This window comes from Lytechinus pictus, chromosome 7 (genome assembly GCF_037042905.1).
Source record: "Lytechinus pictus isolate F3 Inbred chromosome 7, Lp3.0, whole genome shotgun sequence".
Classification (NCBI taxonomy): Eukaryota; Metazoa; Echinodermata; class Echinoidea; order Temnopleuroida; family Toxopneustidae; genus Lytechinus; species Lytechinus pictus.
Window position 1 is genome coordinate 25,031,554 of NC_087251.1, and position 70,947 is coordinate 25,102,500.

At 36.4% G+C, this 70,947-nt stretch overlaps 2 protein-coding genes across 7 annotated transcripts in view; one reads left to right on the top strand and one right to left on the bottom strand.

Moving 5' to 3' along the window:
* Nucleotides 1–16,085: 16,085 nt before the first annotated feature.
* LOC129264690 (F-actin-monooxygenase Mical-like) lies at nt 16,086–55,936 on the top strand. The gene is made up of 13 exons (XM_064102313.1): nt 16,086–16,199; nt 17,233–17,466; nt 24,626–24,758; nt 35,297–35,324; nt 35,863–35,982; nt 42,139–42,353; nt 44,380–44,484; nt 45,024–45,089; nt 45,388–45,480; nt 45,875–46,000; nt 48,148–48,284; nt 48,592–54,543; nt 55,777–55,936. The coding sequence occupies exons 3-13, from the start codon at nt 24,705–24,707 to the stop codon at nt 55,844–55,846; spliced, it is 6,966 nt and encodes a 2,321-aa protein (XP_063958383.1). The 5' UTR covers nt 16,086–16,199; nt 17,233–17,466; nt 24,626–24,704; the 3' UTR covers nt 55,847–55,936.
* Nucleotides 55,937–64,695: 8,759 nt separating this feature from the next.
* Nucleotides 64,696–70,947, bottom strand: part of LOC129264688 (uncharacterized) — a 39,298-nt gene continuing 33,046 nt past the window's right edge. For 5 of the 6 annotated variants that reach the window (XM_054902604.2, XM_054902603.2, XM_064102316.1 and 2 more), the window contains one exon: nt 64,696–69,525. In XM_054902604.2, coding sequence (XP_054758579.2) covers nt 68,887–69,525 — 639 coding nt within the window. In that variant the 3' untranslated portion in view covers nt 64,696–68,886. The remainder of the gene's footprint in view (nt 69,526–70,947) is intronic. The other variant, XM_054902605.2, reaches the window with a different exon arrangement.

Here is a 70,947-nt window from a genome sequence, read left to right on the forward strand (position 1 = left end):
ATAGCACCACTTCCAGTTCTTGAGAATCAAGCTGTGCAATTATCAGTAATAATATAGATCCTGGTCTGATATCCCTTGACAGAACGTTAGGCTTTCATTGAATGGGCCATATCAAAGTCTTGAAAATGTCAGAAGGTTTTCAAGAGTCCAATTACTCTTTGCTGAAGTTGAGACACTTAACTTCATCTATGACAAAAAAAGCTGCAGCTCTAATGATTGCCTTATTTTAATTCTTCGTCATTGTCCCTGGCTATATGCAAATGTTCTCGGATGATGCTTGCCATGAGACTTAGGCCTATCCTTTCCATTTACAGATTAAGTTATAGTGTTATAGTATTGATTGTAGCATTTGAGGTTAGTGACCTATTGCTACAGAGAAATTAGTACCTTGATTTAGATTTATAAAATGCATATCTAAATGCTGCTACTTTAGGTAACTTCACCATTGTCACCATTTCAAATTATATCACACATGATTTTTTTTAAACACTTTTGTCAATGCATTACAGTATATTATAAGAAAAAGTGCTATTTGATCCAATTTGTACCTCGAACTTGTATTTTGACATCATCATTGGTCAAGGATTCAACTATTAAATTTGTGTTCTTTTTCCACGCAGGTCAGTCTTTTTCCCATCAGAATCACTATACCTACATGCCACAATCACGTTATATCGACCTATTTACTTAAATTCCCTGACGCTATTGACATAGTTGATTGACCTTTAACTCCTAAATATATTTTCCATGGCCATTTTTTATCCTTATTTCTTTCAGAGTGAAATTATTAGACTTCCAAGTGTTCATTACAAATAGTTATCTTTCTTTCTATTATTCACAAATAAAATGTGAATATAATGGATTAATTTCTTTTTGGGGGGAATCATGCATGGATATATAAATATTTATCAACTTTTGACCTTTGACTTTGGATATTGGATTATTCTGTATGATTATTTTGAGTCTTTTTTATCTTCTTGCAAAAATTGAATTGACATCAAAATCACCAACATGCAGCGTTTTATCTCAGAGATACCTTTAGACGATATATAGCCTATGTAAAAAGGTCACTGACCTTTGACCTTGAACTTTATGGGTTAGTATGCATTCTAGGTGATTAACTTTATCTTATTTGATCTTCCTGTAAGAATCTGGGAATTTTGATCCAACGATCACCAACCTGTGCCGTTTCATCTCAGAGATACTATTATACAGTATGATACATAATGTAAAAAAGGTCATTGACCTTTGAAAGGCTTTTACCTTGAATTTTATAGTTTAATGTGCATTCTGGGTACTTAATTCTATTTTATTTGATCTTCCTGTAAGAACCTCTGCATTTTGACACCAAGATCACCAACCTGCACCTTTTCATCTCAGAGATACCATTATACCGTATATGGTATACAATGTAAAAAAAAGTAATTGAGCTTTGAAAGCTTTGACCTTGAATTTCATTCATTCGGTGAATGAGCATTGTAGGTACTTGATTTGATTTCATTTGATCTTCTTGTAAGAATCTGTGCATTTTGAAACCAAGATCACCAACCTGCGCCTTTTCATCTGAGAGATAGCATTATACCGTATATGGTATATGATGTAGAAAAAAGGTCATTGACCTTTGAAAGGCTTTGACCTTGAATTTTATTGTTTAATGTGCATTCTGGGTAATTAATTTGATTTTATTTGATCTTCCTGTAAGAACCTCTGCATTTTGACACCTAGATCACCAACCTGAAACCTTTTCATCTCAGAGATACCATTATACCGTATATGGTATATAATGTAATAAAGGTCATTGAACTTTGAAAGGCTTTGACCTTGAATTTCATGGGTGAATGAGCATTGTAGGTACTTGATTTGATTTTATTTGATCTTCTTGTAAGAATCTGTGCATTTTGACACCATGATCACCAACCTGTAATATTTTATCTGGGAGCTACCATGATACAGTATATTTAAAAAGGTCATTGACCTTTGACCTTGAAAAAAAGCACTTTCCCCAACCCGTATTCCTCCTAACTTTTTTTGGGTAAATGTTGACACCCATACCTACTCAAATCAGTCAAAAAACCATTTCCAATAATTTTATTCCAGTTGGTTACTAATTACGGGATACTAGTCTAGGTTATATTCTTTGTATTCAGTAGAGCTTATTATCCCCGGTTATTATCCATTTTGAAAAAAAAGAAGAAGAGAAAAAAAAGAAAGACAAAGGAAAGTAAGAGAAAATGAAAGGGAAAAGAAAGGAAAAGGAAAGGAAGGAGGAGAAAAAAAAGAAAAAAAAGAAGAATGGAAAGAAAAGGAGAAGAAATTAAAGGAAAAGGAATAAAGATGAAGAAATGGAAGAAAGGGAAAAAATATGTATATGCATGTGTGTTATATATATATATATCTTGTTTACTAACACCATCTCCATGTCCATATAACTTACAACCTTGATTTAACAATGTGCCATCTCATTTATTAAAGCCCTCATTTTGGATGCCCCCATAAATTTCGAATCATCCGAACCTCCCCATATCAAATTTTATCTTTTTTCTATATCAAATTTTATCTTTTTTCTTTACAAAACAAAACGGACATACATGTATTTGATTGGTATATGCGAGATCATTTCACGGGAAAAGACTCTTTAACAGTTTATTTCTTTATTTCTTTTCCGAGTTTCAAGACTATAGAGTATCCCAAAGGGAGCCCCTGTCTACACCGGAGAGATAGGACGATGTCTGGACGGTGTCGTAAGAAGGGACGGGATCATGTGGTAACCTGTAAGATACGATAGTCTTTATAATAATAATAATTAGAAAAAAAAACAAAGAAAGAAGGAGAGGAACGATTTTAAAGGACACGTCGAAGAAAAACAAGAAAATAATAGTTGGCCTAACGAGTTGGCGGTAATAGTCAAATATGACTGGTCGCCATTAATTTCCAACAAACAACAACAGACTTGAAAACAGGTACCATATGCCACGGGGGGGGGGGGGGGCAAACACAGAAATACTTTACTCAAATATCACGATGTATATTATTTCCTTTGTTATATTGGTGTAAACTTCATTTTTTATAAGAATTTCATTTACTATTACTTTTCGTTAATGATTGAAAAATTATTGCCAGTAATTTCCATAAAAGAACAATAAAAAAAGGAAACAAACTGAACATAAGAGATTAAAAAACAATTAAAAAACACTTTGTACTAAATTTATGCATTTGATCAGAATGGCTCAATAAAAAAATAAGCTGCAGTAAAAGGGCTTTATTTAGGCCTATAGACTTAAGGCCAAATTTGTATTTAATGCAGTTAAAGTGGCATAACTGATTCAAATAAAATAAAGCATATCGATTTAATGAAATTAAAGGACAAGTCCGCCCTAAAAAAAAGTTGATTTAAACAAATAGAGAAAAATCCAAAAAGCATAACACTGAAAATTTCATCAAAATCGGATGTAAAATAAGAAGTTATGACATTTTAAATTTTTGCTAAATTTCACAAAACGGTTATATGCACACAAAGGCATCCTGGTCGGTATGTGAGGGGACTGATGACGTCACTCACTGTTTCTTTTGTATTCTATTATATGAAATCATTGGAAGGTGAAATAAGTTTTCTTCCTCCATTTTATGGTTTAGTAAAGCTGGTCCTTATTGTCAAAACTGTAAAAATTGAAATAATTCAAACAATAAATAACTAAAGAAATAGTGAGTGAGGGACATCATCGACTCTGACTCTCATTTGCGTGTTGCTGAGTTGTGCATAGAACTGATGTTTTGTGAAAAATAAGCAAAACTTTAAAATGTCATAAATTTACATCCGATTTTGATGAATTTTTCAACATTATTCTTGTTTGATTTTTTATCTATTGATCTAAATCAACATTTTTCTGGGGTGGACTTGTCCTTTAACCTTTGAAACCCCATAGATCATTACCCCATAGATCACTACCATTGTGCAAATTCTTGTCTGGTGCCCCTAGAATGACAAGACTCAAAATACCCCGGGACTGCATGTACATGTAAAGTGGCGTACCGTGAGTCACGGCATTGGGGGGGGGGGGGCACCAGCAAAATATTTGAGTCACTTAGTGAGCATGCGAAGCGCGCTCAGTTGCCAGGTATACTGACTTAATAGGGACATTTTAAAGACAGTGCCATTAAACGGATATGTATGTCACTGCTCAAATAATGCGAGCGCGAAGCGCGAGCTGAAAATTTTTGATATGCAGACCAAAAAAGGACATTATAAGTAAATTTTTGTAATCATGATACATACCTGTCTCGCTAAACAAACAATGCGAGCGCGAAGCGCGAGCTGAAATTTTTGTAAATATTGACCCCAAACAAGGACATGTTAAGGACTATATTTTAGGAATCCATTAAGAGTATACATATCTCACCATAGTCATCTAATGCGAGTGCAAAGCGCTTGCTGATTTTGCTACATCTAAACACATGAAGCACTTTTTGTAGTCATTGTAATCATGATACTTCGCATCTCACTCATCAAATGAGCGCGAAGCGCGAGCTAAAAACTTAGGATATTCAGACCTGAAGAGAGGCATTCTAAGGCCTGTTTGTAAGAATTCACTAAGACCATACGATACGTATTTCACTAACCAAATGATGCGAGCGCGAAGCGCGAGCTGAAAAATTTTGATATTCAGATCAGAAAAAGGGACATTTTAAGGACTGATTTTTAGGAATTCATGAAGAGCAGACATATCTCACCAATCTACTAGTGCGAACGTAAGCACGGACAGGAAATGTTTTATATTAACACCTTAAAATGGGGCAATCACTTTTAGTAGTCATGAAAAAGAACCATAATGTTTCTACATAAAACAATAATAAGTCGAAGTGCGAGGAAATATATTTGGTGTATATTGACTTAAAAACGTTAAACAGACAATGCGAGTACCGGGAACAATGAAGACATCTAGGCCTGAGCAAAATAAACTTATGAAATAATGTTTCTTATATATTATAACATAACATGATTATAATATAACATTATAATGAACAATAATTTCTTCCTTCCCACTACGTTTTTCTTCCTTTCTCCCTCTTTTTCTCCTCTTCCCCGTTTTTTTTTTTTTTTGGCCAGCCGATTGGATGAGCACGTGCCCCCCCCCCCCGTAGTTACGCCACTGTACATGTATGAGGAATAAACCATGTCAACTTACTTTAGTGTTCTTTTTTTTAGCATTCAATTTCCATAATTTAGTAATTTTGGGGAAATATGACGTTTTCTGTTGGAAATTCAGTAAGAAATTTGTATTCATCACTATGCTTATTCCAAAAATGTATTAAAAACATTAATAATATACTGTATAGTTTAATTGATTTACAGAAAATTGCATAGTTCGTTGGAAAAAAACGTTTTAAGATGATTTAAAACGTTTTATTAATTTGTTTTTTGTTTTATAAAAAAAAGTTTTTTGTTACAACCCTGTATTTGACACATTTCTGTTAGTAAAAGTTATTATGACGAAATTAGGTTTTGTGATAAATTTTGAGATAATATTCAGAAAATGATGTCATATTGCACACCTTTCCATTGCCTTTTCTATGATTTTCTCTCTTTTCTCTTCGTCGTGAAAAATCCGGGGGTCCATATAGCTCCAATTCACCCATCTGTACCCAAGTGTGCGTGTGTGTGCAGGCGCGTAGCCAGGGGGGCGGTGGGGGCGGTCGCCCCCCCAAAACGTCCCCAAAAAAGAAAAAAAAGAAGAGAAAAAGGAGAGGAGAAAAGGAAAAGCGAAGGGAGGAAAGGGAAGAAAGGTAGCTTTGTGGGGTTTTCTTTTTATTCTTTATTTATTTCTCAAAAGAAAAACTCCTTCACTCTTGCTCTATATTTATATACATGATATATATGAATTTTGCTTCCGCGCTGCGCGCGGTTAAATGACAATATTGCAGTTCTCCTTTGTTTCCCTAACCCTGTTTTTCGACCTCAGCTACGTGTTTCTTGCCAGCTCATTACTAAAAAAACATAATTTGGGGGCAAACAGGTTCCTAATTTCAAAAGAGGAAGGTATAAAATTCGTGTCGTATTAAATAAAAAAAAAATACAATATTTTTTAAATCAAATTCTATTAAAATTTCCCTGCACATTCATTTCCTGTCCTGTTTTGCGCCCTCAGTTTGAAATTTTGAATGACACTTCAGTTTCTTTATCATTCAAAATTAAGCGCTTCTGGATAAATCAAAGAGATTATACATCATCCTTTTTTATATAATTTCAATAAATTACAGAAGTTTCAACTTTTTGCGCACTATTTTCCTTGTAATGAAGTTCAATAATCTTAGAAAATCAATTGAATTAGAGCCGATGGAGTAGAGATATCTGCATTTGATGAAACGTCCGCCCTCTGAAATTTCAGAGTTTCATTGCTCTGCACGGGGAGAAATATCTTCCTCCCGGCACCCTTCGGGGTAAATATTATTTTAATTTCCTCAATTTTATCCCTTTTTGTGCGTTCACAATCACTTTTAAAATCAAGGTTAAAAATCAAAATATAGTCACTGAATTGGAGCTGATATAGGTACTATAGAGACAAGAGAGACGGCTCCTTTTCATTTTAATTTAAGAAACACCGAAAGCTTCGCGCTCACTAACCATGCCCCCAACACCCACTTATCATGCAGATTATGATGTTTTTACATTGTACACCTTTATTGAAAAAAAAAACAGTGGTTCCGCAGCCCCTGAATCGATAAAGATGACCCACCTTTCTTTTTCTTTTTTGGTGTTAATTTGTCATGGGAGGCGCGATAGCCCATGCATGAGCAGGGGTTTCGGATTCCGGTGACCCGGGTTCGATTCCCAAAGTGGTTCGCTAGTGCCCTTTGGTAAGGCATTTATCCTCATTACCAGGTCCCTCGGAGAGGACCTTAAACCGTTGGCCCCCTGGTTGCTTGCTCACAGGCATTCGTGCTTTCTTAGCAGTCAGGTAAAAAACCTCTGTATAAACCTCTGTATATATGTAAAATCCAGTGGAGGAACCTTTTCCATGTATGCATCGTAGACTAATATTGACAAAGTAAAACTGAATTGAATTGATTCAAAGTGATATTCAATTTACATCAGGGGTAGATACAGGATTCTCCGAAGGGGGGGCACATTTTCCCGAGGGAAAAAGGGGTTTTCAACGAAAAATAAGGACATTTCATCCACGAAAAAATTTGACAAGCAAAAAAAAAAAAAATAATAAAAAGGTCTTCATTTTCAAAGGGGGGGGGGGCATACTTCTATTTTAACAGCAATTTTACATTACAAATTTCAATTGTGCCTCTCAAAGGGGGGGGGGGCACGGGTCGGCTTTGCCCCCCCCCCCCCCCCGGATCCGCCAGTGAATTTGTTTACTGCTTTGGTCAGATTGTGTCTGAATTACAGAGACTACAAAATTATACGACGCATATGAAAACAATGCATTCTCGGAAATCATTAAAATGTTGTTGTGCATCAAGTTCCAGTTCGACAGCTGTATTCTACAACAAATTGGAGCAATTAAATATATTTTCCTGCTTTCTGTGATAATCCAAGGGGAAGCAGGTATGTTGGGTGCCTGCATTTATATTTATTAAACACGTCAGTGATATAAGTTTGGTGTATGATGTATTGAATCTGAATTAACAAGACCATTATTAAACCATCCGAGTGCTTGGTCTCGCGAGAGACACCCGACCGCTTCATGAACTTCTCGCCTCACCCAGCCCGGGGAGCGATTGCCAGCGCGGTGTACCGTGGCCACTCTCGTGGTTCGCTCGTACTCGTGTGCGATTAATTCATGCCATGGTGGTGGTGGTTTAGACAGGAATAACCGTCGTTTCTGGGGATTTATTTAACAATTTCTGACATTTTATTATCATCCCCATTCACCGACGGTAGTGTGTTACTGTTAGTCACTTACTCAGTGCGAGCCTGCATCATGTGTAATCGGGACCACCAATTCGGGCGACCGGGTTTTGTCTAGACTAGGCCTAAATTTTTTTATTTTTTTTATTCTTAATGACGTATTATCTTGAACGAAGGCCCACTATTTTCGTTAGACTCTAATCTTTCTTTTGATACTATATATATTGCAAGAAAATATCGTTCAACGAGTTGTGCATTTATCAAGGCTTTCCGATTAGAATTTTTTAAATCCTGGCCAATCAGTTCAAGCGACAAGTTCCGAACGCACGCACATCTACAAGCACAAAGCAGCGGGACAAATCGCGTTATATATAGCCTTGAGGACTCCATGATGATATTTTGTAATATTTTGACATATACTTCTTCATCATGGAGCCTTGAACCGCCTGTCATATACCGTAAGTAACAGTGTATTAACCGCACCCGTGCATTAACCGCATCCCCAACTTTGGACTAAAAAAAAAAAAAAAAAAAAAATCCTTCTCACATTTACATGCATATTTGAGGTACGAAGAAACAAAAACTAAGTTAAAGATTTCAAAGAATTCAAAGAGATTACCGGTATGCGGAAATCTGCTGTTCTTGATCAATTCATCTACAAATGTTAGCAAGAAAGAAAGGTCCCGACAATATTGGCCACTTACACACTCACTCACCTCACAGTCACAGTGTACACACACACAGCATTGCCGTTCTTGTACATGTACATTGCAAACTTCGATACGGTACCACTACCATTACATCTTATCAAATTGTGAACTGTGTCTTTCACATTTCTTGCATCACAACCTCACAATCACTTTCAGAATTTGTCTAACATTCGATGGCTTAGCATGAATTTTGGATATGGGATTACAGGAAGGTTCAAGAAACAAAGAAATTTGCATTTTTTCCACTTGTTTTACGGCTTCGTGCCGTTTCTCTCATACGTGGTGCACGGTGTACATGGTATCTTATGAAAAGCAAACAGGAAAGAAAAAAATAAGCTGGCGCGAAACGGGACTTTGAGGGGTTAAAATGAATAGCGCCAGCTTAAGTCGCACTAAAACCACAATACAATGCAAGCTAGCTCTCGGCTCTTGCTCAGCTGTGACAAATTATTACCGAGAATGCTTGGCATCTCTTTGGACTTAGCCAGGGAACTTCGCTGCTTTGAATCGAGAATAAAGTCGAAATTAGTGTCATGAAGGTAGGTGCATTTGTTATGGACACTATTTGATTAAGATCGTAATAATCGCTTCCCATAACCCGCGGCTCATACCCCTCTAAACGACATTGCCCTGGGCGGCTACGCCCGGCCACTCGATGTGTTTTGAACTGGCAGACTTCTTACATGTTCGGGAGGGGTTACGCGGACGGGCTCAGACCCGTCACCGTGGATAAACCGCACCCCCGACTTTTGCTTATATCCCGCCGAGAAAAAGGTGCAGTTAATACACCATTACTTACGGTATGTATAAGAGACACTTGTAAACAAAGATGGATTTCCCTAGGAAATCCATCTTTTAAGATAAAAATCACTTAAATGTTTTGATTTTAAATTTTTATTTATTTTTACACCTTCGTACGCCTAATGCGTATGAAGGTTTCCAAAATTGGTTAATGAAAAGGCGAAAAATTGAAGGGTTCTTAACAAATACTAAAATTAAGACGTGATTAGGAATATTTATTATAATAATTATTTATGATCACGTATTGAAGTTTAGTATTTGTTAAATAATTTTTATCTATAAATTGTTCTTCAAAACGGCATTTTGTAACATCGCTAATCAAAGGTACGTCAAAACGAAGCGGTTCAAGGGTCAGACCTATTGTATTTGCTTTGTTGACAAAGGGATCGAGGGATCTACACAAGATCGGTCTGGTAAGAAACCTTCAATTTTTCGCCTTTTCATTAACCAATTTTGGAAACCTTCATACGCATTATGCGTATAAAGGTGTAAAAATAAATAAAATAAGAAACATTTACGTGATTTTTATCTTAAAAAATTGATTTCCTAGGTAGGGAAATCCATCTTTGTTTACAAGTGTCTCTTATACATATATGGCAGGCGGTTCAAGGCTCCATGATGAAGAAGTATATATGTCTAAATATTTAAAAATATCATCATGGAGTCCTCAAGGCTTGTTTTTTTTTAAGACATAGATCTACGCATTTGTTTGTCATGTTTGTATGCAGTGAGGAAGAAAAGTAATTTGTAGAACAGAGCCAAATCACAGCACTGCCACCTTAGAAACTTAGAAACTACTATCACTATCATTATCAGAAACCATGTACTTTGAAACTGACATGGAATCAGATTAAATACCGGTAAATGAAATGTCTGGAAGACTTTTCTGACATTTCTCAAAATTGCATTGATTTGTACAGGACTATGAAATAAAGAGAAATAAAAGTATTCCATCATGGTCCAAAAAGTGGTATTGAATGTTTGATGAACAATATACATGTACATTAGATTCAATAAGAATAGAATTTGATTATAAGTGTACAGTTAGGCTATGCTATTAGCTATGGATACCCAAGTGTAATGCTGAGTGTAATATAAGTAACATTTCTTTAATATTGCATTTTGAGATATCATATTAAGGTTTAATTTAAAATATCATTATACATATTCAAAAGTTGAAGTACAAAGTTATTTATTAAAAAAAAAATATATCCATTATAGAGATGAAGGAACTTGTTTTTATTCCATTGAAATAGAAATCTTAACCACCTAAGAAAGTTCCAGTTTAAACAAAACAAATAGTCCTCAATTTGGCAACCCCTTAAAAAAAGACTCATTAAATGCTTTGGCAACATTTTGGAATGTGTACCGGTATTGATTACATGTACAATCCAGGTGAAAAAATACATTTTCATGTACCACTAACATGTGCACAAATCTATGATGTATGTAACACTTTAAATGTAATGTTTGTAACGCCACAATTTTGGCTCTAGAGGATAGTATGCCTCATTTGTTTCTCTAAATTGAACTTTAATCAAATTAACAATTTCATTAGTCATTACCTTTAAATTTATGGGTAAATTAGTCTACATATAACTTTGTACTTAACTCACATACTTTTCAGTGAATGTGTAATTGTAGGTATGCCAAAAGTCTTGTCCACAAAATGTAATGTCTGTAATGGTGAGCATTATATGCTGTAACTACCACAACAAGTACTAAAATTGATTGAAACTTGCATTGTTGATAATTCATGGTCAAGTATTTTTGTGATTCCATGATTTGAGGTCAGAATTGTCTTTAACTATAAATGACCTTTTGAAGTTGCAAAAATTGTCTGTATTGCTGGAACTGCCCATATGCAGCTTTTTTTGTTCACGATTAAGTTTACTTCTCCTGCACTGCTTTTTGTACTTTTTGTCCAAATCAAGCAAAAGAATATGTCTGTGATAATTACAAATATTGTTATTATTATTATTGTTATTATTATTCAATTTGATGGTACAGATTGATTGGCTGAGTCACTCTACATTTGTGACCAGCCACCCCAAACCAGCTAATCACCAGGGAAGGTTCTCTGTAAATAGCCATAATAATAATTTGATCTTCAACAAGAAAAACTCAAAAAATCTATTGGTAATCTGAAAGAGTAATTCTTTTAATCATTCTGCCGAAAGTTTAAGATTTTATGGTCTGCTTGGAAGGTTCATTGAGATTGCACATGGTGCACATGTAATGCTTGAGTGAATCTGAACTTCAAACAATGTTTTCTAATTTATTTCTTGAAGCTGTCGCTGAGTTTCTTCTACATTAAATCAAGTTCTTAAATGTGGGTTATATATCGTTTGAAAGCTTTGGATGTGATTTTTCAAACTCAAAATCATTTTGGGTAATTATTTTTATTGTTGGTTTCGGGGAGGCTGGTCACATTTATATCAAGGATGTCTATTGATTTTATTATTTATTGTGTGGTATCAGCAAATTGTATTACTTTCCATGAAATCTCAAGATTCATGCTCATACTGACTTTGATACACATTTGATGATGCACAGTCCACATCTGGCCAATGCAGTAATGTTAATTTCTTTCTTGTATGCAACTCAGAGACCCATTATTTACATTCTGCACAAACATTAACAGTAGTAGGACTAGCTATTCTCCTACATGTAGCTACACCCTACAAGTGAATGCAGATTTTTTTTTTTTTGAGAAGGGATTGAAATTTTTAATATTACAAATGTCAAGTTGATTGCTTCATATCCAGTAACCAGGCAACACTTGAATGACCTGTATCAGGATTCAGGGGGAGGATAGGAAGGGAGGGGTTAAATGGTATTAACCAATGTGTACATTTACAGTATGCTGTAAGATCTAGGGATGACAAACCTTAATAATACAAAGTGCATACTTCACAAATGAATAATAAGTGCCAAAATATAAGCCCAGATTATGGATCAGCTAAATACTCTATGACAAATTTGTATGAACTTATTTGAATTGTTGCCAATGATGGAAAATTGGAATACCTGTAATTGACTAACAATGTGAGTTGATACCACCAACTTATTTTGATTGCTACCAATATACATGTAGGCCTATATTAAATTTTGCTAATGAAATTTAAAAAATGATGATTGGTAAAAAGGTAATTCCATTTTGACATTTCGTATATGAATTAATGAACAACTAAAACAATGATCACCATGTCTATAAAAGGAGCCTCAAATTGGCCCCCAAATCCTGAAAATTCCCATTATGACCTTGTTTACCTGACTTGGAGCAGGCACCCTTCCACATTTTAAATTTTATATGTGATATGGTGCTGAGAACGATGTACATGTGTACATGTAGCGCCATTTGACTGGAAATTTATATGGCTGTATGTTGAGGCATACATGTAGTGTATGTACGTGTATGAGTACTGAAATAAAACTTGAATTTATCTGTAACTGTTAGTGCGAATGACGATCACTAGGACCCCATTCTCATTACGCTTTCTAAAACTAGTTTACTGGAAACCGGTTCAGAATACCAGTTTGGAAGATCGCTTTGCTAGCGTTCCCATTTGATCCCCTGTAAGTGGTTTTCAAAATCACTTCACGTAAAGCGATCTTGTTGCTATGGGAATGTTCTCAGTGGGGTGACACGTTTCGTGCGAAATTCGAAACCGCATCGTAGGCATTCTACACACAGTGTATAGAGCAGCACGCTAAAAATGTGCGAAGATCGCTTCCCGAAGAGAGGAGGTTTTATGAACCGGTTGGGAAGATTGCTTCCAAGATTGTTTCAACCATTCTCATTACACATTAAACTAGTTTCCACGAAACTAGTTTCCATTAAACCAGTTTTAGGAAGGTACATGTAGTGAGAACGGTGTCTTGGTCCTTCATGTTTGTCTGGGTTTGGGTGCATGTAGTATCTCATTTTTGTGGTTTTTTTTAAGAAAGATAGTTTAAATACTTATTTATGGTCTAATCATAACATGCTACACCTCTTTAGATGCAGTTGACAATCCCATGTACATGTAAGCACCAATTGTGTAATTTCAAGTTAAAAAATGCAAAAGCTCCCTACCGTAGGAGGGTGGATGTCCCCCTCCTACATCTCCCATCCTTATACATTATCATATAAATATTGTAATTGCAGTATCTCATCCACATTCATATCAAGGAATACTTTTGTCATTGCTATTTGCATTGTAATTAATACAGGTTTACCATTTAAATTAAGTTAGAACAACAATATGTTCTACAAAAACAATTTTAACACAGTAACAAGATATAATGATACAGAATAAGTAGTCTTGACTTTTAGGCTTATATGCAGCCTTTACAGATTTGTTCACTCATTTTTTAGTACATTTAGAAGAATCATTCAGATTTGATTTGCATAAGTTTTTGAATGGTAAAATGTTCACCAGCAATTTACAGTTCTTTATTATGTACATGTGTATATGTTTGGTGACATGTAACTGTAAGCCTATATGCCTGCATATCAAATCATTAATGCTCAATGTATCATCCTTCTCCATCAATTAGTGCTAAATTATACATCTCACATCAGCAGAGTGTCTGTAAAAATACTGCAGATGTGTTTAGAATTATTAGAAGAGAGAAAACAAAATATGCACACTTTTTTAAAGGGTGTTTTGACAACTCAAATGCTTGTAAGAAGCTTGTACCAAGTGCTGTTAATTCATTGATTTACAAATTGTGTAAGAATAAAAACAAATTACTACCGTACTTTAAATTTCATAGAAAATATTCAAAATTCCAATCACAAATGGCCTCTTGTAAAATATTGTTGTACTTGGACAACTTGATATTCACAATGTTCATCTGCATAAATAATGTATCAAGGAAATCTTTGACCAAATTTGATTTCCAACTTCCTGGACACTGGAACTTCCATGTACATGTACATGTTTGTTGCCTGTCTACTTTAGACCTGTATTACATTTATGTACACTACCGCATGATAACTTTTACTACTGAACTGTAAGGCTGCAGAAAACTGTCTGGTCCAGTGCTAGAGCATTGGAAAGATCAAGAGGGGCTTGGCTCATTACCTATGCATACCAGCTAGCTGAGGCTTGGGATGGCATCATATGGTATGAGAGGCTGGCCTCCTGGTATCGCATCCATCGAGATGGAGGAGGGTGATGATGTAGTCTAGACAAAAACACTCCATCACTGATTTAAAACATTTTCATTATATGGGATAAGTCATTGCATTTCATGTTTATTTATATTGCATTATTACTGAATAAAGGATTTTAGCAACCCCATACATGTATTTATAAGGAAGTCCAGCCTGACCCTAAGCTAGTTTTTGCAAAGAAGAGAAATTAGAGAAACATATTAATGAAGCTTTACTCAAAATCATACAAAGTACATTATAACATGCTAAAACGTAGTTATGAATTTAAACAAATATATTTTGTGACTTTATATGCAAGCAGCATCCTCAAGTACAATACAGGTATGTCATGTGCTACAATGTATTATATACTGTAAAGTGTAATTTATTCAGAAAAATGGAATTGAATTTGTAGATACATGTAGTTTATGATGCTTCTCTGACAAAAAACACACTTTCTATTCAGTCATTATGAATCAGTGATATATTACAATATATGGAAGAGCTGCTTTTTCAGTGTATTTGTCATCTCAAAATCAAATCTTAGAAACTTGGTTATTAACTCTTTCAGTCTTTGCTGGAATTTGCCAAACCTTAAATGATGTGTTTCTCTTACTTTCTTCTTTTATTAAAATCCAAGTTGATGCCAAGATGAAGCATTACTTAGTACAGGGTCTGTGACACAGACTGAGGAGGTTTAAGATTGGCTGTTGCCTCTATCTGCTCCCTATGACGTTGTGTGTTGTGAACCGACTGATACCTATCCATTTCTTTAAGTACCAGGGTGCATCTCCAATGTATCAAGCTGAAAATAGGGTCATTAAGAATCTAGTCATTTCAATTTCAAACTCTCACTTGACATGATACTATATTTGAGATGTGTACACATTCATGTACATGTACAGGTAGAAATTGATGATGTGATGATATATACATGTTTACAGTATGTTATTTATGATTATGCGAGTGCTTCCTATTTTATGCTTTTTTATTGGAATAGGGTACAGATTGCCTTGTAAAATACTTTTTTTAAAGCAAATTACATGTCTATTTTTTTTTCAATATACATTTCATGTAGGCTCTTCTTTTTATCTTTTTTTTTAACATATATCTGACAAGACAAATACTTTACATCAGCACAATGGTGGTCTGTTGTAGAAGATAAGATATTTTTTTTTGCAAGGGTATGGGCAATAGTGCACGTGATCATGTAACAAAACAGAGTTATGCATTTTGTGTAGATCAGTTCTAGGTGTTTCTTTTTTTAGATGTTTCTCATTGAAAAATTTACTAACATTTTCATATGTTGTCACTGCATTGCACCTTGAACAAGTTGTGTACACTGCATCGTCACTTTGATGTGTTACAGCTTCATATGTAACACATAGGAACATAATCCTACCTAAAGGCAAGCCTACAATGTATGACTCAAGATAAAGACCAAGGTTATTTAAATGGCATAGACGCAAAAGAGAGCACTGATACAGTGAAGTGAAGTAGATAGTCTGTGCCTGTCATCATGGGCTATCTAGCTGGAAGGCTGTATAGGTCGGGTCGACATACCCTGGTTCTTACATTACTGCACACATCACTTCTCAGTAGATAACAGACCAAGGAGACATCTCATCCCGTTAGCTTCACCATCAAATAGTCCAGTACTAACACCCTCATCTACATGTAGCTAGTTGTAAATATTGTCTACTCCCTTCTTCTTGAGTCTGTGTTTGAAAGTATTAAAGAAGAATCAAGAATCTATTTTTGTCTCACCTGCATAGCAGAGTGAGACTATAGGCGCCGCTTTTCCGACGGCGACGGCGACGGCGGCGGCGACGGCGACGGCGGCGGCGACGGCGGCGGCGGCGTCAACACCAAATCTTAACCTGAGGTTAAGTTTTTGAAATGACAGCATAACTTAGAAAGTATATGGACCTAGTTCATGAAACTTGGCCATAAGGTTAATCAAGTATTACTGAACATCCTGCCTGAGTTTCATGTCACATGACCAAGGTCAAAGGTCATTTAGGGTCAATGTACTTAGACCATGTTGGGGGAATCAACATCAAAATCTTAACCTAAGGTTAAGTTCTTGAAATGTCATCATAACTTAGAAAATATATGGACCTAGTTCATGAAACTTATACATAAGGTTAATCAAGTATCACTGAACATCCTGCATGAGTTTCACGTCACATGACCAAGGTCAAAGGTCATTTAGGGTCAATGAACTTTGGCCGAATTGGGGGTATCTGTTGAATTACCATCATAACTTTGAAAGTTTATGGATCTGATTCATGAAACTTGGACATAATAGTAATCAAGTATGACTGAACATCCTGTGCAAGTTTTAGGTCACATGATCAAGGTCAAAGGTCATTTAGGGTCAATGAACTTTGGCCAAATTGGGGTATTTGTTGAATTACAGCCATAAATTTGAAAGTGTGTTGGTCTAGTTCATAAAACTTGGACATAATAGTAATCAAGTATCACTGAACATCCTGTGCGAGTTTCAGGTCACATGATCAAGGTCAAAGGTCATGTAAGGTCAAAGAACTTTGGCCACGTTGGGGGTATTTGTTGAATTGCCATCATATCTCTATAAGTGTATTGGTCTAGTTCATAAAACGTGGAAATAAGAGTAACCAAGTATCACTGAACATCTTGTGCGAGTTATAGTAGTTTTCAAAATCAGCACTGCTGCTATATTGAATCGCGTGATGCAGGTGAGACGGCCAGAGGCATTCCACTTGTTATCTTTGGAAGACATCATTGGAAATAGAGAAGTCAATGTTTGTGAATGTCATCACCTTTTTGTGTTACATGTATTAGTCTCCGCTTACTTTTGAGGAATAATAGGGATATAATATTGGATTTTATATGCTATCATACCATCAAAGTTAACCAGGATTCATTAGTCTACAGTGTTAATCTCATCTTGATCAACAGCGTGTAATAAGGTACAGCATATATATATATTTTTATTGTTCAGGCATGATTTATTTTTCTGTGAATCAAAATAAGTTTGATTGCTGATGAGACATTCCGCAACTGTGTGCATCTCTAGTGTACATATGTATAAGCTTCATACATGTACTTGTATTTTTTCACCATTTAAATATTTCAAAATAAAAACAAAATGTGAAAGTTTCCCTCAGCCTAAGCCAAGTCCTAAACCTGAAATATATACATATGGAAGAAAAAAAAAGAAACAAATTGATTTTGGATCCATGGACTGCTATACCACCAGTCCACACATCACTGCTGTGCTGAATCAGAGCTCCATGCTCAGAGATGGTTCATTACAAATATACCAGGAGTTATGATTATATTTCACATACAGTCTTTCTATAAGTTTGGTCTATATACCGTCTATTTAAAGTCAATCATGTGCACAGGATAAACTGTAGTTTCTTCATAATCATTACTCTTGATAATGGAACGTTTTGGCCCAAATTCACAAAGTGGTTTTTAAAACCATTGGTTGAACTCATGGTTTATGCATATTTCCTGAAAAATATATGCTATTTTACAGCATATTTGAAAATGTCCAATGCTGATGCGCGCTTTTGTCGTGCAGTGAAGAGTGGACTCATTAATTTATAACAGTGGACTCATGAATAAAATAGCATGGATAACCATGGCAACAGGCGTCAATTTAGCGCAATCTGACAAAAGTGTGCATCAGCATTGGACATTTTTTTGATATACGCGGTAAATAAGCGTAATTTATACCGTAGGAAATCTGCATAAACCATGGGTTCAACCGATGGTTTTAAAAACCACCTTTGTGAATTCGGGCCTTTTGTGTTTTGCTAATCACTTCAGCTCACAGAGTAACAACATATGAATTATTTTGAATATATAATTGAAATGGGAGTTCATTACCACTCATTCTTTTTTATCCATCTTTCCCCATCACATACAGTGACAAATAGTGGTTTACAATACATCTAGGCCTACATGCAGTAAGACAAGCATCTGCTATTAATTTTATAAGAGGGAAACCTTGATTTTCTTTATCCAAATTCCTTCTTGTAGAGAAATTCACATTTGGCTCTTGTTTTATAGAAGAATGTAAACTGTAAAGCATATAAAATAGTTACCTCTTGATTTCAGGTGATGAGAAAAGCTATCACCTTTACCAGTGGTGATTGTCAGTAAATACTATAAACTGATTAGTGTTATAAGGGCTGAGTCATTACATATTTGTTTTACCAGTGAGTGACCGCCAGTGATTTTTTTTGTTGTTGACTACTAAAAAAACTATAAAAAGTTCAATTTCACCAATTATATGAATATCAACCACCTTATTCGTTGTCTAGGTCTGAAGTTATGACTACATATTACTACATGTATGTATAATGTATAATAGAGCAATGGGAATCATCTGGATATTTCAATTTTTTTGCATGAATTTATTGGCCCAGAACAAATTTCAATGATAGACACATGTGTCATTAAGGTTCAAGGAATGGATGGATGCTCTTTAAATACATAAATATTTTTTAAATATATATTTTAAGGTCTTTGTTGTCGACCTGCCATTTTTTAAGGAATTATTCCCAGCCTTGAAAATATGTACATGTAAAAGGTATGTCAATTGACAAACAATCGTTATGCTTCTAAAAATAAACATGATTATTTACCAGTGTTTTTCAGCTACAACTACAGTTTGATTACAATAACATCAAGAAGACCTACATGTACAGGTATGTTTGAGGCTTAGAGAAGCCGTGTTAGGGAGTTTTTGCTCCTCGAATGCACAGCAGATTAAAGGACATGTATAGAAAATATATTGTCAAATGCTCTCCATGATAAAGCATTTATAACCAAGAAGTCATTGATAATTGGTGAATCAAAACAGCAGTTTTGTCCTGGGCTCAGGAAAAACGACATATTTGCAATTTTTTGTCAGCTCCGAAACTGATGACGAAACTGCTATTCCGGTTCCCTAATTTTCGACAAAGACCTCCCAGCTAATCTTTGTCACTAATTTTTGGCATTTTTAATTTAGGTCTTCTGTGATTTTGTCTCTTGAATGCACTGTGTGTTGTGGAGAAAAAAACTCCTTTCTATCAAATGAATTGATAATGAAATTACAAAGTAATTTTGTTCAAGTACCTGTAGTGTTGGATTTAAATATATCTACTATGTAAATGGTGAGCAGTTTAGTACATGTACATGTATATCATGTCCTATCTAGTAATCACAGTCAGACAGTATACCAAGAGCAGATGTACTATCAGGATAAGACAACACAGCCGTTTGGCATGCCAGCTATGTGAATCCCTGTTGGAGGCCCTCTCGTTTTGCTCTTTCTATCACATGGGTTTTCTCTCTATTTTTGTGCACTATTCAATTGTCACTCTTCACTGTTTTGTCATTAGATGTAGATCTTTCTACTCTGTCCAATTTATTTCTGAAGATCTCATTTAACAGCACTTTGCTCATTGGAACACCTACATGTAGGAACATCTGCTCATACTTGTAAAACATAGGACTACCCGTACTTTATCTCTTGCGAATGATTGATTTATAATATTACAGAATCAACCAAATTTGCTCCTCTGTAATTTCAGTCCTTTACTTTTCACTTTTGTCATTTTTCTGAAAAATGTTTGTCTATGCTACATGTAGGAGTAACTTATTACGGGTATTTTATGAGCTGAATGTGTTTATGCTCCCCACTCATTCACCCTTAAGTAGGATATTGACTAGATAAGGAGCTATTGAACAAATTTTGTTATTTACAAATGTATTTTATATGTAGGCCTACATTCGTAATTTTTTTAAAAGTCATATTCTGAAATACAGCACTTACAGTATTGTACGCCTACAAAAGCTTGTTGTACTCAAGCAAATGGGAGGCTGAATGACATACATTTGTACCGTTGCACACGTAGCGTCCAAAATGTAACACTCATTATGTACCGTTGCATCGTCAGAAACAAGGTGATGTCACTATAATAATTAGAATTATTTATTGTTATTATTTTTTGGGGGGCGTCACCTGTGCCTGGGAGGCGAAAAGCAAACTGAACCACTATGACCCGCAAGTCTCTCCTCCTTATATAACTGATTGGGGGAGTGCAGGTGGACCACTACACCAGGGTTTCCCCCTACTCTTTATATGAATAGTGCAGTGGGTTCTCCATTAACATCCTATCCGAGGGACTGAGTGTTTTCCATTGTAACAGCCTGCATGTATGAAACATGGGAGAGACTTTTACATACAATGCACTGGCTTCAGTCATCTGCCCTGGGTGGACTCGAACCCACGATCTTTGGTTCGACGGGCAGACGCGTTACCAACTAAGCGAACAACACTCCAGGTGCCGCGAAACGGTTTTCAAAGTGGGGGGGCTGACCATGCAAAAAATCACAATCATATGGTAATTTTTACGCTTCCACGGCCCCTGCTCTCTAAATTCAAATAGTAAGTGCACATGCACTACGCGTAGGGCTCAAATGCGCTTTGCTGCTGCTGATCAGATGAGCGTTTGGGGGATTTTGCTTTTCGCTTTCAATAATTCTTTCTTATTTTCATAGATTAACGTAGGAAAAAAATGATTATTGTTAGTTTTTTTAAGCTAATTTCTGAAGCATTGTATTTGTGCAAGACGAATAGCGAATATTCTTATTCATGCAATGGTGCTAGATTTCGCACAAGGTGAAAAAATATGCTCTATTCAACGAGGCGCAACCTCATTGAATAGAGTGTCTCTTTCTTTCACCGTATCGTACTCATGCCTATTCGCTACTGTATAGAGTGTTGTAAACCGAACCCGTTGCTAACATGCCGGTATCCCCCTGATGATGGGTTTACAGGTCGGGCCGAGTTCATTCTCCAACCCGCAGACCGGCACCATAGATAAGAAGAGAATGTCAACCCAGGCCCCAGAACTCTAGAATATTGATTAAATAAGCGAGTTTGGATGTAAATTCACTCTAGCTTAGTTGGAATATTCCCTTATGTGAGTGTGGGGATATCACGTGCGTCAAGGTGAACATGATTGAGTGAGTGCACATGGTAGACCTCGATTATGTGATTCAATCCGCGGGTTCAAATCCGACGGTCAGTGGGTCCGGGCTACAAATCATTGGATTATAAGGGATGGTATGGGTTGGGTTTGCACGTGCTGATACTACAGTGCTCACTACCATGATGCACACAGAGCTTACAAAATGCTTTCCCAAATGACCTTGGAATTTATTCTTCATCGTACCTTGTGATATCAAAAGCTTTTCCCCAACTCACAAATTACATTTATTTGTACATCTACTGATACGTATTGTACGTTGTATCCAGGATGCGAATTTTATCAGTGGTTATGTGCTACATGTAGGCATTGGATTGGACACAAATATATGAGCTGAAACTTCAAAGAGGAGTAAGAAGGGATGAGAGTAATGAGAGGGAATTGAGAGAATGTATGATGGGGGAGATGGAGATGTATCTAGGTGATACTGATTGATGTAGACATCTGTGCTAGACAACCCACTGATATGATGTGATACCAGGCTTTTAGATATCTGTACTGGGATGATATAGACAGCATCATCTTGGTATCTTCTCCCCCAAAGTGATTGTCAGAGAAACCAACCCCTTTGTAACAGTGTAGGCCTACAGTGTAATTGTACCTCACAATTTTCAGCCACAAAGAACCTGATAACTGTAATCTATATCATGAAAGTCATAGGTAAAAATTTGTAAACATTAATTAGATAGACATGTATGTCTATGCACTTCCTTATAAACATTTTACAAATATGGAATACCTCATATTTATTATTATCTTATTCAAATCACAAGTCCAACAATGTGTAGGGTCCGACAGTGGACTGTATACAGGAAAGTCCTTCTGCCTACCAAGTACCAACATTTGTGAAAATACCCAATTTTTAAAATGAAAAAGTATATATTCTTAATTATTTAAGAGAAATAATAATCATGGTCATAAGATAAGGTCTACATGTAAAATGTGTGTCGAAAAAGTTACAGTGTTTTTCATTTCATGTCCATTTTAAATGTTTATGTTTAATACTTGAGTCATGTGACTCTCACTTAAATCATACATGTACATTATATATATGTAGATCTAGTCATAAATAGCCTACAGCTACATGTAAATGTAAAGAAGTAGGCCTATGTACATGCCTTACATGTAAAGTTTGTAAACTTTATGATTTGTGGAATTTTTACTGATTGCCTACACTGTCTGTGCATACTGAATATTATCCAGTACTAACAAACCCTTAATGAGCCTAACCCAACAGAGCAATATGTATTTTTGCAATTGTTTTGACAGGCTATCAATCTGAACAGACTGTGTCTATTTTGTGACACAAATGTTGCGCCCCCCATCTTGTTTACATGTCTGCCATGTCCACAGCCTCGATGGAAGACATATGGCCCTAAATTCTATGCATGCCTGTACCAAAGAGCTGTGAAAACAATGTCCTGGATGGTTTCACATAAGCTCTATTAAATCTCTTCAAACCAAAGAAAATCAAAGCAACGTAATTACAAAATAATGATGTGCACTATAGACCAATGTGTAGACAGCATTGCAGTAAAGGATATCATATCACTGTTCTATTTTTACATTTCATCCAATTACGTTAATTAAGCAAGAGTCTGAAGTGAAAGATGATTAAATAAAATGACAGTCAAAGCTGGTACTCAATTATCACCTTCAGGATTAGGGTAGTACTGGAGGTGTATGGGTAACCAGGAATTAAATTAAATACTGCAAGGTCACTCTGCATTAATAGCAGTCAGGCTGTCATTGAAAAAAAAAATCATATTTCTCCTCCCTTTTTTAAAGTAGAAACTAGTTGTAAAAGAATATTTCCATGGCAACATAGGAATTATTATTCAACATATCATACATTTAGAAACTCTTTCAAAGCCATACATGTATCTTTTTGGACCATTGAAATCTGTTTGACCATCTCGAGGAAGAATACATGTATGGTTTGACCGAAGAGAAATTTGATAAATAAATAGAACAATTATTTTGTATTTGATTAAATCCGGTTAAAAAAAAAATCACAAAGACGTGGGTGGTTATGCATCTTACATGTATATGACTTTGACTTTAACAAGGTTTACTGACTTTGGAAATTGCATATAGTGGCAAGGTTTATGAATGAACTGCTTGTACATTTTAGTTATAGTTTTGTTTACTTTCTCTGCGAGGTGCTATATCAGTAAACATTTAGCAACTTTTGGGGAATCAGAATAATCAAATTCTTTAAAAAGTTACCATACAGTTTAAAAGCCAGTTTCTCATTTGGTATTGATTTGGAAGGTCGTAATCATATGAAGCAGCAAGGTTCATTGGCCAGTACAGTCACTTCTCGGCTGCATCAATTTTAATCAAGGTTCAAATTAAAGATGAGCATGTGTTGTCTCTTTGGATTAGTGGACGTCATAACTGATAAACGACACCTCACCTAACCTCACTCTAGAATTCCCTTCATGAATTCTTGCCAGACAAGACGATGGGTAATTAGTCCATTGTTTACCCTATAGCTTTTTACATTTATGTCAGGTTGGGAATTACATGTTGTACATGTACATGTAGGGGAAAATTAGTTTAATCCATTTATTTGATATAGGATGTCAGGTGAGTGTTGCAAAGTTGCTGTAATATTGAAAATACAGTTTCTAAATAACTATGTAATCTGTTGGGTACATATACTGTACATGTAGGTATGAGAAAGTACATTTGTACGTGTGTGTTTTTATTACCCGTGACAGCTTTTATCATTCTGACATAAAATACTTCGACTTGTTATATACATGTAAGATGTTTTCATAAATTATTTAGTATCTCATGGGTAAAAAACCAACAAAACCAACATTGACATTTGTTTTCTGCTGTGTTGCAGATCTCTTGACACTTTCTCTTTTGCTACTTTCAGTACTTTGATCATTTACAAATACATACTTTTGTTTGTGAAAAAGGTTCAGGATTAGAATTTGAAGGAAACACAAAACCCACTCTCTTTTGATGAACTCTCTTTTTTTTCTTCTTTGTCTGTTCTTATCTATTTTTCGATTATATTAAATTTCTGTTCATATTTTATTTGTCTTTCTATGTTTGGTAGGATGCTGAAAGAGCAGTGGGCAGAAGACCATACGTAGCAGTAACTCCCACCATCACCTGGATACCAAGCAGCGGTCGCCATGGCGGAGGACCTGCTGCATCCAGGGGCCATCGTTAAAGATCGATGGAAAGTTGTAAGTATCATCAATTACAATTAAAACAAATGATAGACAGTTCTTGTAAGTTTATCATATTATTGATCATATAATGTCCCTATTCACTTCAATGAGGACTAGGATATTATTATTTTAGCCCTGCAGTCTTTATAGCTGTGAAAGCATTTCATGGAAGAAATCCTGCCGGGTCTTCATTTACCTCAACTGGGTTGATTGTAGCACAGTGTGGATAAATCTATTGCTCTAGAAATTTGGGATTCGAACCTGCGACCATCTGATTGTAAGGACAGAGACAGAACCATCAGGCCATGATGATGACGATGATGATGGTGATGATGGTAATGATGGTGCTGACGGTGATAATGATAATGATGATGATGATGGTGATGGTGATGATGATGATGGTGAATTGGTGATGATGGTGATGATGGTGATGAGGGTGATGATGATGATGATGATGATGGTGATGCTCCAACTAAACCTCATTTCTGCTTTTGTTCATTGTTGTTCATTTAGCCCTAACCTAATTTCATTCAAACCTAATAGTAGAAAATCAATTTATTATTTCTATCAATCGCATTTGGCATTTTATCGATGCTAATTCAACTTATGATTTATCTCTCCCCATTGTATAATTATACTATCTCTGTTGATTTTTGCTTCTTAATTGAACATTTTCATCCTGCGAGCTGCCTGTTTGATATCATTTTCAATATTTGATATTGTTTTCAATAAACCAAACCAATTCAATTCAATGATCATGATGATGATTGGAATTAGATGGTTATCAATGTTGATGGTGATGATAATGTTGATTACGTTGATGGTGGTGGTGTTTATGGTGCTAGTGAATGACGGTGATATAGATGGTGGTGGTAGTGGTGATGATGATCAAGGTGATGGTGATGATGGTGGGTACAAGACCATACACAGCAGTAACTTGCACCATCACCTAAATATCATGTTTTTTCTATATAGTTGACTGAAGTCTTATTAGGCGGTGCTGCACCAGCCCAAGTTTGCTCAATCTCGAGATTTTAGCCCGATCGGCCCTCTTTGCGATTAATCTCGAGATTCAAGAAACCCCGTCACCAGCATCGCAAGAAGAGCGATTCCTGCTCTAGCGAGGCATCGATGCATTATGGTCTGACGCGGTGAATAAATAATCCCGAGTGCGTCTGCACCTGCAAATTAGCGGGATAGTCCCAAGTTGACTTGGGATTGCAATCTCGAGATTATTCCAGCGAACTACATGTAGCGCGATAATTGCGTCTCCATTACAAATAATCTCGAGATTGTTCAGATCGGGATAATTCGCAGGATCAGAAATAGCGCGCTAATTTGAAAACTTGGGCTGGTGAAGACAGCCCTAGTAAGTACATTTGGGCAAGCCAATATCTTGAGCTAGGTAGGAGATGGGTATGAGAGACTTAATTGCACCAAAAAACACTTGAAATTATTCTGCTTTTGATATTGTGCTCTCTCTGCACATATTGTTCTCTCTCTGCAATTAGTCAACTGAACTACCAACAAAAACACTAGAAGGACATGAAATATACTCCACATAATATATATACTACATGTATTTGATCTACTTGAATTATGGAAATTTAGAACTTCAAACTCCATACACTTCATGTATTTTGTTGTGCACAGTTCCATGATAGTCACAGATTTCCCTTGGATGTGAAGATCCCTCCTAGTAATTTTGTTTATTTACTTCCCTTGAGACTGATTAGATGTTGCTAGGTAGGTCTTTGACTTGATAACATGCTTCATACCCTGCCAAAATTGAAATAAAGTCTTAATCCAGGATCAGTCTTGAAGAAGAGATTTAATTTGTTTCCTTTCTATGCTTAAAAGGATTAGGAGATTAACATGGGTGAAGTAAAGGATTTCGGCTCGATATAATTTCGAGTCTTGATTTACAAGTCCAGGGGCCTGTTGGAGAAAGAGTTGCGTTTAAGTGCAAGTAAAAATATCAAGCACAAGCAGTGGCGGACCGTGACCCGGATGAGACAAAGCATTGGAGGGGCACAGCATTGTTCACAAACAATACAGTGCCCCTCCAATGCTTTGTCTCCTCCGGGTCACGGTCCGCCACTGAGCACAAGTCCCGAATACGGGTGCTTCATTGGCTGAAAATTAAGTTGTGCAAGATTTTTTTAGTTGCATTTGATCGCAACTCTCTGCAACCGGCCCCAGTTGTAAAAAATTAGGACTACTTCAAGTGTCGTCCACAACTAGGCTTATGTGTTATGGATCGGTTAGAAATGGTAAAAGTCAAATCCATACAAACTGTAATGACTGCACAAAATGATTAAAAAGAGATTATGATAGGCATTCTATCCAAATATCATCACCTGATTTGAGCCCATGTTATTTCTAGAAGTGTCTAATTATGTTTTCATTTCATGATTATAGTTAACTGATCTACCCCTCTTGATAAACTTTTTTTATGCACTGTAGTGCATTAGTTAAGAATACTGATCTACATGTAGGGAATTTTAAAGATTTTTTTATTATTATTATTTCCAAAGTGGAGCTCAACATGTTGGTATGCATTATCATTGTTAGCTTTTATTTCAAATGTCATAGTGAACTGTGAAGTGGATATATATATATATGTGTGTACTTGTAGTATTAATGGGGAAGGCAATGAAGCAGAACGGTTAATGGCTCTTAATGGTTTCGTGATTGAAGTTGAACAATATCTCCTGATACAAGTGAGAAGCCATGCATTGCAGTCAGAAGTTATGCTGCATATCATAAACTGTAGTACTCTATTATGCTTTTCACACTGTATTTCCTTAACCCCAGACTATCCTTAACCCCATACTATCTTTTTTTCGATTCACACTGTCTTTCTTAACCCCATACTATTTGCTTAGCCGGGGTTATCGCCTTAACCCCGGGCAATCACACAGCTCATTAATATTGATGATTTTACCATACAGAGCGCGATTAACGTGCAATTTCGACTTCTGTGATTGGCTAATGCTTAGCCCAACTTTTCCTTAGCCTGGTTTCGATTCACACTGCATCTCTAAGCACCGCAATTGTGGTGCTAGCACCGCAATATGCCGGCTAACCCTGCTTTTTTGCAGGGCCAGATAGTACCATAATATTTACCGTGCTAGCCCACTTTGCTATAAACATAGTGTGCAAACGAAGTGGGCTAAGCTTAACCCCGGGAAATTGGTGGGGCTAAGACCCCCCCTTAGCCCCACCAATTTAGGACAAAAAGTGCAGTGTGAAAAGCATATAAATTAGCAAACCATGTAGGTAGGAAAAGGTGAAAAGTTCAGTAAACATGTACTTCAAGTCTCTTGAAATACCACTGCAGTCCATTGCATTACTTTGATTTAAAAAAAAGGAAACATGTTTTGAAATAATTTAAGCACAACTATCTATATAGAGCAGTTATCAAGTTCTCTTTATATAAGAGTGAGTTCATGTACAGTGTAACCAGGCTTCTGATTTATTATGTCCTTAATAAGAAAGGACATTTCTAAACTAGCCAAAGTACTGAGTCATACAAATTCCCTGAGATGGATATTACATTATTTTGTAAGAACACATTCCTGATCGTTGTCTCTTAGTCTTCAGTATTCACCAATGCATGAAGTTAGGTGCTCATTTCTTGAACGTATTGGTAGCTGTGTGTATTGTTTAAAGGTCAAGTGGTCATCTAAAATGGGTACTTGTTGTGAAAGTTGAATGATTTGGTGTCCTTTTAGTTGTACTGTACATGGCTTACCAGTGAGTTGGGAGTGGATTATTTAATATACACTCATGCACGGTAAGCAACGGGAATGTCCAAGTTTTCTGTAGACCTCAAAATGCAATATATTATGTACATCCTACATAATTTATGCTTACAAAATAATGAATGAATTATTGATAAAGATGGGAAAATCATGGCATTTCTGATTTTGGAATAAAATACCTTGATTTATTTCATGAATTATAGATATCTTCATTAAAGCTATTATCTGAATTCTGAATTATATTGTGGGATACAAGCTTTTTTCTGAAACTGCTTGGCAATATTTCTACCGTTTATTAACTTACATGTACAATGTAGCTCTATATGCATTTAAAATCCTTTTATTTCAATTGAACTTATTTCATGATCTCTTCAGACATTGTATTGAATATTTATCAGATTCTGCACTGTAGAAAGCAGAACACCCTTTAAAATTGTCAGATATATCTGCGAAGGATCAACAAATGTCACTCATTATCGACTCAGCAGTAGTGCACGTCTGGCCCACAATAATACACTAGCATTCCATTTAGCATTGAACTGGAATAGAATGTCCCCTTGCCTTTCAAAATGAAACAGTTCACATACATTGCTATGACAAATGGTCTTGTGTTTGTTTGATGGAAATTTACCAAGTGCATGTTGAATGTTCATAGACAATATACATTTAGGCCCTTTTCATTTAAAACTGTAAGTACAACAGACCTACATAAATTATGATAGGAGAAATGTTTGGAACAAAAAAAAGCATTTATTGAAATATTTGAAAGAAAAAGCTTGTATTAAAATTTGAATCATATAATATTGTAAACATTGTATTGCATTTCATAATAGCTGAAATTGAAACTTTTGGACAGTATAGGCTTACACTTTAATACAGAACATCTAAAAAAATGTTTTTAAGATAGAGTCTGCATGTGTTTGTTGCAGCAGGCCGCTATGAAACATATGGCTTATATACTAATGGAATGACTCATTAGAATATGATATGTTGTGTGGAGAGCGATAGACGTGAGCAGCTTGTTTAGCAATCAGATTAGGATTGGTCTTGGATTTCAATTGAACTATCCTACGCACTCTACCCTTCTCCTGCAAGGTTCCTAGTCACCTTAGACCTTTACCAATGACCAGTCTACATATGACTGTATTCACACCCCTCAATTATACAAGTATGTGTGTTTTGGGACTTTACAAGTAATTCAGATATGAATCTATTTCAGTCTGGGAACGATGTCAAACATTGCCATCCGAAAGACATGAAAGAGCTTGATATAAAGATAAAATATCATGCTCAAGAACAAAGTACTGTAGCCAGGTTTTGATTCCCAGGCTTGCATGTTTGTTGCCGGGCACTTTAGACCACATGGCCACGGTGCCTCCAGGTTTTTAATCCGAGACTTTCATGTTTTTTACCAGGCACCTTAGACCACATGGCCACGGTACCTTCAGGTTTTTAATCCGAGACTTTCATGTTTCTTACCAGGCACCTTAGACCAGATGGCCACAGTGCCTCCAGGTTTTGAATCGGAGACTTTCATGTTTCTTACCAGGCACCTTAGACCAGATGGCCACAGTGCCTCCAGGTTTTGAATCCGAGACTTTCATGTTTCTTACCAGGCACCTTAGACCACATGGCCACAGTGCCTCCAGGTTTTGAATCCGAGACTTTCATGTTTCTTACCAGGCACCTTAGACCACATGGCCACAGTGCCTCCAGGTTTTGAATCCGAGACTTTCATGTTTGTTGCCAGGCACCTTAGACCACATGGCCATGGTGCCTCCAGGTTTTGAATCCAAGACTTTCACGTTTCTTACCAGGCACCTAAGACCACATGGCCACGGAACCTCCAGGTTTTGAATCAGAGACTTTCATGTTTCTTACCAGGCACCTCAGACCACATGGTCACGGTGCCTCCAGGTTTTGAATCCGAGACTTTCATGTTTCTTACCAGGCACCTCAAACCACATGGTCACGGTGCCTCCAGGTTTTGAATCCGAGACTTTCATGTTTCTTACCAGGCACCTCAGACCACATGGTCACGGTGCCTCCAGGTTTTGAATCAGAGACTTTCATGTTTCTTACCAGGCACCTTAGCCCACATGGCAACGGTACCTCCAGGTTTTGAATCCCAGACTTGCATGTTTGTTACCAGGCACCTTATACCACATGGCCACGGTACCTCCAGGTTTTGAATCCGAGACTTTCATGTTTCTTTCCAGGCACCTGAGACCACATGGCCACGGTGCCTCCAGGTTTTGAATCCAAGACTTTCACGTTTCTTACCAGGCACCTTAGACCACATGGCCACGGAACCTCCAGGTTTTGAATCAGAGACTTTCATGTTTCTTACCAGGCACCTCAGACCACATGGTCACGGTGCCTCCAGGTTTTGAATCCGAGACTTTCATGTTTCTTACCAGGCACCTCAAACCACATGGTCACGGTGCCTCCAGGTTTTGAATCCGGGACTTTCATGTTTCTTACCAGGCACCTCAGACCACATGGTCACGGTGCCTCCAGGTTTTGAATCAGAGACTTTCATGTTTCTTACCAGGCACCTTAGCCCACATGGCAACGGTACCTCCAGGTTTTGAATCCCAGACTTGCATGTTTGTTACCAGGCACCTTATACCACATGGCCACGGTACCTCCAGGTTTTGAATCCGAGACTTTCATGTTTCTTTCCAGGCACCTGAGACCACATGGCCACGGTACCTCCAGGTTTTGAATCCCAGACTTGCATGTTTGTTACCAGGCACCTTAGACCACATGGCCAAGGTACCTCCAGGTTTTGAATCCATGACTTTCATGTTTCTTACCAGGCCCCTTAGACTACATGGCCACGGTGCCTCCAGGTTTTGAATCCAAGACTTTCACGTTTCTTACCAGGCACCTTAGACCACATGGCCACGGAACCTCCAGGTTTTGAATCAGAGACTTTCATGTTTCTTACCAGGCACCTCAGACCACATGGTCACGGTGCCTCCAGGTTTTGAATCAGAGACTTTCATGTTTCTTACCAGGCACCTCAAACCACATGGTCACGGTACCTCCAGGTTTTGAATCCCAGACTTGCATGTTTGTTACCAGGCACCTTAGACCACATGGCCAAGGTACCTCCAGGTTTTGAATCCATGACTTTCATGTTTCTTACCAGGCACCTTAGACCACATGGCCACGGTACCTCCAGGTTTTGAATCCATGACTTTCACGTTTCTTACCAGGCACCTTAGACCACATGGCCAAGGTACCTCCAGGTTTTGAATCCATGACTTTCATGTTTCTTACCAGGCCCCTTAGACCACATGGCCACGGTGCCTCCAGGTTTTGAATCCAAGACTTTCACGTTTCTTACCAGGCACCTTAGACCACATGGCCACGGAACCTCCAGGTTTTGAATCAGAGACTTTCATGTTTCTTACCAGGCACCTCAGACCACATGGTCACGGTGCCTCCAGGTTTTGAATCCCAGACTTTCATGTTTCTTACCAGGCACCTCAGACCACATGGTCACGGTGCCTCCAGGTTTTGAATCCGAGACTTTCATGTTTCTTACCAGGCACCTCAAACCACATGGTCACGGTACCTCCAGGTTTTGAATCCCAGACTTGCATGTTTGTTACCAGGCACCTTAGACCACATGGCCAAGGTACCTCCAGGTTTTGAATCCATGACTTTCATGTTTCTTACCAGGCACCTTAGACCACATGGCCAAGGTACCTCCAGGTTTTGAATCCATGACTTTCATGTTTCTTACCAGGCACCTTAGACCACATGGCCACGGTACCTCCAGGTTTTGAATCCGAGACTTTCATGTTTCTTACCAGGCACCTTAGACCACATGGCCACGGTACCTCCAGGTTTTGAATCCAAGATTAATGTTTGTTACCAGGCACCTTTTTTTACCACTTTGGTCACGGTACCTTCACAAAACTTCTCCATGCATTAAAATACCTTTTTTATTATTTATTCACACCTTCCTGAAGCAGAGAAAACTATGAGCTAGCAACAAGACTGGCATTCTTCTCGCCTCACATCAGAAGTTCACGTAATTTGCCTTCACACAACTATTAAAGAATCCCACATAACCTTGCAGGATTCTCAAATTCTTGTACCCTTCAAAAATAGGCCTCCCTAATATCTTTCAGGGATATTACATGTATAGTATACCAGGTATTTGTTATGATCGGATGGGTATAAAAGCACTTTAAGCTTTCTATCAACATGGATTCATGCTGTAATATTGATATGTGTGAGAAGATTTCCAGTTAGGTATTATAAATAAACAAAATTAGCAGACTCCCAAGAGGTCTGAGGAACAGAACAAGTGTGAAGTGTGAAGAGTTAACAAATTGATGGCAACCATCAATTTGAACCTTACAATACCTTGCAATTTATGGTGGAAAGAACTTCAATTGATTTGGATTCAAACAATGTCCCTTTTAAGGGAAGGAACAATTTTTAGCAAATTCCGATTTCAAATTCAAATTCATTTATTTCACATCTCTAAAACAAACGATAAGTACATCGAAGGTCAAGCCACTTTCAAAACATATTGAAAAGCATGAGGAAATGAAAACAACCATTACACTGAAAATATTATCAACTGATATTGGACGTACAGGAAATAAAAAATAATGTGATGTTTTTATAAAGTTTGGGTTGTTTTCTTCCATCCTCCATGTTTGAAAAGAGCTACAAGCATGTATGCACAACATGGATGATACAAGGTAGTTTTTATTATTTTTTTTCTTTCCTTTTTTATGTAGTAAGACACAAAGGTTATTAGATCTGCTCTTTCATTTGCATACTTCTTGCAACTGGGATAGGCTTGCATAATCTAGAAAATATTTTGAACAAATTTGCATTTTAGATGTTGACGTTGCTGGCCGTCCATAGTTGTGATTGATCGGATCAATCGCAACTCTTTGTAAGACGGGGCGCAGATATTAACTCTGAGTTTTATGTTGCATTGCTAACTCTGGCTATAGCATGAGCTATGATCATACTGGTAGACCTTAAATGACCATATTGATCAAATCACTTTAATTTTGTTATAAATTTATGATGAAATGTCAAAAATCAGTTAGCAGTGACATTACTTTCCTAATTGTATGACTGTTTTATCTTTATAAAGTGAGCATTGACATCACTATGAATGAATTTCAATTTTTTTTTTCTTGCTGGTTGCTCTAACAGGGCCAAATACATGCATCTTGCCATCATCGATTTGAGATTACAGAATACATATTTGTTTTGTGTATGATGCACAGAAAGCATTTTTACCCGGGGGGGCCACTTACATTGACGAGTGGATACCATGCGCGACCAAAAAAAACACGTAAAAAGGATGTCTTTTTCAAGATAGGGCACTTTACGTACGTAACGTAATAAGGGCGTCCAAAACACTAAAATAATGAAAAAGGTATCTATTTTCGATAGGAAAACCACGTGTTTAGGGTCAAATTTGCGAGGGTATAAAAAATTAAGACTAAAATGTTTTATATAGGATGTTCTTTTTGCCCCAAGTGTCAACACTACGTGTTTAGAGTAGGTTTGCACGAGGTGTGGGGAGGTGGCCGGGCTGTACTAAACATGCTAAACCCAATGATGTATAGATAAAACCGACATCGTCCGTGGCATAACAATTTAAATACCGCTATACTTGTTTAGGGGTTCAATTCAGGGAATACTTGCCAAGAGTATCGTTTTGTGTCCAATACTTGTTAAGGGTAGGGTTTCACACGCCAATACTTGTTAAGGGGTGCATTTTCATAATATGGGAAATACGTGTTTAGGGTGCTTTTCGAGACCCCAAGGTCGCACATGGTATCCACTCGTCAATGGAAGTGGCCCCCCCCCCCCCCCCCGGGCATTTTTATGGCACCTGTACAGTATACCCTGATTGTAAAACAACACATACGCCTGAGGTATCATTTGTCTTAAGGTCCTGTGGATATTGTCTATTACCTCCATGTGATTGCATCTGAGGTATATATAGGTCACTTGATGGCTAACAATATCTCCAAGGACCAATTAGCCCTATCAGCAGTACAAACTTCTCAAACCTCATCTGTCAGTAATGAGCATTCAGATTAGTCCCCGTGAAACTTGATTCCATGTTTGTGAGCATCTTTATGATATGGGTCAATCAGAAATCAACTTTTGTCTCTTTCACCTTTTACCTGTGTAGAGTCATTGAGTGTTCAGATTTGTCCCTGAGAATTAAACATAAATGCCTTATACCGCCCTTTCACATGGCAAAAAATTGTAATTTGAATGATGATTCCAGTGAAAAATAAGGCTAATGACGAATATTTAGCAAGTGTGAAACCAAACTAGAATCACAAATGCTAATCACAATCACGAATTCAAATTCTACTCCGGAGGTGAATTCCAGTTTATATGTGTCACTCAAATTACGGTACAAATTTTCTGTGTGAAAGGTCCGATGATTCTAAAGACGAAGATTCATGTGTGAAAAGGCCCTATATCAGCTTAGGTTAAACAGAAATCAAGTTTTGTCTCTTTTCCCTTTTACCCATCTGTATAGTGTACAGTCAATGAGCATTCAGATTAGCCTCTTAGAAATGTGATTCCCTGTCTGTAATAATATCTTCATGATATAGGTCAAACAGAAATCATCTTTTTGTCTCTTTCACCTTTTATCCTTCTAGTCACTCCATATATGAAACAGTCCATTGTTCGGTATGAATACTCCCACATATTTCATCTCGTTTATTTGTGAATCTTTACAAATTTTCTCTTTTTTTTCTTTCCTAACAGACCAAGAAAATTGGTGGTGGAGGCTTTGGTAAGAATTATTCATATTGCAACAAATTTTAGTCCAAGTTTAGTACATTCAGTAAACAGTTTTATTTGTATGTACTTTGGAAGAAATTGTACAATTTCTTTGGCAGTAGAATAAAATAAATGTTTTTATAGATTGCTTGATTACTCTTGTTTTTTTTCCCCTGACCATAAGTTTTGTCCAAAAACTTTTAAATCCATGCTTGTACATGCATAAATTATTATTTCTTTATTATCATTATGGTTAAAAGAAAATTAAATTGAAATCATGAATTGAATTGATGAGAAAATTCTAATCAATGTAATCTAATTTTGCCATATGTTACAAGAACTTTGTCCTGGCCTATGTTGAAAGTATTTTTTGGGTGCACAACATTTGAATGATGTAAGGCTTACTTCAAATTATTGGTCTTAAAAGTAAGGATATGTTTTTAATTTTAACTACAGAAAAAATTAGATTGCTAAATATGGTTTTATGGGTCATCCTACATGTATCTATGTTTAAAATTAACTTTTCTATTAACCTTTATCCCAATGTGTAGGTGAAATCTATGAAGCTCTAGACCAAGTTCTTGATGAGTGCGTAGCCATCAAGCTGGAATCTGCTCTTCAACCTAAGCAAGTGCTCAAGATGGAAGTTGCTGTCCTCAAGAAACTTCAGGGTAAGTATCCCTTAAATGCTGTCCTTGAAGACACAACAAAAGCATGTACAACAAAGCTTAACAATCACTCATCAAACAAGTTTTTATGTATGGTTGCATTGATCATAATGTATGATCAATCATGGAAATCAGTTGCAGAATCAGTCACTGAGTGTTGTCTTACAGGACCCAGGGCTCGGTAATACAAAGATCAGCAATGGATAGCAAACATGAAAGTGTGTTTCTGATTGGTTTCTGGTTAATGTTTTGAACAAAATACGCATGTGATATTGATTTTTATTGTTCATCGCCACATAGTAATTGATCATCATCCTTTGTGATATTTTGGAATAGAGCTTGCCCTTTTAAATTGTGAGGCTGTTTTTCACAATGACCTACATGTATGCGTATGTGTAATACAGTGGTTAAAGCCACCATTTAAATCTCTGTTGACCTTTGGAATATTTTCCTAAATCAATCATTATGGCTTTAATGTTTGTTCATAGTGACCAACTCTCATCCATAATGACTTAAGATGACCATAAAAAATCTGTAATTGCATCATTTGTCTTACCAATTAGCTTCAGGACTAATCATACTTTGGATGGAGAATAGAAAATTTGTCCAATGATGGAAAGAGATTTTTGTCTGTTTATCTTTAAATAAATTTGGACAGTTCTGGTATTGTTCTTTAATCTCTTCCTTGTTTTAAACAAACTTTCATTGCACTTTGTTCAGTGCATGTTGCGAGGGGCATTGTGAGGTTATAATTAGACAAAGGGGCAAGGGGTATTGGCAGTTGCTTACTCCTACAAACCTTTGTATAGTCAAGGCTATTCAGCTAGCCCTTTAAAGATGGCCTTGGGTAGCCAGGGATGAAATGTCACATGCATTTTACAACTAGCAGTAACATTCCAAGTGCACTTGTAAATAAGACCGTCAAATAGCTGTATGACCATGGAGATCACATGCAAACGTGTGTAATATGATCAAGAGACTCAACCGGAGCTATTTTTGTGCCTAACACCTCTGCCAAGTTTTGGAATACTTGCCAGGTCGTTACTCCACATTTTTCTTTTTCTTTCATTGGGGAAAATGCATTCTTAATTGTTCACTGCAGTCCCTGTGCATTGACATTAAATATATCCAAATTTATTTTGTCCTTGCTGACATGGCATTTGAATTGTTAATGATTGAAAATTTGAATCTGTCCACAGACCTTGGGACTCCAAGGCATTTGTTGTTTGTAATGAACCTATTCAAAATTAAAGGAGAGAGATATCAGCTCCCTCAATTTCAGTCACCATGAACCATTAAAAAATGGGAATTTATAGATTATGACACCGTTCTCATTATGCTTTCTAAAACTGGTTTACTGGAAACCGATTCAGGAAACCAGTTTGGAAGATCGCTTTGCTAGCGTTCCCCTTGGTCACATGAAAGTGGTTTTCAAAATCACTTCACGTACAGCGATTTTGTTGCTATGGAAATGCTCTCAGTGGGATGACACGTTTCGCGCGAGATTTGATACGCAGCGTAGGCATTCTACACCTGTCTGTGGAGTAGCGCGCTCAAAATGTGCGAAGATCGCTTCCCGAAGAATGGTTGTGTCCTCACTTACGCTATAACCAGTTTAACGAGGCAAAGCGATCTTGAAAACTTCATCGCGAGGTGGTTTTCTGAACCGGTTTGGAAGATCGCTTCCAAGATCGCTTTGACCGTTCTCACTACACGTTAAACTAGTTTCCACTAAACTAGTTTTAAGAAGGTAGTGAGAACAGTGTCAAAGGGTCATTGGTTCAAATCCTACTCCAGGTGTTAAATTTCCTTAGTCTGCAAGAAACTCATCCATATTGGGCTGCACTCAACCCAGGTGAGGTAAATGGGAACCTGGTAGGAATACGTGTTAAGCACTATCTGTATATGTAAGCAAGTAAAATCATTTTTATAATACATGACTTGCACGCATGTGACATCTGCTGTCATGCGACATCACAAAATAAAATTAAAAAACTTAACACCCCGATAACTTTTCAGATGAAATTTGTGAATCCTTCATGAATCCATTTAAATTCCAGATCTATAAATGTGTTTCCATGTATTTATGTTTGGAATTCACCCAATCCCCACCCAACCTCCAGCCATTGAGATAGGTCCTCCTTAACCTACCTTTTTAATTCTAGAACTTAGGCTTTCACAACATATACTCTACAATATTCCCGATGATATATATTTAGAATGTGATATCATGTAATGGTGGAGGATAACCTAATCCTATGCCAGACATCTGTATTGCGATTATATTTGATTAAACCTGGGATTTAAGCATCTAGCTTACAGCATTTCCCTGAATGAAACATGCATACATACCGTGTGTGGTGAATTGGTCTGGTTAACTGCCCCAAATGTGATTAAATCCCATACCTTTCATTGCATGACGTCAATCAACCCTTCCCATAGGACCCTTAGGCAATGCAGTTCAGAGAGGACTTCAAATACCCATTATAAAGTAGAGGAGCATTTTGTTTCTCCATTGCCAAGTATATACCTTATATTTAAGCAAAGTGCTTGCTTAGAAATACTAACTCTTTATGAACAGATCTCTTACCAGACGAAATTGAACTAGTTTGGTGCTTGAATTTATCAGCCTCAAATAAAGTACATTACAATTTCTTACCATTTGTTTTTTTGTTTTACACATAAGTAAGTTGGTCATTATTGTCAAATCTGTAAAAATTTAAATATTGTAATTCAAACAATAAAAAACAAAAGTAAAATCATATTACCAAGTTGTGCATATAATTTTTTTTTGAAAATAAGTGAAACTTTAAAATGTCATATCCGATTTTGATGAAATTTTCAGCGTTGTGCTTGTTTGATTTTCCTCTATTGATTCAAATCAACATTTATCTGGGATGGACTTGACCTTTAAAACTATTTCTGAACAAAACTGTTTTCAAGTAAATGCCATTTTCCATTTGCACATGTAACAAGTCATTTTCTTTCCAGCTGACATGAAGTTTAAAATCTAATATACTACCCTCTCACAGTCCTGGGAGCCGTTTCATAAAGCTGTTCGTAAGTTAAGAGCAACTTTAAGAACGACTGGTGATCCTTTCTTAAGGCCACCGCACACCTTACGACTGTTCGTGATCCGATTTTTGAACAAATCGCATTTTGCCCATTTTCTGAAAATGTGAATGGAACATGTCATTTTATTTGAGGTTGAAATTAATTGAAAGAATAATAATATAACCATTTTGTAAGATTGTAAGCCTTTATTTTAGAGTAAAGGCCGAATTAGTTTCAAACCATAGCCAATCGTACGACTGCTACATGTAGTCATTACGACTAGATATTAAATTTGCTTTTATTCTAAGAAGGATGTTAGCATAGTCTCAGATTTGAACATAGGGATTCGTACAATGATTTCGAACATTACACAGTAAGATATTCCAAGTCTCAATATCAGCATCAAATTCTACTACGTTTTATTCCAAATTTGAGTCACAGACCAATCACAAGGTGTGCGGTCGCCTTTACGCGCTAAAACATCGCCAATTAATACCATTTACCACAAGAAAGGATCACCAGTCGTTCTTAAAGTTGCTCTTAACTTACGAACAGCTTTATGAAACACCCACTGGTTCATAATCCTTACTTTTACATTACAAGTATGTTAATTGAGAAATAATTTTGACAGAGCTCAGCAAAAAAAGTTTTCAAGACATGGTGAGACCAGTGAACACCTTGGTTAGGTCCTACCATATATCTGACAGAGCATTACTGTTCAGGCCGTACTATCAATGTCTCATGACTAATAGAGTCAAGATTATCCTGTCAAACTTGTGAAATGGGATTCCCTGAGTCTTACTGTGACGTGAGGACTGAAGTTCTTTGATTTGATTGCTGAATTGAAGGAATTCCTGGAATCCATCAAGAATTTTGATGTACATGTAGGTAGAATATGTATATTGCTGACTAACGTGGTTGAAGAGTATCATATTTGTTGCTCAGAACAGTTTAAGAAGTCATGCAGTGTGTGTAATACTAATGGATTTTGCATCAAAAATGCTTTTGAATTGATAACAAGTCAACATTTCGACAAACATTCACTCATACCTCAATGTAGTTAAAGAGAAAGTGGCGGTTTTGTTCTTTATTTTATAGTGCACTGAGCATGTTTTTATGAGATTTAGGTGATTGGTTGACAATATTTTGTATTGATTGCAGGGTATTGTAAAAGCAGGAATGAGTCAACAGGACAAATTTTTTTAAAATTTACATGTACATGTTATAGATAAAGATGATGTACAATACAATACAATTAATATCAATTCTGACCAATACCGTACGTGTACAGTCTTGTGAATGTCACAGATCTATGCCTTTTGCCTATATTTGTGTATTGACTTGTCACTCATCTTAGCTCGTGTTTACCTGAAACCCCTAATCAAATTATTTACTATTGAATCATACATACATCATATTGTTTTTTAGGATCATCCTACACTGTAACATATAATTCTTGATAAACAATATCTGTGGATCCCACAACCAGGGCAATTGATATCAAGAACGTGTTTCTGCATGACAATGCCCCGATACCAGACCCCTTGCCAGGTGACGGAGCAGCTCCTTTAATTGAGCATTGACCACATCCAGATTCCAAACAGATGATTACTGAGAAAAGAAGATGGATGAGGTCGTGCCCACACTGTACTGATGATGGCTGCTGTTGTAATAGATTCTTCTATGACTCTTTGCTATCTACTGCTGATGTTGACTCATTTCCACGAAACATCCTATGTAGAGCTATCTGGAATAAGCTTTCAACTTGGACTTGCTTGTTGTTTACAATTGCTTTAGTGTGTGACAGAGTTGATATTATACACTCCTTCATGATGAAGTTCATAAATCCCATTTATACAGTGTACATTGTATGTTCAAATACATTACACTGTACGTAGGTGCAGAATGTGTGTTATGTATGTAAATGTACTCCTGGGGCCCGTTTCATAAGGGACTTGCAACTGTTGTAACTTTGCCATAATGGCAACTACCGTGGTAACAGGGCTCAGCAGCTAATCAGAATCAAGGTTGCCATGGTAGTTGCCATAATGGCAAAGTCACAACAGTTGTAAATCTTTATGAAACGGGCCCTAGATATCCAAATGAGTTTGTTTCCAATCAAACTTTCCCTTATGGTTTTATGATTTACATATTTACATTGTACATGTATTTGATTACATTCTATTAAGAAATATTTAACAAGAGTTCTTAATGTCACTTATCCAATGATATCAGTATCTTACTTGTCAACAATAACAAAATAAAGCAAATAATTTTCTTTATCAAATAATTGTTTCATGTACAAGAAGTTCTCTATGTACATATTGTATAAGATGAGGGCTTGGGGTAATTCAAAAAGAAAGAAAAAAATGTACAAAATATATGGCAATATTATGATGTATATAGTATAGTACCAGTCACAATTCTTTGAATCACTATAACCTGTTTCAACCAGAGAACAATAGATTCGGTCCACTGAATCTATTGTATGAAACAGGTAATAGTGGAGTCAAAGAATTGTGACTGGTAGTGTATGCTAAAAAAATACACTGAATGACATACAGTATATATTGAAAATGATTGAATATTAGTGGCAAACTTTTTATTGGGAAAATAAAAGCCTGTTCATGTGCAGCAAATGGACCATGGTGTATGAATGATGATGATGTTAGATTTTAAAAAATTAAGAAATTACCGGTAGTCATCAATAACTGATTTAAATTATCCATCAACATGTAAGCTGTTTGGTTTGGGTTCACCTCCCTTTTCTATACTATCAATTTATCAGCTGAAAAAAACTGCTTGTATTCCCCATCCCCTACATTTTTATATATCATGATTTGATAATCTTAACTACAGTAATGATCATTAACTGTTCCTAAACTAAACATCCCTCTTTCTACAACATACGAATGTATTTGTATTTTTATTATAGTTTCACCATCTTATCCAATCACCATGTAACAATATTTTCAAAAGGGACCACGAAAAAAGGATATTTGAAGAAAAAATTTATGTTTTTTAATAGTATAGAAATTTATATTTAGTTGCTATATCAAATGTACTGATCTAAAAGTACAGTGCTTTATTTTTAATTCACAACAGGGCGGGATCACATCTGCAAGTTCATAGGCTGCGGTCGCAACGATCAATTCAACTACGTTGTGATGTCCGTCCAGGGTCAGAACCTTGCAGAGCTCCGCCGTGCACAGCCCCGTGGCACCTTCTCAGTCAGCACCATGCTTAGGCTTGGACTACAGATTCTTGAATCAATAGAAAGCATACATGAAGTAGGTTTTCTACACAGAGACATCAAACCTGTGAGTATGAATACTCTGATTTACAGTAGGTTGATTTCATGACTTGTAGAAGACCATGGATGGTGTGGGGGGGGGGGGGGGGGTGGGTGTCCCATTATACAGTGCGTCCCAGAAAAAACAAAACCGAGATTTATCAATGATTTATCATAACTTAATCACAAATACAATAGACAAGTGACCTACCATTGTAAAGCTTAGAATCTCTTCTTTTATCTGAAATCACTTAGATTGTTCCTCATTCATGCATGAGTGAGCAAAAACAATTTGAAGAAAGGATACCAAAAACTCATTTGGCGGGGAGTATCTGAATTTCAAAAAGAAAAACACATTCCTAAAAAGTTCAATATCTGCTCTTTTATTTGATACCTTAATCACTGCAAATGGTCAAGAAGTAAAAAAGTTTTGTTCCCTCGAAACAATGCTTGTATTACCATAATTTCATTAAATAAACGTGTTTTCACCGCTTTCCCACAGAAGTGATCGCACGGTTAACAAAAGACTTAATGCATGGCTGATCGTCAACAAAACAGAGTGTCGAGTGACTCGCAACGCTAGCCTGTAAAACCTCTTCATTTTATGAAATTATTGAAATTCAAGCTTTATTTCAAATAAGCAGAACTTTGTTATTTCTTGACCATTTTCTGTAATTGAGGTATCAAATTGAAGAGCAGCTATTGAATTTTTTTTAATGTGGTTTTCTTTTTGAAACCCAGATACAGCCCACCAAGTGACTTTTTGGTATCCCCTCTTCAAATCGTCTTTGCTCACTCATGTGTGAATGAGAAATAATCTAATGAAAGAGGAGATTCTAAGCTTTACAATGGTAGGCCACTTGTCTATTGTATTTGTGATTAAGTTATGATAAATCATTGATAAATCTTGGTTTCGTTTTTTCTGGGACACACTGTATATAGAACAACAAAAAAATTGCCCTTCACCATAAAAAGGAATTTTAAGATGGACTTGTGTGTTGTGATTTTCAGTAATTTTATTTGCCCCCCCCCCCCTCCGTCTAGTTCTGGTGCTTAAACATCAATAAAACTAAAGCGTATAAGCTATATTTGCCTATGCATTTCGCTAATTAAAAATTTGACAACCAGAAACTGACATGGTGTGAACCATGTCTTCCTTTGCTCGGTCAGGTGAAATGAACCAAATCTTATCAATCTAAGGATGGATCTTGAGATAAGATAAATATCCTTGCCATGCACTTAATGCTGTTTAAATGCAGTATAAATGGCTGTAAATATTGGGTCAGATGCATAAGAAGTAGCATTACCTCTTCTTTCATATAACATCTTTTCCTTAGACGTGCTGGCAAACTAACTTGTTTCTTTTTGATAAATTTATATATTTGGATTTTTGTTTGCACTTACAAGGAAAAAACATGTACATGTGTACTGTACACGTAAGGGTTCTCTTATAGGTGCATAAACATGATTAAAAAACGTGAACATGTTCAAGCAAATGCTCAAGCTGCTCTGATGGAGCTTGAAAAAACCCAAACAAGCGCTTAAATGCACAAGCGAAATGTTTGCTTTATGCATACACTTTATAGCAATACCCTTATCGTAAAGGAAATGCTAGCAGTTAGATAGCGATTGCTTGAACTTGCTAGCAAAAGCATTTGCTAGGTCATTTTTATGCATACAGTATCAAGCAAAAGCCTACCAAAAGCAATCGCTACTTTTTATGCATGTGACCCATTATGAGCAGCAATTAGAGTTCAATGCCAGTCAAGCCCACATATTACAGTTGTCTAGATGCCAGATCCATTATGCATAGGAGTGTACAGTAGTTAATTTTGGTTGACCAAAGAGTCTCGGTTTCATAAAGTACTGATGGTTGTCTTGTCTAAATACCTTGGATCAATTGTGACCATTTACATTATCAGCAGCACTGAAACTAAATTACATGAAATTGTTTTGGATAATGGGGATGGAGAGATGTGAATAAAAGTAATGGAGTGTTGCTGGCTTTCATAAGAGGAGTTTATCACATGTTATATATTTTGTAATCCTCACAGAGCAATTTTGCCATTGGTAAAGCTCCAGCTAACACAAGGAAGGTGTTTATGTTAGACTTTGGTCTGGCAAGGCAGTATACCAACTCTCAGGGTCAAGTTAGAACGGTAAGTTACCATGGACCCGCTAAGTAATTGTTTTTTTTAATAATGAAACTAGAAAAAGGGCTTCTGAAATATTAAAGTGCTTTTGATTGGTGGATTAGAAATTTATCTCTGAAAGTTGTATACTCGTATCATCTTTCCCAATCATTAAAACTTCAAACTAGAATTAAACTTTATCTCTAAATGCAGGAGATTTATTCTATGTGAGCTGAATACATGTTAAAAAGTCATTGTCAATGTTAAGAAGTCATTGTAATAATTACAGAGTCTATATTTGTTTAACCCTAAATAGACTGGGTTATTTCGTTGCCTAAGAAGACTGATTCAGCCCCCCCCCCCTTTAAACCCCTTTTTAGGGTCATTGTCTTATATAAAATGAATGTTTGTCACAAGAACAAGAACTTTATTCAGAAAACATTTTTTATTGTAGTCATAGGATATTATTCTATCTCACAATTTCATTTCATTACTAATTAACTAATTTGATTATTTTCAAATAACCACTCAATACTATTGTCTCTGTCATTATTTTGTCCTTTCAGCCAAGGCCAGTTGCTGGGTTTCGTGGAACTGTTCGCTATGCTTCTGTCAATGCACATAGAAATAGAGTAAGTATATTTATTGTAGTACATGTAGCTGAGATCTCAATGAGGGGAAATATTCTGATTAGACAGCAGAGCAGTACCATTTCTTCAATGCCTATGAAAATAGATAAATATTTCATACTCTCTCTTGTTTCACATTTAAATCTCTAAAAATATTTAGACAGCTAGATGATTATGATATTTTCTTGCTATTTTCATGTGATGCTCCCCCAAAAAAGATTTATATATTTTTTTTCAGTCAAAGCTGATATTATTCACCCTATCATTATCTATTGTGCCATCTCTTTTTTCTTTATCACAGGAGATGGGTCGTCATGATGATTTGTGGTCATTGTTCTACATGTTGGTAGAGTTTGTCATTGGTCAACTTCCATGGAGAAAAATCAAAGACAAGGTAAACCATCTCAAGCCAAATCAGAATTAAACTTTTTAAAGAAGTTTTCTTGGAATAAATCAATGCATAGGACTTCAATGATAATTGCTGATGAACAGATGATTTTTTTTTTTTTTGGGGGGGGGCATACAACATACTTTCCATCTGATGTGAGGCCTGTTGCATAAAATTTATGTCTTAAATCTTTATATATATATATATGCTGAAGCATTTGCATTGTTCACATGAGATATTGCATAATAATAATTATACTTACAGTATATAGCGCTTAACACTTTGAGAAAAGTCACTACATCATCTGTTTTCTCCAATAAATAATGAACTTTTGAATTATATTGATATTTGATTTAACCTTGATTTCTTCATTATGTTATTCTTTTCTTCCTGATAATAGGAACAAGTAGGCTTGTTAAAAGAGAAATATGATCATCGTTTACTACTGAAGCACATGCCCATGGAGTTCAAGCAGATATTAGAACATATACAGTCCCTAGAGTATGCAGATAAACCAGATTACAAGGTAATTCATGTACTTAGTGTTGAATAGATTTATATTTGATTGAAATCGTACTGTCTGTATTGCATTTCCTTTATCTCTCTCTATATATATGTGGGATATAGTTCATGAACTCCATAATGTATATTGTAAATACTAAAATATGTTTGGGGTAAATCACTGTTACTTCGTTATGCAGATCAAGGGACAGCATTGAAATGTCATCATTATGTTTGCTGTAGTTATCAGTGGGTAATTCCATAGAATATTTACATCTGAATCTCTGTATAAGAGATCTTCTTGAAGTGTTTTCTAGTTCATATGAAAGGTTGTAATGGTGTCAAATTATAATGCCTTGAGTATTACATACACTAAAGTAAGAATGGGGAAAATGGGAGTCAGGTATACCAAAAGGTTGATTATTTTGTGGAATTACCCTAGTATTACTGAAAATCTGCATATTAATCCAAATGTTAAAACCGCAAACGTCAAACCTACCCTTAACACGAAACCAAATCCTTTCTTTATTCCTCGCAAAAGCCCTATCACATTCCTAATCCTATATCTGGGAAATTAAGACAGGTGTAATCATGGGTGTCGATCGGTATTCTTGGTTGGGGGGGATGATTGTCACCAAAGTTCTTGTGGATGGGGATCTTTTTTTCAGATGGGGGGGGGGGAATCATGAATCAACGTTCCAAAGTTGCTCAATCATACAAAACGAACAAACTCACCCACACACCCCTACACTCACCCTCACCAACAAAGCGAGCGCGAAGCGCGAGCTGAAATTTTTTAGTATGATATGAAAACAGGAAAAATGTACCTGTTTGGGTTTGTTTGTAGTAACTCACGAGGAGCATAAATACATGTCTCTCACTAAAGAGCGAGCTAAAATTTCTTTATATTCTGACGTGAAAGCTTGATATTCTAAGCATTTTTGGTACCAATAATTAAGATGGGTATCTAGAAGAACAATAGATGCGAGCGCAAAGCGCCAGCTGAAATTTTTGATATATCGATCTGGAAAAAAGGACAGTTTAATGGATGCTTTTGATAAAGAATAAGATATATATCCAACAAAAGATTATTGCAAATCGAAGCGGGAGTTCTTTTGAGGTATCTAGAACTGAAAACGGGACATTCTATTCACCTATTTAATCATGAAGAGTATGGGGTTTTGGTACATAAATGATGCGAGCGCGAAGCGCGAGCTGAAAATTTTTATATTCCAATCTGAAAAGCAGACATTTTGAGCACGATTTTAAATCAAAATCGAGTTGGAATGTCAATCTCGCTTGCTGGTTTCAGTGTAGCATTACAATCTTAATTATTTTATTTTTTAGTTGCACATGCGGAATTATTGGGAGGGGGCAAAACGATATGTTCCCCCAAATATTTTCATCCCCCCGGATCGACGCCTCTGTGTATACAACTTCTCTCTTAAATCTAACCCGACTGGCAATATCTTTTTTCTTAATGCATGATGATAACATGCAGATTCGGACCAATTAAGACTAGCACAAATTACAAACTGTGTGGCTTCTCGTGCGTCATCGGGCTTACCGTCATTCCATAGAGCTATTACTGTAATAGCTATATGGTCATTCCTTAGACGATTTATCTTGCCACCCTTTTACTCTCGTTTATTGTCCACCCTTTTGAATTAATTGATGTATTAAAATTATTTTATTCACCACTGGTGGGATGGAACACTCTATCAACAAAAGTTGTTTTTCGTTGGGGTCCTTTTATGTCATGTGTTTAAAAAATATCATATACAAAAACATTTCACTCTTTTTCATCTTGAACCTCCACCCATCTGTTTAATAGTCCTGAAAAAGAATGTTTTTATTTAATAACAATATACACAAACTCAGCGCGAGGGAAACAAACTGATTGATGGCATAATCATCACTATAATCATCATGATCAAACTTTTCATTTTTTCATCATCATTATAATTTTTCTACCCTAAATTATTGGGGGGGATGATAATACAGGCCATCCCCCCCACTTGAAATATTGGGGGGGATATATCCCCCCCATCCCCCCCCCGTGATCGACACCCATGGGTGTAATTGTTACCAGAACAAAATAATATTGGATCTCGTTTGCAGCCATGCCATTGTCAATGTGATTGATACATATTTCTTTTCTCATTTTCACAGTGCATCCATTCCTTGTTAGACCGGTGTATGAACAGAAAGAACATCAAGGAGAATGATGCCTATGATTGGGAAAGACCACCAGTAGATGGAACACATAACTTGCTTCCTTCTCCAACTAGTCCAGCTCGAAAGAAAGGGTATGTGTCTAATGGAATCCTAGTTATTTTCTCGTACTTAATACTCCTTAAATGCTATGTTGGATTTAAATCTGTTAGGTGTCTGTTAAGTAGTCCTCTGGTACAGATTAAACCATTTAACTTCTTCAATTCATTTTTTAGGTTTTCTATTTAATTTTCTGAAATTTTTGAGTTGTATTGATATCAATCACATAGTTTTCATTTATTCATCAGAGTATACAATTTATACACTGAAAACACCTGATAAGTGGATTAAGGAATTGAATCATTTTCTAATATGTTTGTGTATTTTCTGTCTCTTTTGCAGCTTTGAACTTCCATCAAGTCCAGACAAAAAAGAGGAGAAAATCAGCTACCCCGAGGCAAACATCCGCCAAGCCAATGTTGAGATCAGACTGGTTGAGAGTGCACAACCAGAGAAAGTTGATGAGAGTCAGGAGAAACAAGATGAAGAGAAGGAAGTCCAGGAGGAGGAGGAAGATGAGGAAGAGGAGGAAGAGGAAGATCAAAATGAAGAAGAGGAGGAGATCAATGTTTCAGGGGTTACGCAGGAGAAGGAACTTCAAGAGAAAGTAACGACCGATGTGAAAGGAAGCGAAAAAATGTTTGCTATAAGGAAAAGCAAACGATCGCAAGACAGAAAACGAAGGTTACTCCATAAGCGACATAAACCCAAGATCCGAACCATGGACAGCCATGCAATCATGGAGGGTGAAGTCAGTACGTACAGAGGTGGAATGGAATTTGGTGTGAGTGAGAGGGAGCCATCAATAGAGGAAAATTTACCAACCATGCAAAAGAGTATTACTGTTCCTGTGGAAATGATGAAGAAGGAAGAGAAAGAGGAGAAAGGAAGGCCCAGGCCAGAGCCCATTGGATCATCTGCGAAAGTTGAAACAAAAATAGATCAGTTGGTTCCCGGGAAAGGAAATGGTTTGCCTCCATCAGGACGACTTGGCAAAGATATTACACCTGTGATTCAGGTTGTGAAGAAACCAGACTTGAAAGCAGCTGTTGATATTCCAACTGGAAAAGAATCACCAAGGAAGGATTTAGGAAGTGGTTTAACAAGTAGAACTGAAAGTACATTGAAAGGTGATGGATTGCAAGCAAAACAGCAAAACTCTGCCTTTGCAAAACCATTCAAATCAATAGAAGCCCTTAAAGAAGCAGAACTGGCTGCTGTAGACCAGAAAATGCCCATTAAACCAGAGACTGTATCTACCCCAAAACAGCAAGCAACAATCTTAGCCAAGAGTGAATTGAAAGTAGTTAGTAGTCCCAAAGCAAATGCAGATGTACAAACTAAAAATGTAACGCCAAGTACCGAACCTTCAAAAACTGTAGTCACTGATTCACCTCATAAAGTTGTTTCTTCCACTGTCAATCATGCTAAAACTCAGCCAGCAGTGACCTCTAGTGGTGAAACTAAACCTTCAAGTGCAATTCAAAAACCAGATGGTGTAGCAGTATTGTCAAATGAACAAAAAAATGAAAAACTAAAAATACCTCTTGTTGAGGTAAAGAAAAATGAAATTCAACAAGTCCTTCAAAAGGAAAAACCTGAGCTGAAAGTGCCAAACAGCAAACAGCAAACCAAGGACAAAGATAGATCATTATCACCTATCCTACAAAAGTTATCTGGCAATAAAGAAGACACATTGTCTCCACAAAGAAGTGTTTCTCCTAAGCCAGCAGAACCTTCAACAAACAAACAGGAAAAGGTTTCTCCGCAAGATATCAAGCAACAAATGCCAAAACCGGAGGATAAACTTTCAGTCAAACTAAATACTCGAGCTTTGTCACCTGTGCAGAAGGCTGGAACTGATGCAAAACAGGATAAGCCCACTTCGCAAGTCTCATTTTGTCTGTCTCCTGTGAAGAAAAATGCTAAGCAGGAAAAGGACCGACCCATTTCACCAAAGTCAGCAAATTTGAAGGTAAAGCAACAAGAAGTGCCTCAAGAGCGGTCCACCTCTCCAAAGCCATTTAGCAGTCCTGCTTTGAAGCAAAACACTACTCAGCAGCCACAAAGCAATACAGCACAAGAACCAAAGGTGCAATCAAAAGTGGAACTAAAATCAAATACGCCTTTTAAGGATAAATCCCAAACAGCTGAAAAAGTTACATCTGGTGCTGGACAAAAGATTCCTGTAGCAGCATCTGTGCAATTATTTTCTAAGCAGCAAGAGCAAAAAGAAGGTGTACAACAGAAGTCGCCAGAACTAGTAGACACAGGGAAACGAAAACAAGGACAAACTGCAGTGGCTGAGAAGAAACCTTTCACAATCAAGCCACAAACAAAAGAAGTGAAAGCTAGTAAGCCTTTTGAACAAAGTGATGTCAAAGAGAAACCACCCGCACAAGATGTTCCCAAAGTATCTTCAACAGAACCTGTCATCAAGAGAATAATTGCACCCCTTGGGAATCAGAAGGCACAGCAAAAAACAGTTGTGCAGGAAACAATTGTTGCTGCAAAAGTGCAGGAAAAGGTGGAGAAACCAGTTGTAATTGAACTGAAAAGGTTAAAACCATTATCTCCAACAAAAGATGTAACTGATGGTGGAATTTTAAAGAAATTGAATGTGTCTTCATCAGAGAGAACTCGGGAGGCTGCAGTGGTTGTGCCACAGAGAACAGAGGCAAAACAGGTGTTGCAGGAAAAACCCTGTGATGTGCCAATTAAGAAAGACAAGGATACAAAACAAGAAGTGAAAAATGAGTTGATTGGTACCTTTGCTGGTGAATCATCAAAGAAATCTCAACTGGACACATTACGTAATGCCTCTGAAGAAAGGCATTTGATGGAAGAGCTTTTAATGGGCACTATTACAGAAAAGGACTTTGAGGAGAAAGTGGAACTTGTTCAGAAGCCCCCTACAAGTGATGACAGTGATTCCAAGAAAAAGAAGCCGTGGAATGAAAGACCGGACTATTCAAAGAAGAAGAAGAAACAGTCTGAGAGCTCAGTGTCGCAAACAAGTAGTAAAGATATTAACCCAGATAAGCCCCAAGATGTTATTCAGCTCTTGATGATGGGTTGTGAGTGGGATGTGGCTGAAGAAATTCCAGGTAACTCCAGGAAGTCACAGGAGAATGAACAGAATGAAACAACAGATACTACACTGAAAGGCAGTGTGTCTAGATTTGTTAAATCAGGAAGTGATTCAACTGCAGTACAAGGGCTGGAGATGAAGAAGAAAGAACAGACTGCCAAGGTCCTGCCTAACAAGGGAAATAATGGAAGGGCAATGATGAAGTCTCCATCGTTTTCAACAACTGTTGTCAATGAGGATGAGGATGATGTTTTCTTACCTCCAAAAGAACAGAATGTGCAAACAAACAGTAGGGATGGGCGGAATATTCAGCATAGGCCAGAACCTATTGGGGCTGAATCAAAACCATCATTACCATTGGATATGCAGCCTAAGCCATCTCAGAAAGAAGAGGCAATCAGGAACAAACCAGTCTCAAAAGACTTAAAGAAGATAGAAACAGATATGAACAGGCAATCCTCAAAGGATAGAGAGGAAATGGAAAATATTTTGTCAGACATGACAAGTAGCATTCATGATGATGTTATGAGTCCTGAACTCAGCAAAAAGAGCAGAAGTGAAGAAAAGCATGGAATCAAGATGTCTAGTGTTCCAGTGAAGGTTAAAGCTAATGAAATACAGATCAAAAATACTACTGTTGAAAACAAGCAAAAGGATAAAAAGCCTGTCCAAAGGCAAAACAGTGGTGAAAAAAGCAAGAGTTCTAGTGAAACAAAGTCTGCTGGATCAAGTAAAGGCCGTAAGAGAATGAGTCCAGTTCGTGCTCGACAACTACCTGATACTCCCAAGAAAGATCCTAACAGAGATTCTGTCCCTGGAAGTCCAAGAAGAGATGGACCAACTGCAATTTCCCCAGAAATTTCAAGTCCTCAAAGTAGGAGAGCTGTTAAACAGCCAAGGAAATTACCAGAGGTGCCTAAAATCCTTCTTGAAAGTAAACTTGGACAGTTGAAACATGATCGCTCAGCAGCAAGACCATCCACTGGAAAGTCTCAGAATGAATCACCAAAGACTCCACGCAGACACAGGGCTTCCAGAACTGATACACTAGAAGAATCTAGTGGCATGTCAGAGAGCAGTCACTCAGTACCTGTCAGAAGAGACCAAATTAGTGACAGAGGAATAGACAAGTCACCCCGTCAATCTCCAGCCACACCCAGGAGACGTATCTATGATCCGTCCACTTATGCTGTCATGCAGAGTGTATCACATGAAGAAGGCGGTAACCCTGAGGTCTCTGAATGTGCAACTCGTTGGCAGGAACCAAGCATGTATATGGAGTCTTCTGCCCGTGCCCCATTGGTCCGTGAATCCTCAATTGACGCTGTCAGGACTGAGAATGACGTGCCAGCGGGAGATCACTTGTCTTCTGAATCCAAGGCAGTGGAGTTGAGTAAGAAAAACACTCCATCACGTTTAAAACCAAGTGCAGCACTAGAGCAGAAGTGGCATAAAGGAGAGCCAAGTTCAGGCCGAAGAGGGTCATTTCCAGGTATTGGAGCAGATCAAGAAAACAAATCACAAGGGTATTCACCTCAACAACTAAGAAGATCATTGTTCAATCGAGACAGAGGAAAAGCAAGATCAGAAAGTGACCCGGCAAGAATGTTGGAGATTGCTAATGCCAGAAATGAACAACAGAAAGTGGGTTTTGGAAAGAATATTCTTAGCAAAACACAGGATATCATTGTTTCACTGAAAGCTAAGCTTCCCATGTTTGGAGTCAAAGAGATGAAGGGGCGTTCCCCTTCTCCAGAATCACAAGATGCCACATCTGCCCCTTCAGATGATAAAGAATCTAAACGAACATCGCCGACTACCCTTAACCCTCCTGAAGTCATGGTAACCATCCCAAAATCTCCTCCTAAGTCTCCCCAATCTCCTGTAAAGACACCTCTGTTATTTTCTGAAGATGATATGCATTCTCCAGAAAGACCAGGCTCTCCTCATAATTCCTCAGGAGTTGGACTAGATGATGTATTCCTCAATACTGACTCTCCAAAGAAGAAGAAAGAAAAGAAAAGGGAAGGATTTCACGTTGACATCGATCAAATTGATCGTAAAGTATCAGCTGAATTTATTCCTGAAAGAAGTGATGCAAGACATGGTGCAATACCCAAAACCAAAGCCAAACTTCAGGCTGCACCTGAGGATGATATACATGAGGTTGTTCTTGGTGCACCTGCTGGTGATGCAGATTCCGCAAAAAAGCCTGTAAGAAGTGGTCCAATACGGGACCTATCTCCCACAGCCAGGGCAGCTTTAAGAGCAAAGAGACAAAGGAGACGAACAGATCCTGGTCCTGAACATGTTTATAAATCCAAGAAGCATCATGAAGCGAGTACTTCCGAGGGAGATATTAAGAATGATAAAGGAGAACCAGTGAAGGGAATATTGAGAAGGGAAAGTTCATCTTCTGCTCAAGATGATACAGATGTCAAGGAAAAGGGAATCTTCTCTACAACAGAATCTATCCATGGACCTACAAGTACAAGGAGGCAACGCCTGAGATCTAATCTGTCGGGTGAACGTGCCTCCTCTTTGGAAGAAATGGTAGAAAGCATGACTGAGTCATATGCTGCTCAGCAGCAAGGAGGAGAGGAGCCTATTGCCAGTGACTCAGGGTTATCATCAAGGCTAGCATGGGAGGCACTGACGCCCCGGCAGAGGAAACGAAGAGAAAAAATGCTTTCCAAACAGAAGAAACCTCAAGGTCCTTCTGAAAAAGTGAATGAATGCCAAACTCCTGCCAATCAGTCGAATGTATGTACAGATGGTGTCCATTGCCATGGTGATTCCAGACTTACAAATGAAGACAGGGTTCCTGCTATTACTGATGGAATGCACATTAACAGTGAGCATAATCCTCATGAAAATGACCATCATCACCATCATCACCATCCCCATCATCACCACCAACAGCAACCTCAGTGCAATGGAGCTACCCATAGACTCTCCCCTCATGACCTGGCAGCCACGAGTGCATCCTTGTCCTTAGTAGAAGACATGACACCGCTTAGCACACCACGTGGAGGACCTGCTGGGGCAACGCAAGATGTCCAATGTACAAGGTTACAGAGGGATGATGGAGACTACTCGGTGTCCAGGGATGACAGTCAGTCATCGTCCATGTCTGGGGGATCATCAGGGATCAAACCCAAACCCCCTGGGAGGAGACCCGACAAGTCTGTTGTCTCAGGAAGGTCAGTCTATCACATTGCTGATCTGTAGAATAGAACAAGGTACTTTTTCTGCAATTTATTTGTTGGTGGCGGTAGGCATATCATGGTTCAGCTCATTTGGAAGTCATTCATATACTGACCATCTTCATCAAGTGGTTTGGGTAAAAAAAAATGCTTGCAAGTATAATTAATCTGTTAATCCCAACATACCGTTTCACCTATGCCTATGCCATTTTTGGTATCCTTGCAAATTCACAATTAATTTTTTTTTCAGATGTAATACCCAGTTTACAGTATCCCAAATGTTTGTTACATGCATATTTTTTACAAGGTCATCTTATATTTAACAATTTTAAAAAGAAGCTTATTTCCTTTGGCAAGTAGAAAATAAGGATTATATTCATTTCCAATAGACTGAGTGACACATTATTAATTTCATAACCCACTCATTAAAATACGTTTTTATTTTCTATGTGCTTTGATATTGTTCATTGATAATGATTAACCCATGATATTGCTAGTGAATGAGGTTTTTAAAAAATTACTTCATTGCACCATATCCAATTTTGATTTCTCCACTAACAATATAAACAAATGCAAAATAAGTGTGATGCATATGATATCATAATACATTGTGAAATATGGCCTTATCATCAAGAAATGAAATAAATGTGTTTAATTGCAAAAGTATTGTACCTATTAAACTCACACTGATATTTCAAATTTTTTTAAATGACAATAATAAATATCCTTTCTAATATCTAGTTAAAAAATTGAAAAAAAATAAGAGGAATAATTCATTTTTATAATTTTTTTCACATTATTGCATTTTTATGAGTGTATTTTACAAAATCATTTGAAAACCAACAAATAAATTTGCAAAATTTCCAGTGTTCGCTAAATAAAAAGTACTCAAATCTGAATGTGATATAGCATTGAAATTTGTTGACAAAGACCATTTAAGTTGGATTTATTTAAATTTTGTAGCAATTAACAATTGGATCTGAAATGATGAATATGCACCCACCTGGTTTGTGGAATTTTTTTTTCAATACACTTTCAAATTGTAAGTTCACACACCCTTTGTTTCCTTTTCGACAGTGGATAATTTCTTCTTGGTAATTCACATGTGTTGTAGGAGGCTCGTTGCAAACATTTTAAAGCTTCTCTGGTATAGCAGATAATTACTGAAAGATAATCAAGCATGTTACAATGGATGCCAAACTTAGTGACCTCTTTGATTCTTGATTTTAGGAGGCGGAGGTACAGGATAGCTCCCTCTGAAGTCTCAACAGGCCAAACATCACCGAGAGATGATGGATGACGAGACAATGGAAGAACAGTATTCACCTGTTGACTAAACGATCCTGTACAAAGACTGAGAACTCGGTAGTCAACGGGATACAGAGGATTAGATAGAGGAGGAATATTTCTTGAACATTGTATTGCGTGGTATCAAGTATGGTGTCCAGTTGAATGTTCTCAGTAGACAAATGTTTTGGGGGTTGATCCATTGTTAAAACACAATAGCTCATCATTCCAATGTTTTGTTTGGCCAGAGCATTCCGACACCACCGACAGTGTTAGGTGTTGGTGTTAGTGTTGCGAGCATAACTAAGTGTTCATCTGCTGAACTAATCTCTGAAACAGACTTTGTGTTTAGAAAACAATATTAATCATGTTCATGGAAGCTTAGTAATTAAAATGTTAATGCCAACACCTGAGTTGACTCATGTTTGGTGTTGTACCAACTTCTTGTTTTGCCTTAATACCAACACTGGGTGATTTCAAGTCCGGTGTTGGCCTTGATGTTGTTGTTGAGATTTGGATTGCTTCCCCTAGCACCAAAACTTATTCAGAGTTTGTAAAACTGATCCAGATCACATTATTAACATCTCAACAAGTGAGTGACTTTTCGGGACCATCTTCATTTTATGTTTGGTGTTATAATCATGTAAAAATTGACCTAACACCAACACCAAAAGGTCAACACTAAACTTGAAATCACCCACTGTTCAACACCATACTTGAAATCATCCTTTGAGCTTGGAAGTTGAAATGTGTTGATAACACCCACAAAAATGTAAAGATTGTCATATTCAATTTTGCAAAGCACTTGAATTTTCCTTGTTATATTGTGTAAAAGTTCTGGGTTATTTTACCGTGTGAAAATAAAATTTATCTATCTATCTATATCTTTCAGAGGCCCTTCTACTGAAAATGTAACTTCATGACTATAAAATTTGTATTCAAAATAGCCAATCAGTGTCTACCTCTTGATAATCTACACCAGATCCTTAACTCTAATTGGTTGATGATGACAGGTTGCATTTGATTGCAGATAATTGCATGACTATCTGTCCAAGTATTCATTGAAATAAAATGCCAAATCACATTTTTTTAGTAAAGAAAACACTAAGAAAATGTAAAAGTTATCTTCTTTTATCTCGTGAGGTATTTATATGAAAAGTGAAGTAATTTCCTATCTTTCAATTAAGAAACAGCATCACTAATTTACATATTTTTTTCGGGAAGTATTTTATATTAAAAATTGCCAACTATGAGTAATCATAAGATTTCTAATTCAATTGATGAATGATATCTTTATCAAATATCAAGGTTTCATTTACTTAATGATAACATTTCAACTTTCAAGCACAATATTCTAGTCCCTTACCAATCAAGATATATTGGTGACTGTGTAAGGGATTGCATGTCAACAACGTCATTCTGTGAAGCAGTACTAGAGTAGACAAGCTGCATTGACTATTGAATAGTAGATGACACTAACTGTTCTCTGTGGGAGAGTATTGGTAAACCCTTGCAACAGGAATACTTTCTCTTATCTATGCACGAGGACTGAAGTCGTCCAAGCGGGATAATATTTGGTTTGAGGAGTGCTGCATCGATAACTTGCCTTGAAGCACTGCCCAAGCTAATCAGCATACTTACTTGTGGATGTGGAGGAACCCACCGCCAGTGTGTATGATCATATGGTGCTATGTACTTACTTGTAGAAGTAGACTTTGACTCTCGGAACCTTGGAAGTTGAGGCATTTGATGTCATTGACCAGCAATTTTCTTCACTGTACCTTCTTCCTGCTTCAAGACTCTAATCAAATCCATTGGTGGTGATTGATATGATCTCTAAAAAGGATATCCAGCAAGATTGCCATTTCTGGGAGAAAACACCCGACTTCTGTATTACTAGTCTTTGACTGGGTTTATTCATATTATCCAACTTAACATGTACTCCACATGTCATATTGATATATTGTGCCAAAACAGTACCAATACCAGCTATTATATTGGTATTATTATCTCCTACTCAGGTTTTTATCTGGGCCAGTATCATGAAGGTCGATATTGACGGTTAATCGTCAGTGGGATTTGATTTACTGACAGTGTTGTTGCCATGGTAAATGTCAATGAATGGCAGTTTGTCAGTGGTGACAACCCTTCATGAAACAGCGCCTAGGGACCTTGTTTCGCATAGATTGTTCTCAAGTCGTCAGTCAGTGACAGCTTCAGTGACTTCCTGGATTTCGGTTGGCTGACACACACTGCTGATCTGTCATAGATTGACTTTTGATTGAAAACAACCTTTATGGACTTTGTCCCTGTTTGACTATGCAGAATGATTTCTTCTAAGTGGTAGCAAGCTGGATTCTATGAATAAGCCCAGGCACTGGGAAATTGTCTGGAATCAAATTCACTTTATAGCATTATTTTGAAGGTCTGCTTGTATAATGTGTAATGTTTGCCCAACTGAAAATATGGTGCGAGTATGTAAGTTTGGCTATCTATCCTCGTCAGTTGAAACCTCTGTTGGTACTTCAGTCCATCATGCACCACACGGCCATCCTTAAACCTCGTTTTTAGAAAAAAAGTTATGGGAAGTGATATGAACGGTCCAACATCCAAAGGCATACAAATTTGTTGTATGAAAGTGTTGTACACTGTAAAAAAGGAAGTGCTAATTTAGCACTTACAGTGCTTGTATAGTGACTGCACTACGAGTGCTGATTTTCTAATTTGAACTGGAATTTGAACTGGAAAATCAGCACTCGTAGTGCAGTCACTATGCAAGCACTGTAAGTGCTAAATTAGCACTTCATTTTTTACAATGTATGAATACAAAAAGGTGAAATTCAGGACTCTTGAGAATCCTCTTCTAGGTATAAAAGTGAAATAAATTTGTAATCATAATGGCATCAAAGCAGTCTTATAGTGGGCGAGAATTCAGAGTCATATTTGATTCTAATTCAAAGGCCTGCAGTTAATTTAAATTTAGTTTTCCTACATTTATGCTCAACCTGAAGCTAATTCAATTGTCTATACTCTGATAATCTCCATGCCAGTCTGAAAATCGAATCACAGAATGGTTGTACGGTGTGTGATGGGCTTTACACTCCATATAAAACAAGCAGGACTGTATTATACTTGTGCTCATTGTGTGTACTTTCAGATCTATCAATATGACTAGTGCTTCCTGTATATCTTGTCTTCTTTGATAAAAACAAAACAAACAAATAATGCAGGAAAAAAATAGTGCTAAATGTCAAGCACGCCTTGTACATACAGTTTATACCTGTAGATTTTGAACTCTTGACTTGTAACTATCTTCATTATGTACCATTAACTTATTTGCACATAATTTGTAAAACACCATTTATAAGAAAGTTCTATCATTACTCGCGATATACGACATGATGTCGTTGCTCTTTTTATATTATGATATATATTTGTGTAAAGTTTGAATATTTATTGAAACGGCTCTTGTGTGTCAAAAAGGATATGCAACTCAAGCTGTTGATCAGTTGCGACCACACTCTTCTTTATTGCATGAAACCTACTCACCTATGCTAGTCAATGAGATGCATGTTTTCTTTACTTTCAGAGTAGACAAAGAATGAAATTTACTCTCCAGCTCCATGTAATTCTATGATTTATCAGTTCCATATAAGAGATAACTGTTAAAGCACCTTTACATTAGAAACTTTTATTTAGCACAGAAACAGAGTTTTATATTTCTTTTAGAAACAAAATCAAAATATTTTTTAGATAACCCTGTGTCCTATGTTACCTGTCAGCTTGTGTTTTTCTATTGATGAATATCCCTTATATTTCTTCAGCTCAGGATCCTCCTCCCCCCCCCCCCCTCATCTGAGACACCTGTTTGTCTAACTTAATGTTAGAGATGCATTAGCCTTTCATTATTGATAAGATTGTAAGCACTTCAAAGAAATCGATATGGGGAGATTTCATTTCTTGTATCAATGATTGGAATTAGTTTCAGATGATCTTGAGCCAAATTTATATTCACACATGATTTGCACAGGATTTTAGAATGTCTACTAGGTTGATTTGTAGGTATTTACAGTTTTATCAATTACCCTGTTGGAGTCTGAGCTTGCATATGTGTGAGCTGGGCTCCGTAGCAGAAAGGTTTGCAATCGATCGCTAAATACTAATGACCAATCAAGATAATCGTTGCATGTGCACTCTATTTAAAATACTGACCTGGCACCAATCAGTGCCGTTCTTTCATATTTGCAATTCTTTGCAAACCTTTGTGTTACGGAGCCCTTTAGTCTATGGAAACGTGTCGGCAAATTCATTTTATCTCCAACGGGTTATTTTCTGTCAGCGTTTAGTTTCAGTCCCTCATGTCACATGATCAGTCGGGAAGAAAACATTGGTACATTAATAGTTTTCATCGATTCACTTTTTTTTCTCTTTGCTTCATTAAGATAATTCAATTACACTACAAACTGACTTTACAATAATATATTTGAATGAAAGCTTGTAAATCAAAGATTGATCTTAATATTCTCTAGATTAACAATAATATTTTGATCATCTCCAATGATAAATTGCCAAAGAAATATCAGTCTTAGATTTGTCAACAAACCTCCATACATATAGAAAAACAATCCAACCAAACTTAGCTTATTTCACATAACTTTCATAGGCTTTTTTCAATACTTCTTCTTTATTATAACATTGTTAAATGTTCAAACACTTGAACATTAAATAATGCATAACAGTTCTATAATAGTTTAATAATCAAAATCTGGCTCACATTTTCTCTTTTAAGTCGTCCATCATTTAAATTACAATACAAGAACTGTAGAGTATTAATCGAACACTAGCCTGGCTTCCAAATCTATCCATACCAGGAAAGTGCTCAGACACCACTTTGGGTTTGATCTAACACTAGATAGGTGTTAACATAACACCACTTTGATGCTAGACACTGTTTCAGCACTTCTTTGTCAAGGATTGATGTTTAATGTGTTGAATAAACACTCTGAATTTGTCAGTGTAGTGTCTGATCAGTGTGCTTGCCCTTAAAATATGATTCAACTCAACAATGTTCAAATATTTTGAATGGAATTATTTTGTAAAGCACGTGAGATGTACTCATTTTATCCTCTTTATTTTTTTATCCTTATTTCATTATTTTTCTGTATTGATATGTAGAAATTGTGAGAATGTGCAAATATTTTTTCTGTAATCTAACTTGGGGAATGTTTTTTTTTCCTTCAGACAGAACTAATGTGGACTGCAAGGCTATATATATATTAATCTCTAGAATTTTAACTACAATTTCCTTGTAATGCATGCTATTTTTTCTGAATTATTATTAGTATATGTATATTGGTATTTTTGCCTTTTTAAACATCATATGTTCAACTTCAAATACTTCCCTAGGCAAAACAGCTGTAAGCCATTAAGCACCTAAATTCAGTTTAATTTTGTTCAGCAGAAATCCTTGATGGTTTATCTATTGGTATCAAAAAGAGGCCTAAATCTCTATAAACCATAGTATTTGAATTAGCAGCCTACTTGGCACTCAAACTATGAACAGTCGTCTGGGAACAATGATTTTGATAATTTTTCTTCACCTATAAAGCTTTAATTTAGTTTAAATTTGTTCACCAGAAATCCTTGATGGTTTATCTATTGGTATAAAAAAGAGGCCTAAATCTCTATAAACCATAGTATTTGAATTAGCAGCCTACTTGGCACTCAAACTATGAAAAGTCGTCTGGGAACAATGATTTTGATAATTTTTCTTCACCTATAAAGCTTTAAAAAAAGAAGATGATTAATAAACAAAAGAAATCAATTTTAACAAGTTTTTTTCTTTTTTTTGCTTCCCATATTTTAGCACAGTCTTACATGAGGCATTGCTTAAATTCAACCAGAGTTTAGAAAACAGGCCATTATGTTTCAGTGACACAAGCTACTTAGTTTTCTTTTTTTCTGCTTTTATGATACTGTTGGGCGTTTTGGATTTTGTTCATTCCTTCATGTGAAGCAGTTGCCCTTTTGTCATTTTAACTTTTTTTTACAGCAGGAAGACACATTTTTACTAAAAAATTTACTAAATGTGTTCCCATTTGTTGTTTTATCTGACATTTTTTGTTTTTTCCTTTTCTCTATCTCCCTCTCTCTGTTCCGCCTCACTCACCCTCATTCACTTCACTTTAAACTTACAAAGAAATTTTAATTTTTTTATTAGTGCAATCCAAGTTTATGTACATGTATATCATTATTTATATTAGCTCAGCATGTTTTTCTTTATTATTTCATGTTATATGATATAAAATAGGGTAAATTTATTCATAGAAAATATCCGTCCCCAAAACAAGATTTCATGGTATTTATTATTTTTTCGAGATTAAATAATAATTCTTGTCCATGTCTTATGATATAGACAAGGAAGTTCATTTCAACAAGATATTTTTGTGAAATATTTACTTGTTTGTTTCGTTTACTTAAAAAAATAATGTGTCTTTTGCATTAGCCATTATCAGGTCCTCATTCAGCATGGAAACTTTAGAAAGTATAAGGTTTCCAATTTTACCAAAATTGTATTTCCCCATTCATAATTAAACCCTTTACTTTAATTATGTAAGCAACCTCTCGTGCTCATTAATATTACATGATAAAATTAAAGGACCATCAGCTACATCTCCACGAAATTCGTACAATGATGCACTTAATGCTCACGGTGGTTTATATTGCTTTGAAATTAATATTTCAATTGTTAAACATTACTCATCTGGTATTGATTTAATATCAATACGTATCAAACTTGCCTTTTTGTTGGTTATAAAAACGAGGTAATATGTGTATTTGAATACAGTCTACCTGTACGGATCCTTTTTTGTACTTGTAGAGGCTGTAAATAAAAATATTTTTACGAGTGATGGACAGATCCTTATACCAAACGTGTTGATGTCATCTGTTTGATTCGAATGGAAAGGGTTTGGGCAGGAGAAATAAGAGATTGGCAAAGTGTGAGAGAGAGAGAGGGAACAGGTATATGGAGGGAAAGGGGGGAGGTGGAAAGATGTCGATATATGAGGAACGAGAGAAAAAGATGAGTTTAGCACAACGATAGACTGCATAAGAAAGAGATGATAATAGGTAAGATAATATATGTGTCTATGTATGATAACAGAAAGGGGATGATAATGGGAGATGGAGAGAGAAAGGAATCGTTAGATGAAATAAGAGATGAATAGAGAAAGAATAGAGGGGGTAGGGTCAAAAAGTATTAAGAGAGAAATTCTAAAGTATTTAATATGTTGACATGAAAGGGACCTGTCAAGGACTGTTTGCAGTGACTAATTAAGAGGATACATATCTCATAAATCACAATGTAAGCGCGAGCTGAAATTTCTTTGATATTACGACCTGAAAACTGGCAATAGATTACGGCGCAGATTCAATTTCCAAAAGTTAAAAACTCCAAGCGTCGTCGTAAATCAGCTGAAGAGCGAATTGAAAAAAAAATCAAATACTATAAACGTAACATCATTTTTTTTTTAATTAGAGGATATGAAATGTAGTATGATCTTACATAGCGATACAGAACACTTTCAAATATATAATCGATAACCACATTTTCGACAAAGTAACATTGTCATTATCGTCTTATTATTGATGGACACATGAAAAAACAGTTGCATCATTCATCTGTGTGTTATCAACTTTAGTTTCACAGAAAATGTCTACAAAACTTTTTCATAATATTGCAAGTAATCCATATCTGATCATAACCACAAAATACACCGAGGAGCTTTTAAACACACTTAAAGGTCAAGTCCACCTCAGAAAAATGTTTATTTAAATCATATCAGACAAGCATAATGCTGAAAATTTCATCAAAATCGGATGTAAAATAAGAAAGTTATGACATTTCAAAGTTTCGCTTATTTTTCACAAAATAGTTGTATGCACAAAATAGTCACATGCAAATCAGAGAATCGATGACGTCCCTCACTCACTATTTATTTTGTTTTTCATTGTTTGAAATATACAATATTTCAATTTTTACAGATTTGACAATAAGGACCAACTTGACTGAACCATAAAATGTTAAACAATGGTAAATTCACATGTTCAGGGCGAAATGAATCTTTGTTTAAACAGGACAATGAGGAGAAAAGTCGAATATTTCATATAATAAAATACAAAAGAAATAGTGAGTGAGTGATGTCAGCAGTTCCCTCATTTGCATACCGACCAGGATGTGCATATAACTATTTTGTGAGATTAAACAAAACTTTAAAATGTCATAACTTTCTTATTTTACATCTGATTTTGATGAAATTTTCAGTGTTGTTCTTCTTGGATTTTTCTCTTTTTATTCAAATCCACTTTTTGTTGGGGTGGACTTGTCCTTTAAAGTTATTTAATTTGGCACTGAGCTGATCGGAGCACTTGGATCTTACGGTTTAGATTAAATTGCAAAATGCATAGATTTATAGCTTTAATAAGCAAGCTAGCTCACTGAATACTCTAAATCGATTTGAAATTTGGATAACTTATAGTTGTTGATATAGCTTTTAAATTACAACCTAAAACATTGCATACGCTGACCCTAATTGTTTGATTTGCATATACTGGTCACATTTGACTGACTAGTACTGTTCTAGTAAAAAATGATCCGGAATCGAGTGTTATTCAATTATCGACAAAACATTATACTTTATTTCATGTATTGTTTACCAGACGTCGGGTCAGGTTGTCAAGTTGAACATACAAAGCTTATAAAAAAAAAAAGATATACATGTAATAGGACTATATCAAAATAATGTGTATCAATGATTTGCTCCTGTTTTGCATTGGAAACGAACATAATCACCATGTAGAGGGTTACGGGTGGGTGGTGGAGGGTGGGTTAAAGGAGACACGAACCCTCTCCCGGGGACCGTTTCATAAAGATGTTCGTAAGTTAAGAGCGACTATACAGTGCGTATCAAAAAAAAAGTTTACACTTTGAAAAAATCCTGTAAAATTACACATTTGTAATATTCTGAAGATTTTTCCACATTTTAACATTGGTGCAGATCCATTTAAGCAAATGACGATATAACTGTCGAAAAATATTTCCGCTTGAGTGAGCACCACTTACTTTTGAAAAGTTAGTGAAAAATGATTTGCGCATAACTTTGAAATAGTTTAGCAAATAAAAGTAGACCTTAATCATGAAGAACACGTGGAATTTAGCTAGTAAAATTGATTTGAAGATATCTTTTACCTTTTAAAACTTGTTTCCTTGTCCAAAACAATTCGAAGAGTGCATTGCGCCCCAGTCCACTCCCCCACACAACGAGGCCATCGAGACGTTATTTGCTTTACACTGAGCTGTGATTTACATTTAATAGCTTAGGCTTGATTTTCATTTAGTTAATCATTGTCAAGCTTGGGAAAAGTGTGGGGAAACAAGTATTAAATGAAAAATGAAATGTAAACCCACTTTAAATGATAAAAACTTAGTGAAAAATGCTGGATATGTCTGATATAAACTTTTGTTCAGATTCAGTTATGTCCTCAGATCCAGCTGGCACAAAAAGGGTGAAAGATTGTGCTTACTAAATGTTAAAATTTCAATTTGGGTGGCAAAATAGTTACAAAATGCTTGAAGGTATCCGTTTTATTTCAATTGACTTAAAGTACAAGGGAAATGTACGAGAAATGTTTCGCAGGGTAAGTTTGATTTCGCCCTTTCCCCTTGACACAGCGTGAAAACGAGCATTTCTGCGCAAACAGATTTCTGCGAGCTTTACAAAAATGGACAGTACTCACTCCATTGTAACATTATGTCAAAACCTTTACTTTCATTGGATAGATGAGACCCAAACCCAAGATTATAAGTGGAAAAAAAAACCCACATGTCGCATATTCTTTAATTCCCAGGGCTTTTTCAAAGTGTAAACTTTTTTTGATACGCACTGTATAAGAACGACTGGATCCTATCTTGTGGTAAATGGTATACACCAAAATGTTCATTGGCGGTGGTTTAGCGCGTAAGAAAGGATCACCAGTCGTTCGTAAAGCCGCTCTTAACTTACGAGCAACTTTATGAAATACCCACCCGTTGGCACAAAGTCGGATACTAAAGTATTACCCTGTGGTATGCGGTGTCCCCTCCCGCGCCCCTTTTTCGAAGATTAAGGGTCGAAATATATCACTTTTTTACTTTTTCGCATGGAACCAAATGTCTAAAATCCTTATATTTCCCCTATTTTCTCCTTTTTTCCTTGGTCGTGAAACTTGTGGGGTCCATGGGGCTCAAGCCCCTCCCATCTGTATGCCAATGCATCATGTGATTTGGCAAAATATAAAGCGGTGAGTTTAGATCAAAGGTGATCTCTACATAGTCGAATAATATTTTGCCAGTATTGTTTCTTATTATTTTGTTCATTACAGTGAACCGATACATATTATACTGTCAGACCACGTATTTGACCTTTGATGACCCCCATAATCTGATTATCAATTCATCTTGTATATAAAAAACCCGCCATGCTGATTCAAGGATTAATAAAAACATAATGACAAAATTATAATCACGTGACAATGTTCCCCTTTTCACGCTCATCGGTAATTTTTAATGTTTTTTTTTTTTTAACATGAAAATTATAGGCGTCATTAGAAACCAAAAAACTTTTTTTTTAATTTCGAGGATAAATATAAAATATGTATTTTTTCAACTTCTGTCCATTTCAGCAAAGCGACCCCTTATGTATAAACATGAATATCGAAAAGGGTCAATCATTTTCAACAAATTTATCATAACATGTGCCCATCACCTCTCAACAATTGAACAGACAAAAATAATCACGGACTAAAATAGTAGCTAAATTCTTAGTAATATACGTTATAAAAATAGTTTCAGTACAAAAAAATAAGAATCTACATGATACGTTTGACAGAGAACCATATCATAACAATTAAATTTTAAAATGTCTCACATTCGTATATGTTGTAGTATCAATATATAAGCTCAATGCATTTATGACATAAACAATTATTACAAAGTAATGCTGTATTTCAAATCATTTGTTTCATATACAACAGGGATCCATTACAGAAAGAATTGAGATCAAACACAACTTCTAAAATCAATCGCTAGTTGATTTTCAACCAATGTAAATAATGCTCATTCGGTAACCATGGTAAACGTCATTATATAAATCTAACGCAAAGGTCATGATAGTAGTTTATGTGCATTGACCTGAAAATGTTTGATAATAGTAACAGTTATTATAAAACTATTCCTTCTTTGGGTAATGCATTTAAGCCGACAGGCATATTTTACTTTATATTTCAGCCGTTTGTAAGATTGAGCTTAAATCTAAAAATAACTTAATCGTGTTTATGAAAAAGTCTTCATGATGAAAGTTCGAGACCACATTGCTATTCCATTTATAATTGTGGTTTTCAATGGTATGGTAATGGTAACCATATTTAAGTGACTTAATTGGTTTGGAAACATCAATCATGTTAATAAAATGAGGAACTGAACCACAAAATGACAAAATAGTGCGTTGATTAGCGTAGATGGATATTTCATTTCCAGTTTGTCCGACCCCTTCATCGATATTCATCCCGATGTTGTCTATATATAGGCCTATATCTCTATCAAATTGTGACGGCTTGATGATAATATAGTTCATGAACTAAGGGGTAAACATTAGTAAAGCAAATTACTCAGCTTTATTACTATCAACTTCAAAAAATAAAAAAATACCAGATACAAGTGGATCAGCGATTCAACCATGTAAACGCTTTCCGATAGCTTCTCTTAAAATCATAAATTTATCTTTGTGTTTTTATCATTGAAGACATATTTATGAACGAGGACAAAATGGATTCTATATAAATCATTATCGAGTTGTTTGCTTTGAGTATCAAAACATGTGAAAGGATTTACATATGTATAAATATATATGATAAAAATAAATATGCTCATATAGATGATAATTCTGTACCCTCGCTACCGTAATACAACTTTTTCGTAGTTACAGTTTGTACAAAAATCAGATAATAATAAATTTACACAAGCAGATGATTTCATTTTCAGAATCAGCACGTCTCATAAGCGATATCGTCTATGTTCATAACATTCGGCAAAGACCATGTATAGATTTGCACTTCTACGATAATATCAAATAATGCGAAACGTCTGGATAACTGTATTGTATTTTACACAAGTTTTGTATTTAATTATTTTTATCTTAAATTTATTCCCCATCCCGAAGAAAGAAAAAAAAGGAAAAATACAAAAGACCTTAAAAGTCAATTCTAACTCATCTACTCTATTTAGACTATTTATGTATTTCAGAAGTTTTACTTTTATAAGCACTATGTTTCAATAGACTCCTTTTTCAAAAGGAAATGAAGCAAGAAGAAAAGCTACTTTAAATATTTACAGACCCTGTATAATCACACATTTTATTTTCAGAATCTTATTTATATAGAATGAATCATTTTCATAGAGCTGAATTAAAATTATTGAATCCCGCTATTGGCCCATCTCTTGGTTATAGATTAGGGTATTTTATCCTTATCTTCCGATCGAATATCGCAGCTGTAAAGGGCACAAAAAGTAAGAAAAACTGAATAAAAGTGGAGAAAAGAAGAAAAAATAGTATCAGGAACAACCACATGAGCTACTCTAAATTGGAAGGGGCGCAATTGTATCACTTACCCCGGGTGCCGCTATTCCGAAACGCCACTTTGGGGTAATTTATACGTCCTCAGTTGAGAATGTTTTTGTCGGGGAGCATAGCTTTGTAAAAATGTCTTTTATTCACGTTTTCGTGCATCTTAAATGAATTTCATTGTTAACGAATCAAGATAATCTCATCCAGAACTGTTTTTAATAGCGTTCAAACTGCACTATCTCTTGATAAGGGCTATACCGTCTTCATCGTGTTCCTGTTCTTAATTCCGCAAACTCTTGAAAATAAGAGCTCTTTATATTTACTAAAATTTACTAAAATTTATTAAATTTGTTAATACCAAGACACTGTTATTGTTAGTACTGTTGAAATATCACTTCACACTTCCTTGTTTGCGGCTAATATAGTTCGATATGAGACTAGCTGCGTCTTTTCGTTCGATGGCTTTTACTGCTTCTTCAATGTAAGCCAATGTATAGCCCATACTTTCACAGCAGTCTAGTAGAGTTATCGTTGGACGGGAGCTGACGATAAAACGGTGCATGAGATGGTCCAGACCTAGATAGCGTGCTAACATGCTCCAGTCGTTCCCATACTCTGCTAAATCATCAAGAAGCTGACTCAGGTCTTCCTTCAACCCCTGTGGTATGGAAGTAGATTGTGTGGCTTGGCCACTCCCATCCGTGCTCGTTTCACTCGTCGTTGTCGAGGATGAGGCCTCCCCTTCCGACCCGCCCTGATATTTCTTCTGAAAGCCGCGGGGTGTGGTCCGGGAGAGTGGGGCGAGGCGTTGTCTGAGGAGGGAGGCGTGGTAGTGTCGAAGGCTCTGTTTCCTTTGCGCCTCGCGGCGTTCCGACGTATGGCGGGCGGGAAGCGGGTAAAAGTCAAGATGCACGTAGGCATCTTCCCCTGCAATGATGGAACCCCGAGAGCCGGGAGCTGGTGTTATGAGGTGTTGAGATTGGGCCTGCCACTTGGCAATGTCGAACGGCGTGCAGTATGCACCATGCTCCTGCCAACAAACAATGACAAATACTTTGACATGCAAAACAAGATGCACTAAAAAAACAGAGAACATACATTAGAGAAGAAAAACAATAATGTAAACAAACAGCGATCAAAATAATACCAAACCCTATCCTTTCGGGGAGGGGTGTCTCATCAGCACCTCCATGATTTCCCTATACTGTATAACACCCATGGACTTACAGGGAGTTGCCAATATGGTCTACCAAGCCGGGCCCTAACTTTTCTAACACCGTGTAGAAAAAAAACGTAAAAAATACCATACAAAATTATGGTCGTGATTTTTTGCATGGTCAGCCCGCCCCCAACCCCCACACACACACGTTTTCAAAACCGTTCCGCAGCACCTGTATCATTCTGTAAGCCCCACTTGGCATATTACACATAAGGACAACTACAAAGTTGATTAGTTTTGTAAACATTTCATCCACGTACAATCTATTGACCTTTTTTTCTAGGCCTACACCCATGAATGAAAAAAATACGACTTTGCCGATGCATTACTAGGATTGTGAACAATAGAGACATCGTTAACACCAGTCAAACTTTAAATTATATAATAAACCCTTCACCACTGATCATGATATTATATTCCTTCATAATAACTAAAGTGCTTACTAATGCAAAGCATAATGAATTTAAACATTATTCAATTAAATCTAGGTATATACAGTGAAATATAATTATGTTGGTCATCAGTGCGAAAACCCATTCGTGAATGAATATCTATTGAATATTTTAATGTAAAATTAATTAATAAAGAAAAAGCAACACAAACCTAGACATTTTGTTTTAAAGGAAAGAACGTAAACACAAAAGGGAAAGGGAAATAACATAAAATAATCTAAATGAAAAAAAAAAGACTTCAAACCATGTATGAAACGCATAGAACAATAAAAAACAACTGCACATTACGAGATAAAAGTTCAAAATATTAGTCCTGGAATGATAAAAATGCTTCCCGAAAATTTCAAGAAGGAAAAAGATACGGGTTATAAAATAACGACAAAAGGAACGAAAAACAAAGAGAACAGAGTGAATGAGAATACTAATGAAATAAAGAGAATGGGGGAAGATGAAACAGAAAAGGAAATAAATAAAGATATAATGGGGAGAGATAAGGAGAAAGAAGAGATCGAGAGAGAGAGAGAGAGGGAGAGGGAGAGAGAGTAGAGATATATACTATGATTAAAGAGAGGTGCAGATGATAAAAGAAAAGAAGCAAATTCAACATGACGAGCAATCGATCATTGGGTATGATTGTATCATGGACTACATGATTGTACTAATCACCTGCTTATGTCATCATGAAATCATACAAAACTACGAAAGATGAAATTATTTTGATTTATTTTATACCCGGGCAAACCCATTAGTTAACCTGTAGTATGTCACTCGTCTTATTTTC

Coding starts and splice junctions, on each gene's coding strand:
- LOC129264690 (XM_064102313.1), top strand. CDS start 24,705: ATGGCGGAGGACCTGCTGCATCCAGGGGCCATCGTTAAAGATCGATGG. Junction 35,325..35,862: donor AATTGGTGGTGGAGGCTTTG/GTAAGAATTATT, acceptor CCCAATGTGTAG/GTGAAATCTATGAAGCTCTA. Junction 48,285..48,591: donor AGTCCAGCTCGAAAGAAAGG/GTATGTGTCTAA, acceptor TCTCTTTTGCAG/CTTTGAACTTCCATCAAGTC.